The sequence below is a fragment of the Callospermophilus lateralis genome, chromosome 6, assembly GCF_048772815.1.
Source record: "Callospermophilus lateralis isolate mCalLat2 chromosome 6, mCalLat2.hap1, whole genome shotgun sequence".
NCBI lineage: Eukaryota > Metazoa > Chordata > Mammalia > Rodentia > Sciuridae > Callospermophilus > Callospermophilus lateralis.
This window is the reverse complement of record NC_135310.1, coordinates 48,365,318-48,423,866: the sequence shown is the minus strand read 5'-3', so window position 1 is coordinate 48,423,866 and position 58,549 is coordinate 48,365,318. Positions and strand designations below refer to the sequence as shown.

At 35.4% G+C, this 58,549-nt stretch overlaps 2 protein-coding genes across 7 annotated transcripts; one reads left to right on the top strand and one right to left on the bottom strand.

Annotated features, from left to right (window-relative positions):
- The first annotated feature begins 15,335 nt into the window (after positions 1 to 15,335).
- On the top strand, positions 15,336 to 34,149 carry LOC143401184 (radial spoke head protein 4 homolog A-like). 5 transcript variants are annotated; one of them, XM_076858323.2, is made up of 6 exons: positions 15,336 to 16,138; positions 25,243 to 25,477; positions 28,493 to 29,233; positions 30,378 to 30,525; positions 31,221 to 31,338; positions 32,749 to 34,149. In XM_076858323.2, the coding sequence occupies exons 1-6, from the start codon at positions 15,468 to 15,470 to the stop codon at positions 32,972 to 32,974; spliced, it is 2,139 nt and encodes a 712-aa protein (XP_076714438.1). In that variant the 5' UTR covers positions 15,336 to 15,467; the 3' UTR covers positions 32,975 to 34,149. The 5 variants fall into 5 exon arrangements, with proteins under 5 accessions (XP_076714438.1, XP_076714440.1, XP_076714442.1 ...); XM_076858325.2 differs by having other exon boundaries at positions 31,187 to 31,338; positions 32,749 to 32,831; XM_076858327.2 differs by lacking the exon at positions 30,378 to 30,525 and having other exon boundaries at positions 32,749 to 32,849.
- Positions 34,150 to 35,911: 1,762 nt separating this feature from the next.
- On the bottom strand, positions 35,912 to 48,015 carry LOC143402372 (zinc finger-containing ubiquitin peptidase 1). 2 transcript variants are annotated; one of them, XM_076859811.2, is made up of 8 exons: positions 47,910 to 48,015; positions 44,895 to 45,016; positions 43,283 to 43,451; positions 40,857 to 41,045; positions 40,402 to 40,567; positions 38,875 to 39,026; positions 37,521 to 37,741; positions 35,912 to 36,081 (listed from the first exon to the last, which is right to left on the bottom strand). In XM_076859811.2, exons 1-8 carry the CDS (start codon positions 47,989 to 47,991, stop codon positions 36,034 to 36,036), a joined length of 1,149 nt encoding a protein of 382 aa, XP_076715926.1. In that variant the 5' UTR covers positions 47,992 to 48,015; the 3' UTR covers positions 35,912 to 36,033. The 2 variants fall into 2 exon arrangements, with proteins under 2 accessions (XP_076715926.1, XP_076715925.1); XM_076859810.2 differs by lacking the exon at positions 40,857 to 41,045 and having other exon boundaries at positions 47,910 to 48,004.
- Between the last annotated feature and the right edge of the window lie 10,534 nt (positions 48,016 to 58,549).

Here is a 58,549-nt window from a genome sequence, read left to right as displayed (position 1 = left end):
CATACACTGCTGGTGGGACTGCAAATTGATGCACCCAAAATGGAAAGCAGTATGGAGATTCCTGGGAAAACTTGGAATGGAACCACCATTTGACCCAGCTATCCCACTCCTCAGTTTATACCCAAAGGACTTAAAAACAGCATACCACAGTGACACAGCCACATCAATGTTTGTTGCAGCACAATTTACAATAGCCAAATTGTGGAACTGACCTAGATGCCCTTCAATAGATGAATGGGTAAAGAAATGTGATATGTCTACACAATGGAATATTACTCAACCATAAAGAAGAATAAAATTATGTCATGTGTGGGTAAATGGATGGAACTGGAGAATATCATGCTGAGTGAAATAAGCCAGTCCCATAAAAACAAAGTTCAATTGTTCTCTCTGATATGTGGGTGCTAATCCATCACAAGGGAGGGTAATGAGGGGATGTATAGAAATTCTTTGGATTAGACAAACGGGAATAAAAGGAATGGACGGGAGATGGGACTAGGAAAAACAGTAGAATGAATCAGATATAATTTTCCTATACTCCTATATGGATACAGGACCAGTATAAATCCACATCCTATTCAACCACAAGAATGGGATGAAAATTGTAATGGGTTGCAACCCATGTATGTACAATATGTCAAAATACACCCTACTGTCATGTGTATCTAAAACCCACAAATAAAAAATGCAAAAAAAACCCAAATTAATTGCTCTCCTTTCCCCTTAACAAAAACACATCATCATAACTTATAACTCTCCTTGTAAATACATGAAAATACATGGATTTTACTTGGTATACATGGTTGTTTCTCTTATAATCTTAGTACTTTAAATTACAGATATAATTATTAATCCTTAGTAACCATAATTTCCAGTGAAAATTAGGGAGTAATCATGAACTATCTTACTGGTGTTCTGAACATAGGATAAATTACATCATTTATTTTCTTAATATACTCTGAAGAATTTTTTGCTGCATGCAGAATGAAACCACATTCCTAAGGAAAGCATTTATCCTTGTGTAAACTATGGCAAGTAAAGCTGTGCCTGACACTCCCGTGTCTTACCGGACTTGTCTTCAAGTTCACCACACACGAGCTATACTAGTACTTAATTCTCTTCAGGTGTCCCTGCTATTTTTCAACCATGTCTTTGGCAGTAGGTGTTCCCTCTGCTTGAAGTGGCATTCTCCTAGATAGGTGCTTGGTTCTTTCTCTCTAACCTAACTCAGAACTCAATTTAAATATCTCTTAGGTTTCTTATTTCCCTGATAGCACATGTAAAATATAACTCCCAGTAACTCTGTTTGGAAAGGTCTTAAATAGCTTAAAAATATCAGACCATCTAAGTATTCCACTTTTTCTTTCTTTCCTGTTTTTCATTCTTACATTATAATTATACATAATAAAGGGATTTTTCATTATATATTTGTACATGCACATGATATAACAATTCACTTGGTTCAATATCATTTTTGTTTACCCTCTCCCTCCCCTTCTCCCTCCCTCTGGTCCCTTTTCTCTCCTTAGTGGCCTCCCTTCTATTTTCATAAAATCTCCACTAACTTTTCTTTTGCTTCTTCCTCTCTAGTTTATACATCTGAGACAAAACATATGGCCCTTGGCTGTCTGAGTTTGGCATATTTCACTTAACATAATGTTCTCAAGTTCCATCCATTTTCCTAAAAATGACATAATTTCTTTTTTTGGATTGAATAGAACTCAATTTGGGATATATACCACATTTTCCTTATCCATTCATTCATTGATGGATATTTAGGCTGGTTCTACAGATTGATTATTGTGAATTGTGCTACTATAAATGTGGATATGCATTTATAACTATAGTATGAAGACGTTAATGCTTTAGGGTAAATACTAAGTGGTGGTATAGCTGGGTCATATGGTGGTTCCATTCCTAGACATTTGAGGAAACTCCATACCAATTTCCATAGTGATCATACTAATTTACTATACAACCAACAATGTAAAAATGTTCCTTTTCCTATACATTCTCACAGGTATTTATTATCGCTTGTATTCTTTCTGGCTGCCATTCTAACCAGAGATGAAATCTCGGTCTGCCTTTGATTTGCAGTTCCCCGGATTGCTAAAAATGTTAACATTTTTTCATGTATTTGTTGGTCACTTGAACTACTTCTTTCTTTTGAGAAATGTCTGTTTTGTTCATTTTTGCCCATTTATTAATTGGGTTATTTGGTTTTCAGTGGGTGGTTGTGTTCAGATTTTTGAGTTCTTTATATATCCTGGATATTAATCCTCTGTCACAAGAGTAACTAGCAAATATTTTCTCCCATTATGTACATTCTATCGTCACATTTGTGATTGCTTCTGTGGCCATGCAGAAGCTTTTTATTTGATGCCAGCCCATTTATTAATTCTTGGTATTATTTCTTTTTGATATTTATTTTTTTAGTTGTAGGTGGACACAATATCTTTATTTCATTTTTATGTGGTGCTGAGGTTTGAACCCAGAGCCTCACGTGTGCTAGGCAAGCGCTTTACCACTGGGCCACAAACCCAGCCCCTTGGTATTATTTCTTGAGCTTTAGGAGTTCTATTTAAGAAATTGTTGCCTGAACCTATATGTTGGAACAGTGAACCTATGTTTTCTTCTATGAGTTGCATAGTTCCTGGTCAATTCTTAGGTCTTTATTATATTTTGGGTTCACTGTGTGAAGGATGGGAGATGAGGATCTAGTACTATTTTTCTATATATGAATGACCAGTTTTCTCAGTACCATTTGTTTAAAAGGGTATCTTTTATTCAATGTATTTTTTATTCTAATTTGTTATCTATGACAGCAGAATGCATTACAGTTCATATTACACATATAGAACACAATGTTTTATATCTCTGGTTGTATACAAAGTATACTCACACCATTCATGTCTTTATACATGTACTTAGGGTAATGATGTCCATCTCATTCCACCGCCTTTTCTTTTTTTTTTTTTTATTGGTTGTTCAAAACATTGCAAAGCTCATGACATATCATCTTTCATACATTTGATTTAAGTGGGTTATGAACTCCCATTTTTACCCCAAATACAAGTTGCAGAATCACATTGGTTACACATCCACATTTTTACATAATGCCATATTAGTGACTGTTGTATTCTGCTGCCTTTCCTATCCCCTACTATCCCCTCTCTATCCCATCTGCTGTTATTCAATTCTCTCCCTTATTGTTTTTTTTTTCTTTTTCCCCTTTCCACCGCCTTTTCTATCCCCATGCCCTCTCCCTTTACCTCCCATCCCTTTTCCCTATCTAGAATTCATTTAATTCTTCCTTGCTCCCCTTCCCAACCCTACTATGAATCAGCCTCCTTAAAATCAGAGAAAACATTCAGCATTTGTTTTTGGGGGATTGGCTAACTTCACCTAGCGTTACGTTCTCCAATTCTATCTATTTACCTGCAAATGCCATGATTTTATTCTCTTTTATTGCTGAGTAATATTCCATTGTGTATAGATATCACATTTTCTTTGTCCATTGATCTACTGAGGGGAATCTTGGTTGGTTCCACAGTTTAGCTATTGTGAATTGTATTGCAATAAACATTGATGTGGCTGTGTCACTGTAGAATGATGTTTTTAAGTCCTCTGGGTATAGACTGAGGAGTAGGATAGCTGAGTCAAATGTGGTTCCATTCCAAGTTTTCCAAGGAATCTCCATACTGCTTTTTATATTGACTGTATCATTTTGCAATCCCACCAGCAATGTATGAGTGTGCCTTTTCCCCCACATCCTCACCAACACTTATTGTTGTTTCTATTCTTCATAGCTGCCATTCTGATTAGAGTGAGATGAAATCTTAGAGAAGTTTTGATTTGCATTTCTCTAATTGCTAGAGATGTTGAACATATTTTTCCATATATTTGTTGATTGATTGTATGTCCTCTTCTGAGAGCAGTTCCTTGTCCCATTTATTGATTGGGTTATTTGGTTTTTTGTTTTGTTTTGTTTTGTTTTTGGTGTTTAGCTTTTTGAGTTCTTTATATACCCTAGAGATATCTCTATCAGATGTGCAAGTTGTAAAAATTTGCTCCCCAGCTGTAGGCTCTCTATTCACCTCACTGATGGTTTCCTTTGCTGAGAAGAAGTTTTTTAGTTTGAATACATTCCACATATTAATTCTTGATTTTAATTCTTGCACTATAGGAGTCTTATTAAGGAAATAGGAGCCTAATCCAATATGATGGAGGTTTGGACCTACTTTTTCTTCTATTAGATGCAGGGTCTCTGGTTTAATTCCTAGGTCCTTGATCCACTTTGAGTTGAGTTGCATGGTGAAAAATAGGGGTTTAATTTCATTTTGTTGCACCTGGATTTCAGTTTTCCCAGTACAATTTGTTGAAGGGGCTATCTTTTCTCCAAGATATGTTTTTGGTGCCTTCAATGTATGTTTTGTCAAGGATCAGAAGGCTGTAAATGTGTGGGTTTGTCACTGTGTCATCTATCTGTATGATTGGTCTATATGTCTGTTTTTATGCCAGTATTATGTGTTTTTTGTTACTAGAACTTTATAGTATAATTTGAAATTAGGTGTTGTGATACTTCCAGCACTGCTTTTTGAATTATAACTGCTTGGGCTATTTGGGATCATTCATTTCTCAAAATAAATTTAGGACTATTTTTGTAATTCTGTGAAGAATGTCCTTGTTATTTTGATGGGAATTTCATTGAATCTGTATATTGTTTTTGGTAATATGGCAATATTAAGAATAATTCTGTCCATGAAAGTTCCTTCCACCTTCCAGTATCTTCTGTAGTTTTTTTTCATTATTGTTCTATAGTTTTCTTTGTAGAGGTCTTTTACCTCCTTGGTTAGATTTAATCCTAGATTTCTTTTGCCTTTTCCTTTATGTTTTTTGTGTGTATTGTGGGTGGCATTGTTTTCCTGATATCTCTCTCAGCAGATTCATTATTGGTGAATAGGAAATCTGTTGACATTTTGTGACCTATTATTTGCATAATTTGTTTATTAGCTCCAGAAGTCTTCTGGTGGAGCTTTCTTTTTTCTTTTTTCTTTTTTTTTTTCTTTTTTTTTTTTTTTTGTTCTTCTAAGTATAGGATCAACATGATCTGCAAACAGTGGAAATTTAAATTTTGCCTTTCCTGTTATCCATTGTATTTCCCTCTCTTGCCATATTGTTCTGGCTAGAATTTCTAATTCTATATAGAATAGGAGTGGTAGGAGTGGATATCCTTAACTTATATTGGATTTTAAAGAAAATGTTTTTGGCTTTTCCCCATTCACTAAAAGGCTTTGGGTTTGTCATATATAGTGTATAGGATGTTATGGTAAGTTCCTCCTACCCCTCCTTCCTTTAGTGTTTTTATCATGAAAGGGAGTTGAACATTGTTGAAGATTTGTCTACATCTATGGAGATGATTTTGTGATTTATATCTTTAATCCTATTTATGAAGTGAATTACATTTAATTGATTTGCAAATATTAAACCATCCTTGTAACCTTGGGTTGAAATCAACTTGGTCAAGGTATCTAATCTTCTCAATACATTGTTGAATATGATTTGCTAATATTTTATTGCAGATTTTTAAATATAATTTAATCAGTGATTTTGGTCTATGAGTTTTCTTTCTTTGGTATGCCCTTACTGGTTCTGGTATTAGGATGATACTAGCTACATAGAATAAATTTTATTTTTTTATATTTTATGGAATAACTTGAAGATTGTTGGCATTTTTTTTTCTTCAAAGGTCTTGTGACAATCTAAAGCTGACAATCCATAGTATCTTGGGCTTTTTTCCCACTTTTTCTTGAATCAGTTTTGTAACATAATCTTTCCTATTAATTTAACAATTTTAACTAAATTTAAAACATATTAAAAATCAGTTTTCAATAACATCTTTTTTTTTATTTTCTACTATATCTGTAGTTGAAGGTTCCTTTTTATTCATAGTATTATGTAGTTGGGTCTTTTAACCTTTTTATTGTTCAGTTATGTCACATATATTTTTAGGAATTTATTTCAACCTTTCAGAAATGGGACTTCTGATTATTTTAAATATTTGTTATCTATGTTATCAATTGTTGCTCTTTATTATTTCATCTAATTTCTCTGGTTTTATTCTGTTATTCCTCTAATTTTTAAAAAATTAGGTATTTAACTCATTTACTATAAGACTTTTTACTTTTTTAAATGAACATTTTTTTAAAGCTATAAATAAGTTCAGCATTAGCTGCAGCTGCAAGTTTGACATGTAGTTTATTGACATATATTCACTACTACATATGAAAAGAAATTATGATTTCTTTTTGAATATGTGGGTAATTTAAAACTTTTTTTTAAAAATAACTTTACTAAAGTATCTTTGAAAGCAGTATCTCATACTTGGTTTCCTCCACAATTACAGTAAATGTATGGTGCAAGCATCATGTCATCAACATGATGGTGACTAAGGTGGAGTCATAACATAGTGGGGAAATGGACCTAGGTGTGTATAGAAAGGGCCAAGGCAAGGACTGGCCTCACTTTATGACAACCATCCCTCCTGAGGCAGCATCAATCCATTCATGAATGGTGGACTCCCATGACTTTGTAGTTTGGATCTTGAATGACCACTGGGAGGTTCATGTATTCAAGACTAGGTCTCCAGACTGTGGTGCTATTGGGAGGGGGTGAATCTTCTGAGGATGAGGCCTAATGGAAAAAACATGATTTTGGGGCATGTGCTTGAAGGAGTTATTGGAACCCTGGCCTGCCTCTCCCTCTCTCTCTCTCTCTCTCTCTCTCTCTCTCTCTCTCTCTCTCTCTGTCTCTCTGTCTCTCTCTCTGTTTCTTTGTCACCAAGATGTGAACAGGCCTCCTCTAACATGCATTCCTACCATGATGCATTGTTGTGTCACAGACCCAAAGCAACATGGACTAAATCCTCTGAAATTGTGAGCCGAAACAAACTTTCCTCCTTTCAATTTGTTTTTCTTGGGTATGTTGTCATAGCAATAGAAAACTGACTAACACACCTTCTACTAGGCTCTATCTCTTAAACAAAATGGGACTAAGCCTAATACCATCATACTGAGGATCAAGAAGTAAGCATATGAACTTTTGAGGAAAAAATCCATATCCAAACCACAACAGAATTCTCCCCTAGAAGCGGCAGAGAGAACATGGCCCCACATGTCTACGCCTAAATTTCGACTTGTAGCCTCTAAATGTAATAAAGGATAAATTGTCACTGTTTTTTTCCTTGTCTTTTTTGGAACTGGGGATCAAACCCAGGGCTTTAAGAATGTGAGGCAAGTGCTTTGCCACTGAGCTGTATCCCAGCCCAATTTCTACTGTTTTAAGCCACTCGTTTTGTGGTACTAAGTTACAGAAATCCAAGGAAAATAATAGTTTTGATAAAATAGTTTCAATATTTTCCATGGCTTTTAATCACTTCCTGCTATTTTTCTATCCTTACTTCCATTTTGGCCATTCATATTTGCTCAGAAAAATGGTTCATGTCATCAGTATATTATAGCTCAGTAAACAGGTATTGCAAAAGGTAGTCTCATTTAAACATCTCTGTAACTGTGGTCATATAGCATACTATTTCCTGTTTGTGTTTTTTCATTTTAATGAGCTTACCAGGTTTTGTTCTTCACCTTTTCAGAAAAAAAAAAAAAAAACAGAAGAATGTGGAACACTTGTATTTATTGTCATTCCAATTGTTAGACCATTTTCAAAATATTACTTTTAGTTCTTGTCTTTGTCAACATCATCCTCTTTTCCCATTCTCTAGCTTCTTCAGAAAAATGCTTAGTTCATTGCTCCCATTCTTACATGTAAAAACTTAAAAGTTGCACATTTTAATTGAGACCATTCACCAGCAGATCTCTCTCAAGTTAGGACCAGAAAAATCGATATAAGATGTTGTTATTTCTCTATACTCAGAATAACCATGTTTTTTTTCCAGGCAAATATGCATTAATGGGTAGGACCCCAGTGGGAACCCAGGATGCTATAGGATCCAAGAAAGATTCCCACAGTCCTTCCTCAGTTCTCCCAGCCGCTCCACTCTCCTCTACTTCACATTTGATCCCATACCTGTTGGTTACCTGAAGATACCTAGATTCTCAGAAGTCTTAACTCCTTTTTTTGCTCTACTGAGCTTTGGAAATTACCTTTCCTGAGTGCATATTCTACCCGTCCTTGTCTCCTAAAGACCTAACTTTTGTGCCCTTTGAAATCCCTGTTAATTATCAATCAAATACTCTGAAATCTCTGTATGCTTTTGAAACATACCCTTGACCTTTTGTTCTGAGTCAACAGTCCACCTTTTCCCAGCTTCTGAAACTCTATCTCTTATCCCTTTGAAATCCATAGTCAATTATTAACCAAATATTCTATAATATCTATGTCCTCTGGGAACCTGTCCTTCACCTATTTGCTCTAACTTGGCCAAATTTCTATGCTTCCCCTGCTTCTGAAGCCCTATCTCTTATGCCTTTTGAAATCATGGGCAACTATCAACCAAATACTCTTTAACATCAGCAACCTTCTGGGAACCTGTCCTTCAACTTTTTATTATAGGAAACATTTCTCTTCCCTATGAAAATAATGCTCCCCTTGTAGTATATTTTTTCCAATTTTGGCCATTTTCTGTCTCATGAGTGGTGTTTGACAGTCCTTCTTTTTTATTGCTAACTTCATATAATTAGCCCATTATCCTTCATGAAAGACTCAACCAGTGTTGAATGTTACATTATGTCCACATATCACCCATTATCCATTCTTACTATAGAGATCAACCAACTTGATTCAATTCTCTCATTCATTGACGATTCCACCTCCTTGATAACTGAATTGTTATTCCTATTATTTACAACTAGAAACTGATCAAAGCAACTATCAGATGATGTTGAAAGATGGAGGAAAAAAAGATGATTTCCCAGTGATTAAGGACTTCAGTAGCCACCCAGTGTTAAGTTCTATCTGTTCCCCCTTCTACATATCCAAGCCTGGGTACAAGGACAATATATACCCAGAAATTTCAATGAGCACATACTTTAAAAATTTCTGAGCCTGGCACAGTGGCACATGTCTGTAATCCCATCAGCTCAGGAGGCTGAGACAGGAGGATCGTGAATTCAAAGCCAGCCTCAGCAACAGCGAGGCACTAAGCAACTCAGTAAGACCCTGTCTCTTAATAAAATACAAAATGGAGCTGGAGTTGTAGCTCAGTGATTGAGTGCCCTTGAGTTCAATCCCTAGTACAAAAAAAAAATTTTTTTTTTCTGAGACAGGTCTGCTCTCTCAACAAGTGGATGGCAGTAAAGAGATCTTGCAGAACAGAATCCTTTTTCACCCTTTCCCAATCTCTTCTAGGCAAATACTAAGGAAAAGCCACTTACCTCCTCCACACTGGGTTCTGCAGAGTCAGTGGGTTTCAGCCTACTTATCTAGAACTTCCCCATGAGGATAAGCAGAGGTGGAATCTATTCCCAACCCTATTGAGTGCTGCATTTGCAGAAACTGCAAGGTAGAGTTCTGTCAATCATCCCCACCTTACATTAATAGGAGCAGAGGCAATACCTCTTTCCCTCCTTTCCTGTCAACACTGCAAGGAGGAGAGTGGAACTTTGTCAACTACGTTCAACCAGCATTAAGTGAACAGTGACAAAAGAGTGGCATCTGACCCCTTCCAATTGTAGAATAGGGTGGAGTATGGAAAGGAGTCTTAATATGGGGAGGATTCATTAAATTTTTTTATTAGTTTCTAAGCAAAACCCAAGCACCCATGTTTAAGATTAATAAAAACAAAACCAAATTGTGATGAATGAATTAAGTGAATACTGACCACAGTTTACATAGACCTCTTCAGAGAATATAGAAGACAGACCAGAATTTTACTCATAGGTTTTGAAAAATAAGTTGACTTTGAAACCAGAGTTTCCATATCAGATCTATACATATATTATGAATTTAAGAAGGCTTATTGAGGGCAGGGTCGTGGCTCAGAGGTAGAGTGCTCGCCTACCATATGTGAGGCACTGGGTTTGATTCTCAACACCACATAAAAATAAAATAAAGATAATTGAAAAAAAGAAAAAAGAAGGCTTATTGACTTCCAAAGTAGAAGTTTATTATAGGAACCAGAGTCTCAAAATATAAACATATTGTAGGATACAATCCAAAATTATTAATTATTTCAAGAACTAGGAATCCTCAATTTGAATGACAAAAAGACAACTGATTCAAACAACATGATAGCACAGTGTTAGAATTCTTTGACAAGAATTTTAAAGAAGTCATCATGCAAATGCTTTTAAGTAGGAATTGATAACACCCCTGAAAAATAAAGAAAAAATAGAAAGCTTCAGCAAAGAAATAATTATGTCAAATGAACAGAATGGAAATTTTAGAAATGAAAATATAATAAATGAAATAAAAACTCACTGGATAGGCTAATGCACAATGGAAACAACAGAAGAAATAAGCAATTATATTGAGGTATATCAGATGGTGTATAATTGAACAATATAAGGAAAATAGTCCAGAAAAAGAAAATTACTAGAAACTAGGATATGTGGAACAATAATAAGAGATGTAACATTTGTAGTAGGCGCAAAAAGAGAATGAGTGCAGGTTGGGGAAAAAAAGTTTTTAAAGAAATAATAGTTGAAAAGTTCTCAAATGTTTGAAAAGCATAAACATACAGATTTAAGAAGCTGTATGTTTCTTAAATGAATGAATTAAAAAACCAAAAATTTAATAGTAACATAAAAATAGCTCTCAGGTTTTTTTTTTTTTTTTCCTCACAATTTTAGAAGTTTTAGATTGTTTGGTCCTGCTCTTTGGGGGCCTGTTATGAGGCAGCACATCTTGACTGAAGAGTGTGACAGAGAAAATTCCCAAGAAATAATAGAAAGAAAGGAAACTGGGTCCCAAAATCCCCTTCAATAGAATACCCGCTATGACTTAAAGACCTGCCACTAGGCTCTACCTCTTAAAGGTTCTACTACCTCCCAATAGCAATTCCTCAGGACCAATCCTTTAACATGAAAGCATTTAGGGGTTTTCTACCTCTGGGTTACAAAATTCGCATTCCATTAAATGAAGGCAAAATGCATTCATTCAATCATCAGAGTCTCCAAATCCTAACTGTTCCAACATTGCTTGAAAGTCTAAATCCAATATCTCTTTCAAGACTCAAGGCAAATTTTACCTGAAAAAAATAGATATATAACTTAAAAAAGAAAAAAGAAAAAAAACCTATATATTTCTAAGATACATTGGCAGGGCATAATGAGAGTAAACATTTTATTCCAAAAGGGAGGAAAAGGGAAATGAAAAGGAATCATCCCAAAGCAAGACCATAACCCAGAAGAAGAAACACTAACTACTAAATTTCCATGTCCAACATCTGGGGCAACTTGTGGTAGAATACAGGCTCCCATGGGCTTGTAGAGCCCTGCCCCTCCCTATAGCCTTACTGTTTGTAGTGAACATGGACATTCTCTCAGGCTAGTTCTGCCTGCATTTTCACTTCTCAGAGCCCATGATGGCTGTAGTCCTGCCAATTTATGAGATTCTTGAGGCATCCAAGAGCAAAGCATTTGCCTTCTTTTTGGTTGTGCAACATCTATACCCTTCTTGGTCCAAACTTTCTGTGTGCTCTTTCCTTTCTGGCCAAGTTACAAATTTTTCAATTTTTTTTTTTGCTTTGTTCCTTTTTTTCTCCCCATTCTCATGAGCTAAAATCAGCCTACAATACCCATGCTGTAGCCTGAATGCTGTGCTGCCATGAAATTTCCTCTCCCAGATAAACCAGTCCATCATCTTTAAGCTCAACCTCCCACAAAGTCTCTCACAAAGACATGGACAAAATGTTTCCAGATTTTTTTAAACCATCATATAACAAGAGTGCCTTTTAGTCCAAAGTTTCAATGGAATCCTCATTTCCATCTGAAACCTCATCAACATAGCCTTTACTATCCACATTCTTGTCTTCTGAGCCCTCAACAGAATTTATCTATTAAGTTTTGCATATGTATTTTAGACTGTTTCTATCCTGGTTCTCCAAACATTTCCAAACTTCTCCCTTAAGCAAATTCCAAAAGTTCTTTGTATATCAACAGGTGTACAATAATGGCAAAGCTAGTTCCACTTCTTGTTATTATTCTGTCACTATAATAAATAACTGAGGTAATCAATCTGTAAAGGAGACTTTGGTCCATTATCAGTTGGGCCTGTTGCTTTGGGGTTTATGGTGAGTCAGCATATCATGTCAAGAGTGCATAGTAGAGCAAAACCATTCACCTCATGACCATGAAATGCAAGAAAGAGGAAGGGAGTCATGTACCACAATCCCTCTTTAGGGCACTAACCCAGTGGCATAAAGACCTGCCACTAAGTCTTGCCTCTTAAAGATTTCACCATCTACCAACAACACCTCCCTGGGAACCAATACATGGGTCGTTGAGAGAAATTTAAGATCTAATATAGCAGATTCATAAATAATTTATGGATCAAAGAGAAAATATCAAAAGAAATTCAAAAATATATATTGAACTGAACCAATAGGAAATAGGATATATCAAAATCTGTGTAAATCAGCTAATGGAGTGGTTCATGGAAATATAGAGAAAACAATGTTGCTAATAGAAAACAACAACAACAAAAAAAAATGATATCTCAATCAATGATCCAATCTTCCATCTCAAGATAAATCAAAAGAAGAGCCTAATAAACCCAAAGTAATAAGAAGAAAAGAAACAACTAAGAACAGGGATCAATTGTATTGTCATGAGCAGCTAATAAAAAAGAAAAAAAAATAATAGAAAATAATAAAACATAATGCTAGTTTATAAAATATGCAGTAAAGTTGGTAAACTTCCAATAAGTCCAAGAAAAAAGTAGAGAAATTGTCATTATCATGAATGAAAAAGGAAATAGTACTGGAGACTCAACAAAGTTTAAAAAAATAAGAAAAGAGCACTACAAAGAACACAAAATAACGTGCATGGTAGTGCATGTACATAATCTCAGCTGCTCTGGAGGCTGAAACAGAAGGATTAGAAGGTCAAGCCTAGCCTCATCAATTTAGCAAGGACCTGTCAAAAAAAATAAAATAAAATAAAAAGAGCTGGGGATGTCTTTTAAAATTTAAACTACCAATATACATCCAAGATAAAAGTGATATTTGAACAGTCCTATAAATATACTATAAAAGAAATTTAATTTGCAATTTAAAACCATCTGAAATACACTGGGCATGGTGGTCCATACCTGTAATTGCAGTGGGTGGGGAGGCTGAGGCAGGCAGATTACGAGTTCAAAGCCAGCCTCAGCCAAAGTGAGGCACTAAGAAAATAAGTGAGACCTTGTTTCTAAATAAAATACAACATAAAAAAAAAGGGCTGGGGATGTGGTTCAGTGGTTGAGTGCTTCTGAGTTCAATCCCTGGTCCAAAAAAAAAAAAGAAGAATAAGAAGAAGACGAAGAAGAAGGAGGAAGGAAGGAAGGAAGGAAGAAAAGAAAGAAGGAAGGAAGGAAGGAAGAAATCCGTCTGCAATACAAATCTCCAAACGCAGAGTTTCCCTATAAATTTTATTAAACATTTAAAGAAATGGTGCCACTACACAAGCCACTTCAGAGAATGGCAGGGAGTGGTTCTCCATTCATTTTACGAGTCCAGAATCTGTGAGAATTGCTCAAGATGAAGTTGGGAATAAGCAAGCTAAGAACTTTGAACTTTATTCCAAGAATGATGAGAAACAACTTTGGGATTATTTAGAGTCAAAGTCTAGATAGAATTTGGGGCTGAAGCAAGAATAATATTGGACATTTTCTTAGATTGTTCCTTTCATCAGCTCTTTTCTCCTCAAGTGGAATGATAAGCAAGATCTAAGTGTTCCTTCATGTTTCCTTTCTCCTGACTTTACCATCCTGCTCTGTCTTGTTTTTCAAAGAAAAAAAACCTTCATCATATCTTGCCAGCTCTAAGGGAGAAGAAAAAAGATCCATGCAGGAGTAAAAGACTTACTCCAAACCTTGCACCAATTACATAGAAACCGGTTTATAGTTCTAATTTATCTTAACCTTTGGTTTCATTTTTAAAGTTCTAAATGTTCTAAATCTAGAGTATCTAACTTTAAGGAATCCCTGAATCAGCAGGAATTATATGGAACATTTTTTTAAGTGTGCTTTATTGTGTATTTTGAAGGCAGTGCAGATCCACAGGGGAAAAGATCCACAGATATATCAAATTATTGAAGGATTTTTGATTCCCCCTCTAAACTGGGGGTGGAGGAGTAAATATTATGTTCTTACATGAAGGTAGAATTTATCATCATTGTGAAATAGAAGTCATGTCATTGTAAAACATTAAACACCAAGTACTGTTTGGTTTATTAAAAAGAGCAATGTAGAATTAAAACTATTAAATTAATGTATGGTTAATAGTCAAGACAGGATAGTACAAGATATGGTCCAATCTTGTACACCTTTGCATATAGTTGAAGACTATATACAAATAGTCATAATCATGATCTAAAATCATTTGCAAAATTATGAGTTGGTATTTATATTATCAAGTAAAGATTTATTATGTTGACAGATTTTAGGGTTAATTTTAATTTCAATTATTAGGCAATAGGTAATCCATGAACTGTATTATATAGGGTGATTTTCTGCGCTGCCTTCTCCTTGAAGACAACATTCTGTGAACTCACAGGCAGATTCCTAATAAAACAAAAGAGCAAAACTCAAGCCTTCTTTGTTTATTCTCCAAAAGTCTCCAGAGTTGCTCGGTTGGCACAATGAGTCATCTTCCATGCGTTATAAATGTGAGTCTCAGACTAGACATCCATGCAGTCTGCATCTTGGAATTCCTCCGTCTACACCGCAGGGTCTCATTGTCACTTGCACCTACAGGATTCCCAAAGACCCTCCTACCTTTCCTTTCCTTCCTCCCTCCTTCTCTGCCCCCCTAATTTCCTACCTTTCTTCCGTTCTCAGTCTCTCTTGCGCATCCCTACGCACAGACTAAATGCAAGGTCCCTCCGCTAAAGCCTGTTAACTCCTCACAGCTATCAAACTATCAGACCTTAAAACCCTCCTTCCTGCACGGCACCTTCAATCCTTTCATTAAATGATCTAGACACAGAAGCTGGAGTTCTCGGGTTTCGAAACAGAGTCCAGGTCGGATTGGCTGAGCTAGATAGAGGGGCAGGGACTCCATCAAATCACAAACCTAGGATTTTCATGTTTCGTGGGCTCCTCCCTAGAATCCTGGCAACTGACTTGTATTGTTTTTCTTAAGGAACCCTGCCCGGGGTTGCTATGGAGACAGGAGGCTGCAACTTACAGAGCAGCTATGACCCAGAGATCACATAAGAGACCTCAGCAAACACCAGCCTTGCATTGCCTTCTTCCATATCTTCACACCCATTTCATCCAGACCTTTTTTTCTCTTGTCTCCTTCCATGGAAGACTCGACTTCCCTGAAGCAAGAAAAAGAAAACCACGAATTGAAGGAAGTAGAGGGGCCATGGGAAGAAAAGACAGCAGCTTCTCCCCAAGACCCTGACCCTCAGTCATCTGAGCCTTTGGAGGCAGAGCAGGCACCAGAAACTGGACCCCAGCCCAGCAAAAGCCCTCCTTGGAGCCCCGGGTCCAGAGCCAGCATGGTTCTGGGAGACTTCACAGACCCAGGGGCATTACCTCCCCATTCCCCTCCTCAGCAGCCTTCTTCCACTCCTCCCTTGACTCTGGGGGAGCAGGATCTTGGAACCCTACTGCAGTCAGACAGGACCACTAGTATAATTCCTAATGCTGGGACACTTCTTTCTGATCCTTTGGAACAACCATCTGACAAGAGAGAATCCACTTTTCATCCCACAAGACAATTGGAGGAAAACACCTTTCCACAGTCCCCCAAATCTGACCTGTATGTGCCAAAGGACCCAAGCTATGATACCTCTAAACAAAAAGAGCTGAGATTTGACATTTTTCAGGAGGAAGATTCAAACAGTAATTGTGATCTTCTGCAGCTGGAGCCTGGGGCCTCAGAAGAGGCCCCCAGCATGCTTGAGATTGCCATTCAAAATGCTAAGGCTTACCTACTGAGGACCAGTAGCAAGTCGGGCCTCAATCTGTAAGTTTCCAAGAGGAAAAAAAAGTTTGTCAAAGCAAAAGGGGGTGTGAGTATCTCTGTGTGAGAGTGTGTTTCTGTGAGTAAAAGAAAATATACTTGAAAAAATTTTATACTAAAAGGGAGTTAGTGACATAGCTTTGTATCGCAGGACTCAGAACAGGTCACCTGTCAGGATTCTTCAAATTTCTTTGAAGAACCTAGGCACACATAAGCCTATAAATGTGTATGAAATTATAATGGGATGTATAATGTAGGATTGTTGGTCATGGGCTTTGTCAGAAACAAACAAACAAAAAAGCAATATAGTAAAGTCTAAGCATCTTTCCAGGATTATTGTAATAAATAAGTGTCTGCAGAGATACAGAGAGAACATGTCTGCAATCTAAGCATTCTAGTGCTTGCATGGCTTGGCTCTGAGTTCCTTCCCAGCATAGTTTTCTTGGGACTGTCCTGATTTGAACACTGAAAGTTCTTTATCCTAAGAAACTGCTCAATTCTGAGCCAACTAGGAAAATTGGTCACCATAGGAGACCTTTAGGGCACATGCTATTTATCCACTTTTCTCTTAAAATGTGATGGCCAGATAAGTTCCGGGAATCCCACTGTAGTTTGAATTTCAGAATTCATGACAGCAAAGCTCTGTAGAGGATCTCTGTAGAGGATTACAGAATAATAGCTGAATTTTATGGCTTGAAAGGAGTTTAGAAAACATCAAATGAACTTATCTGCTTTTAAGTGGAGGAAATGACTGTGAGAGAACAGAATTTTCTAGTTTCCACTGGCTCACATCTCTCATATCTACCTCTCTATCACTGTGCTCCAGTCACACAGCCTGGTGAGTTTCATGTTGTTCTCTCTGCACAGAAGTTTCCTTCCCTTAGTCTTCTGGCAGACTCTGACCCTTCAGAATTCAGCTTCCATACAACTTTGTTATAATAATCTATTCTTTTCCTTCATTGGACTTAATGCCCATTATAATTTCATACACATTTATAGGCTTATATTTTTTTAAAATATTTTTTAGTTGTAGATGGACACAGTGACTTTATTTTATTTATTTAGGTTTTTTTTTTTTTTTTGTAATGTGATGCTGAGAATTGAACCCAGTGCCAATCACGTGCTAGCGCTCTACCACTGAGCCACAACCCCAGCCTCATGGGCTTACATCTTAATGTCTTCCTCTTCTACTAGAATGGAAACCCTAAGAGTGAAGGGATCATGTGAGTTTTGTACACCACAGTGTACTTAGTGCCTAGCACAATGCTGTCAACTGATGATTGAATGAGGATGTGTGAATGAATGGCAGCTCAGGACTACAGTCCACGCCCTCTGAATCAATTTCAGTTCTCATCATAATCTGTTGAGATGTCTCCTGTTTTGCCTGTAAATTCTGAGTGCTTACTGAACATACAATATGACAAATAATTGCAGCTGTTACTAAGCTTTAGAAAATGTAAAATATGATTTTAAGGTCTAATGAAAAAAAGTATTTGCTGTGAGAAATCGTCCATTAAACTTGAGATTGAACAATTTAAAATATTATTTATAATCTATCATTTTAGATACAACTTACTTATAGAGAATGTAATTTTGCAATTTAGTAGAAGATTATACTTGAATACCTAGGATAAATTTGTCATAATCTGCCAGGTTAAATAACAAGCATGAGTTGATAAATGTTTTACAATCACAAAAGAGCTTCATAAAAATACTTGTGAGTTTACTAACATTTAAAATTGAATACAAAAAGTAAAGAAAATTCTCTTAATGAATTATTTTCTAGCTGATATTACTTAATATTTAAATTTATTTTATTTTCAAATGCTATTTCTGAGTTAATTGAAAACTTTCCAAAGTATTCACCATTATCCTCTTTAGAGCCTGCAGTTAAAAACTGCTTAGTACTGGGCGCAGTGGCACACGCCTGTTATCCCAGCTACTCAGAAGGCTGAGACAGGAGGATCCTGAGTTGAAAGCTAGCCTCAGCAAAAGTGAGGGCTAAGCAACTTAGTGAGCCTTGTCTCTAAATAAAATACAAAATAGGGCACTAGAGATGTGGGTCAGTGGTTAAGTGCCCCTGAGTTCATTCCCTGGTACAAAAAAAAAAAAAAAAAATACTTAGTAAAGATACCTTTAATCCCCATCTTTCATATGCAGATCCAATTTGGCAATCATAAAAACTGTTTTTGTAGCAATGAAAATCTGTTATTAAATACGGAATCTAATAAATTTTTTTGCTATTGAACAAATAGCCTGAAGGAAAAATTATTTCCTCTTTTTCAATCATTCTATCAAAACAAATTATTAATACTGCTTAATTGAAAAAATGCTGACACATGCCTGTAATCTCAGCAACTCAGGAAGCTGAAGCAGGAGGATCACAAATTTGAAGGCAGCTTCAACAATTTAGCAATACCCTAAACAATTTAGTGAGACTCTGTCTCAAAAAAATAAATAAAAATAAAAAGACTGGGAATGTAGCTCAGTGGTAAATACTCCCCTAGTTCAATTCTCAGTTCAAAAAATATATATTTATTATATAGTTAGATTTAGTAAAAGCTGGGCATGGTGGTGCTTACTTGTAATACCAGTGACTTGGGAGGCTGAATCAGGAGGACTACTGTGAGTGTCTAGTGCACTCGGGTCCCTGGGTAAGGGTCTCGAAATAACCAGGACACAGGGGATGCAGAGCAAAGGCAGCAATTGCAACTGCATGCTGCGGTTTATTCCCAAGCTAATTATATATTAGTTGCAATCAAGATAAGTATTTACAAGGCACACATCACCCCTCTTCACCCGGATTCTGCTCCTCTTAAACATGATGTAATGTATAAACTATTCTTTATGAGAACTCTATATAATCTTTATAAGCTGTACTGTTGATACTAACTTTTATTACCAAAATACAATCTCTATTTTAATCAGATGTTTTGAGAACATTCAATACAAAACTAAACACGCCAAGAGTCACTTCCTTATAGTCCAAACATGCAGAACTTGTGGCTTGAGATAAGGGGAAGGGAACTTTTTCCTCCTCCTAGTTCTGGCCTGCCAGAACTGGCCTTCATCCCAGACACTGTCCTTACATGACATTTTGGACTCAAGGGGCCTCTTTAGCCATTTAAACTCCAAGGGAATTGACCCCGGAAGCTGAATTAGAATTGGATTTTGTGGAACAAAGGATTAAAGAAAGTTTTCTGCAGCGAGTAGATATATTTAAACCTGTTGTATTATATATTTTAAATACTTTTCAATACCCAACAGCTATTTTGGGGCAAGATGCTTTGCCTATGGAATGGATTTATACTAAACATAGATTTTCCAAAAATATTATGCCATATGCGGATCAAATAGCTTTATTAATAGAACAAGGTAGAATACGTTCTCTGACACTTACTGGTTATGATTTAATGGAAATTATTGTTCCCTTACAGAAAGAGCAATGGGAATATTTACTACAAATGACTGAAATGCTTCAAATAGCTTTATCTGGATTTACAGGGTCTGTTTCTTATCATTTTCCACATAGTAAATTATGGGATATTTTTAGAAAACAAACTTTTGTTATTAATCATATAATTAGTACAAATCCTTTAGTTGAAGCTATTACTGTGTTCACAGATGGTTCAAAGACAAAGAGTGCATATTGGACTGTTGATCATTTTTGGGTACAGTCATCTCAATTTAACTCAGTACAACAAAATGAACTATTTGCTATTATACAAGTGTTAAAAGATTTCCCAAAACAAGAAATTAATATTATAGCGGACTCTGCCTATGCAGTAGGAGTAGTATCTAACATTTATACGGCTATTGCTTATTCTAACAAATCTATTTTGCAGAGTTTATTTATTTCTTTACAAAAATTACTGCAACTAAGGAATCATCGCATCTATATTACTCATATGCGATCGCATTCTCATCTGCCTGGACCTTTAACTTATGGCAATAACCAAGTCGATAAACTAGTTATGTTTACTACTCCCCAAGAAGAACATCAATTGCTACATTCTAATGCTGGACATTTACATATTAAGTATAAAATACCATATAAAAAGGCAAAACAAATTATTAAAGAATGTCCTATATGCAGACCGTTACATTTAAGAATAGTACCTGCGGGAGTCAATCCCAGAGGAATACAACCTAATGAAATTTGGCAAATGGATGTAACTCATATTGCTCAATTTGGACGATTATCTTATGTACATGTGGTTATTGATACATATTCTAAATTTTTGTGGGCTACTGCTCAAAGTGGGGAAACTACTAATCATGTTATTCAACATTTGATTGAAGTTTTTGCTATAATGGGAGTACCTGCTATGATTAAAACAGATAACGGACCTGCATATACCAGCAAAAAATTTAATCAATTTTGTGAATTATATGACATCAAACACATTACAGGAATAGAATATAATCCACAAGGACAGGCAATAGTAGAAAGGGTACATGGTACTTTAAAATTACAAATTAAAAAATTAAAAAGAAGGAATAACTCAGATCCTCATATGTTTTTATTCAAACATTTACAAAATCAACCTAAAGCCATATTACATCAAGCTTTGTTTATATTGAACTTTCTTAATTTGCCACAAGGAGACATTTTAACTAGAGCAGAACGCCACTTTGAAGAGAAGGTTCTGGATGTCATACATGAACCCGTGTGGGTAAAAATTGCTGCAGATGCTGAATGGCAACCTGGCATGTTGTTGTATAAAGGGAAAGGCTATGGTTATGTTTCCACAGACAATGGACACCGACAATGGCTTCCAGGGAGATGGATCCAGACCCGTCACCATACGAACAGCACCTTATCCGTCTCGTCGGCCCAGAAATCAAACATCGGATTTTGATATACCTGTTGCTGCATTGGCTCAACTTCGCTTGGGCCCACGTAGACGTCGCCGACTTAATATCTCTCCTTTACCAACATGGGGACAAATTAAAAAGCTGAGTGGGGAGGGACAAAAGGTGTTGCAGCGTACAGGAAAGGCTCTTACTGTTGAAAATTTATTCTTGGCTATGTGTGCATTGCTGACTGTTTCATCTTCCTCAGAGGTACCTACTAACAATAATAATACTTATTACTGGGCTTATATTCCTAATCCTCCCTTGATGGAACCTGTTATGTGGGGAGAGATGGATATCACTTTATATACTTCCCCTGCTATTTTATCCCCACCATGGAATAATCTGACTTACTTAAATATACATGATGGAGCTATATATAATTTTACATATCAAAATGATGTGCGTAGACCTATTTGCTTGGGATCTCCTCCATGTTTACAATTGGATTGGCAACATTGGATATTAGCAGGAAGTCGGAGTAATGGTTCTAGGACTAAGTTACAAAGGCTTTCCGTGTGGTCTATTAATATGACCTGGGATAATATTACGGAAGCCAAATATCCTATGTTTCCTAACTGTCCTGATTTTACTTATAACAGGTTGCAATATAATCCATTTATTTGGCAAGAATGTGGAGGCAAATTTGGAAAAATTTATCAGGGAATAATAATGTGGGGACCATATGGAATGTTTTTAAAAAGTTGTTCTGAATGGAATAGTTCTACTTGTAATTTATCTTCTACATACAGAATCCCGCCGAAAGAGAGGTGGAATGAAATTTTGACGAATGACAAGCTGATGGCTTGGGGAGACGGTGGAGTGGCTGATCCACGTATAGCTTCAATACAACATCCTTATCATATCCAGACACATCTTTGGAAAATTGCTGCGGCTATGAAACCAGTCGTGCTTTTGAACGGCTCCTTTTCTGGAACTAGTAGATCACCATCATCTTACAAGTTTACCTTTTTTAAGGAATATAATGTAACAACTTGTGTTCCTATGCCATATCTATTTTTGGTAGGAAACATAATTTTTGATTCAGGGATAACTTGTCACTACTGTAAATTGTATACTTGCATTAATACTTCTGTACCTCTTGCTCCTGGTCATTCTGTTATGATGTTACAACAACGATCTCATATATGGCTTCCCGTAAACTTACAAAGACCTTGGTCTCAGGATCCTGTAAATACTTTAGTAATGGAATTTTTTAGACAATTATTGAAACGAAGTAAACGCTTTGTGGGAGTATTGGTTGCAGTAATATTAAGTCTTATTGCTGTTACTACAGTAGCCACAGTGAGTGGAGTTGCTTTACATACTTCTTTACAAACAAAACATTTTGTAGAAGAGTGGCATAAGGATTCTCATAACTCATGGTTATTACAAAAGGAAATTGATTCTAGACTTCAAACTCAAATAGATATATTAAAACAAACAGTGAATTGGTTAGGAAAGAAGGTTTTAACCTTAGAACAAGAAATTAGATTAAAATGTGATTGGAATTCTACTACTTTTTGTATTACCAATGTTCAATATAATCAAAGTCTTCATGAATGGAGCACTATTCAAGCTTATATGGATGGTAATGAAACTGCAAGTTTAATGATTAATTCATTACAAAAAGATATATTTGAAGTGTTTGGTAAGGGATTTCAACATAATGATGCTGCTCAGATAGCAGAAGTATTCCTGAAACAATTGGAAGGGTTGGATCCTAAAGGAATTATACAGAGTTTATCTCATACTGCTGGAGGTGAGGGTATTGTTCTAATATTAATTTTAATCCTGTTTTTACTCATGTATTATGCCTGTATAAAACCTTCTCAAAGTTCTGTATTAACTCTATGGAAAGCTGTTTTGGAAAAACAAAAGAAAAAAGAAGGAAATGATGGAGTTTAAATGGCTAAAGAGGCCCCTTGAGTCCAAAAGGTCATGTAAGGACAGTGTCTGGGATGAAGGCCAGTTCTGGCAGGCCAGAACTAGGAGGAGGAAAAAGTTCCCTTCCCCTTATCTCAAACCACAAGTTCTGCATGTTTGGACTATAAGGAAGTGACTCTTGGCGTGTTTAGTTTTGTATTGAATGTTCTCAAAACATCTGATTAAAATAGAGATTGTATTTTGGTAATAAAAGTTAGTATCAACAGTACAGCTTATAAAGATTATATAGAGTTCTCATAAAGAATAGTTTATACATTACATCATGTTTAAGAGGAGCAGAATCCGGGTGAAGAGGGGTGATGTGTGCCTTGTAAATACTTATCTTGATTGCAACTAATATATAATTAGCTTGGGAATAAACCGCAGCATGCAGTTGCAATTGCTGCCTTTGCTCTGCATCCCCTGTGTCCTGGTTATTTCGAGACCCTTACCCAGGGACCCGAGTGCACTAGACACGCACAGACTACAAGTTCAAAGCTAGCCTCAGCAACTTAGGAAGACCCTGTTTCAAAATAAAACATGAAAAAGGCTCAGTGATTAGTGCCCTGGGTTCAGGCATATGGCTCAGTGGTTAAGCACCTTTGGGTTCAATCCCTGGTACAAAAAAAAAAAAAAAAAAAGATCTAATAAAAGTACATCAGATATGTACTTAAAAATTTTTTGTAATACCTGACTGGAGAAATATGAATAAAACACTTATGGACATTATATTAAAACTTAAAACATTATATTGAAAAATAAAATGAAAATTTTGACTTGGATTCTGATTTCCCTAGCCCCTACTGGAGCAAATCAAACACTCTAGTTAAAAACCTGCTATTGCCCGGTAACAACCATCTTTTTAGTCTAGAGAGTTCTCCATGAGTTTCAAGACTAAATGGAAATTAGGCAAGCTTGATGAAGTTTTAAAGAAACTCCTAGTCAAAACAATCTTGTTCACTTACAAGAACAGCAACATTTGGGCACAGAATAACATATTCTCCAAACATAATATTTGTGAATGGCCTTTCACATTGGTTGTGCATAGCATCTACATGTTTTCTTGTGACATTCTTAAGGTCTAAGATAAATACATTAACAAAGAAAACTCAAAAAATATATCAATTAATAGGAACTATACACTTCTCGATTTATTGTGTTTCTTTCTAGCAAGGGAGGAAATAAATAAAAAATAAAACTTCAGTCTTGGCCATGGAAAAACCTAATGCAGTTTCTAGATAGGAAACATATAATGTACAGTATTTCATAGCAGCATTTCAGTGTTCTCATAAAGGGCTCAGTATTGTTTGGGGAAATGTCTTAAAGTGGTGTGTCCTTGAGCATGAAAGGGATTTTATATTATTTTTTAAAAGGAATGATGTACTGGGGACAAACAAAGGCTCTCAGCTGGGACTTAACTACGTATGAAAGTGATTTCTGTTAGATTTATCTCACTGGACAAAAGGTCAAGTAATTAGAGACAAATTTGAGAGATACATCCAGCAGAGAGGCAATTTATGCACCTTTCCACATTGAACAGGAAATTTTCTTTCCAATATGAAAGCAGTTTTGATCAGTTTTTGTCTTCTTAAAAATAAATCCACACTGCAAATCTGCTATTGGAAAATCATACCCTAACAGTTATGAATAAAATGCAAAGAATTCCTGAGAGGGTAGGGATAGCTTCATTAATTTGGTTGTGAAATGAAAAGCAGGGTTTTTGATACAACAGGATATTAGATATGTCACTTTTGAATTAAGGGGTAATACTTGATGACAGTTGTCTTTTAGTTGTGTCTGAATGGAGATTGCAATACGAAATGCATTTCTTGTAGGTCTGAAAATACTGAAGTAGATAATTGGCTTTAAAAACAAGGTAGAATTATTAGGATTTAAAATTGGATTTGGTGAGGGCAGAGGAAGGGGGCATGGAAAATAATTTAAGGTAAATCAGTGAAAAATGTTTATCACTTCAAAGTATGTAACCAAGAGATTTCAGTTTCAGAAATGAAATGTAAAAAATGTACCTGATATGGAATATGTATCTTGTTACAATGTTTTTCTTTAATAACTTAAGCATCCAAATTGTATCAGAAGCATTTTCTAAGAAAGTTGTAGGATAGGTTCTTTCATGGTATAAATTATCTTCACTGAAAAATCTTTGAAGACTTCAAGTTGTTGAAATTCCCTAAAATGCTACTGAGACTGCATCAAATGCTTGTTTAAATGCTCTTGATGTGTGTGTGTGTGTGTGTGTGTGTGTGTGTGTGTGTGTGTGTGAATGTGTGAATGTATGTAATTTGGAATCTTCTCTCTTTGGGCAGATACGATCATCTTTCTAATGTGCTGACCAAGATATTAGATGAGCGTCCCGAAAATGCTGTTGACATCATTGAAAATATTAGCCAAGATATGAAAATGGCTCATTTTAGTAAAAAATTAGATACACTCCAAAATGAGAATGAGCTGCTTCCAATGTATGAAATAGCTGAGATGCAGAAGACTCTTTTTCTCCAGGGAAATTTAGAAGGAGCTGATCAGGAATTAGAAGATGAAATAGTGAGTCACTATTATAATTTTTTAAAAACTTGTTCTAATTAGTTATACATGACAGTAGAATGCACTTTGATACATCATTCACATATGGAGTATAATTTCTCATTCTTCTGGTTGTACATGATGTAGAATCCCTCTGGTTATATATATATATATATATATATATATATATATATATATATATATATATAGAGAGAGAGAGAGAGAGAGAGAGAGAGAGAGAGAGAGACAGGATAACAATGTCTGATTCTCTGATTCATTCTACTATCCTTCCTACTATTATAACTCTTGATACTTATTTGGATTGAGTGTGGTATGGTTTCAAGTTTTTTTTTTACTAATTATCTATTTTATAGTATTCACACATTATTTTTTCTTAAATCTCCTCAAGCTTTCTCCAATCAACCCCACTTCTCACCATATTCTTCCTAACTGAGTCATTTTTTACAGTTTCATATCATGTTTTAGTGCTTTTCAATCCTCACATTTTGCTAAATGTTTGTGGGATATGTTTCTGGAAAGCAGAGTATAAAATAGTTTCCTCCTATTTTTCGTTCTCCAAGTTGCTGTTTCTTATTAAATATTTGTTGAATAAGAATCAATTTCAGATAGAGTTATGCACCAGGTAATGACATTTCAGAAAATAACAGGCTACATATATGGCAGTAGTCCTTTAAAATTATGATGAGATGGATAATCTCATTATAGGGGTTGGGGAGAAACACAAATAAGCCTGAGATCCTGAGGTAGGATTAGTTTTAGAACCTGGAAGAGTTAAATCATCAGGTGCAGATGAAAAGCTCCATCTCAGAGTGGAAAGACTCCCAGAGGAAAGTCTCTGAAGCAATGAAATCTGAGCAACTCTGTCCCACATAAATGTTACAGTGCTCATGGTTTTATTCCTGTTTGGGACCATACCATGATTCCTGTTCTTAGTTCTCAACTTTGATTTGTTCATTCACTGATTCACTTACAAACTCTGTGACTGTCTATTGCCTTCCAAGTCCAGAGATATACATGTGAAAAAGACTTCTGATTTTGAGTTGCTTAAAGTTTAGTGAAGGAGACAACAAAAACTGGATGAGTACAGTAGATAGTTTAATATGATGGAAAAACTTGGGCTTTGGAATTCCATCTGTGTAGCAATGCTATATCATTCACTTTGTAGTTGTGTGACTTCGGCAAGTGACTAAACTTCTAAGTGTCAGGGATAATCACTCAGCAGTAGAGGTAGTCAAAAGGTATAAAATAGGTATAAAGTTTGGCATATACTAGAAACGTATTATAGCAGTTATTATTATATTGTTTTGACAGCAAGCTACAGGGTCATACGAAATGGAAAAACTAACTCTGGTGTTGGAAATTAGGCAAGACTTTGTAGCGCAGGTGATATTTCATTTCTAACATGAAGATTACCAAAGTGAAGACCAAAAGAAATAAAATTCTGAGGGAAAAAGGGACAATAGTAAAGTCAGGAAAGAGTATTTGTTATGGTTTGGATATGCAGTGTCTCGCAAAAGCTCATGTATGAGACAATGCAGAAATGTTCAGAGGTTATATGATTAGATTATATAGCTATAGCCTAATCAGTGGATTAATCCGCTTGATGTATTAATAATTTGAAAGAACTACTGTATGGGGTGGTAACTGTATGCAGGTTGAGTGTGACAGGAAGTAGATCACTGGGACCATGTCTTTGGGGTTATGTTTTGTCCCTGGCAAGAGGAGTTCTCTCTCTGTTTCCTGGCTGTTGTGTCCTGAGCAGCTTTCCTGTCACACCTTTCAGCCTCACCTGGAACCCAGAGCTTTGGAGTCAACCAAACATAAACTCCCTATGAAACCATAAGCCCAAATAAACTTTTCCTCCTCTAATCTGTTCTTGTCCAGTATTTTGATCACAGCAACGAGAAGCTGACTAAAACACTATTCACATTTCAAACAGCCACATATCACTTGAGTTAGATGGGCGAACTCCTGCAAGCAAAAGGCAATGAGTGACACAAAATGACTAAAAGAAGATTTTGAGAATAATAAATGTAGGGCTCAATAAAGAAAATGGGAACCATGGAAATAGGCTAAGAAGAAATTATATTTTGACATAGAGTAATAATACAAACGAAAGTAGATCATTTCTAAGAACAGCAAGTGCTCTCTATTTCTCTATCTTATGGGTCAACATTTTGTCTTACAAGTTATATTGATCTCAGAAAATGCTCTTTCTAACTTTCCTAGATTTTCTAAATTTTCCTAATTTTCTAATTTTCCTAAATTTTCATAAATGTTTTACTATCGTATACTTGATATTCTGCTTGTTCATTTTTCTGTATTTCTATAATAGAATTATTTATTTATGTTATCTTCATTATTTAAGTCCAAAAGTATGTGTCATAAGTAGGGGCAAGCATCTGACTATATTATGTCTTTAAGTATAGGCAATGTCTGAGCACTTATGATGTTTTCTTTTTATTTATCCTGATTGTTACCCTAAATAGGTTAATGTATTGATTTTTATTTAACACACACATACATAAAACCATGTATTTAACAAGTATTTTTATGGCAATATAAGCATATATGTATATATATAACTATGTTCTTTCTAAACACATCGGCACATGATATATATATATATATATATATATATATATATATATATATATATATATATATCTTATTTTAGGGTAGTAAGAGTTGCTTAAATATGTTTTATAAAACAAGGGTGTTGAATTTTTATCATTGATAATAGTTATTAATTTTTTCTGCCTAAAAGCACACACAAAACAGGGCCACTGTAATATATTAGTGAGTATAAGACATAATGAGTATAAGAGGTTACACTTACAAGTAAGGAGAAAAGAATTTAAATTCAGAATTATCATAGTTTGAGTTAAGTATGTGAAGAAATGTTGAAGAAGTGGTGGAGACATAAAGTAGCACTAATATCAAGATGTATAAGGAGGAAAGAGAAGTGAACATTCCCTTATGGATAAAATTTTAACCACAGCATTTGTTTCTCAGGCAGAAAGCTCTCTTCCAAATGTAATGGAGTCAGCTTTTTATTTTGAACAAGCCGGAGTTGGTCTGGGCACTGATGAGACTTACCGAATCTTTCTTGCCCTCAAACAACTCACCGAAACCCACCCAATCCAAAGATGCCGTTTCTGGGGCAAGATCCTGGGTATAGAAAGAAATTATATTGTAGCTGAAGTGGAATTTCGTGAGGGGGAAGATGAAGAGGAGGTGGAGGAGGAAGACATAGCTGAAGAAAGGGACAATGGAGCAATTGAAGCTGATGAAGAGGAGGAAGATGAATTACCAAAGGCCTTTTACAAGCCCCCACCAACTATACCCAAAGAAGAAAATAGAGCAGGCGCCAACAAATATGTCTATTTTGTTTGCAACGAACCAGGAAGACCTTGGGTGAAGTTACCATCAGTTACGCCTGCACAAATTGTGATTGCAAGAAAAATCAAGAAATTTTTCACTGGGAGATTAGATGCTCCCATCCTAAGCTATCCGCCTTTCCCAGGAAATGAGAGCAATTACTTGCGAGCACAAATTGCCAGAATTTCAGCAGGAACGCACGTCAGCCCTCTAGGATTCTTCCAGTTTGGTGAAGAGGAAGGAGAGGAGGAGGAAGAAGTGGAGGGTGGGAGAGATAGCTTTGAGGAAAACTCTGATTTTGAAGGCATTCAAGTGATGGATCTAGTGGAATCTCTCTCCAATTGGGTTCATCATGTACAGCATATTCTTCCACAGGTAGGAATATTTGCCAGGTGATGTACAAATTCAATATAGCTATGTGCATTCATTTTAAAAACAGTTCTTTTACTCTATCTCCAAAAAACTTGAATCTTTATCCCAAGAACACTATAGGATTATAACAAAAATTGGGGGGAAGCAAACAGTGATATAGGACACTATTACATAGAACCTATTGTGCCAGGTGCTACTAAGAGAAATATATCTGTCAAGTACGGTGGAACACACCTGTGATCCCAGCATCCCAGCAGCTTGGGAAGCTGAGGCAGGAGGATCATGAGTTCAAAGCCAGCCTAAGCAACAGCAAGGGGCTAAGCAACTTAGTGAGACCCTGTCCCTAAATAAAATACAAAATAGGGCTGGGGTTGTGGCTCAGTGGTTGAGTGACCCTGTATTCAATCCCCAATACCCGCTCCAAAAGCATTTTATATATAATAAAATATAATTAAGGGGCTATATATAATCTCATATACATATATAATTTAATCTTCATAAAAGCTCTATGAAAGATTGAATATTATTATCTTTATTTTATAGATGAGGAAATTGAAGCAGAGGGTTTAGGAAACATGACAAAGTAATATAGCTAATACATTACAGTCAGATAGATGTGAAGCTATGCAGAATAGACCCAGAGTCCCCCTTCTTAATTACTCTGCTATACTTCCTTGTTTGTGGGTAGAAAAATCTTCATTATACTTTTAACTAGATAAGAGATACACTTAGAGAGCTCTAGATAAATTGAGAAATTATAACTGCCTACCTACCTTATTACCTCACTTAAAATTTTGTTGTTTAATAATCATACCATACTAGCTTTACTTCATTTATATAAATCACATATTACAAACCAACAAAAAACATTATTACCTTTTCACTGATAGTTTTAAAGTATCCATAAACCTTCAAATTCTGTAACTTCAAGAAGTGGACAAATTACTGGAATAAATAATACATTTTATTCTTGAAATGACCTATATGGAAATAGCCTTTGATAAATAACTATAGAATGAATGAATGAATAATCGACTGATGTTCCACACAATGAAAACTCATTCTGATAATTGCTTTAATAGGAACAAATATTCTGAAATGTTAAGGTCCTCATGAGACTATTAAATAATGCAAAATTCATTTCCAGGGTCGCTGTAATTGGTTCAATCCTGTGCAAAAAGATGAGGAAGAAGAAGAAGAAGAAGATGAGGAAAAAGAAGAAAAAGGTGAAGATCCTGACTACATAGAACAGGAAGTGGGGCCCCCTCTTTTGACACCAATCTCTGAAGATTTAGGTAATTTAGATGACTGTTAACCCAGAGTCATATAAACTGCATAACGTGTGCATTCTATGGCAAATATGTAAGAATTCAAATCTCTAAAAGTGAACTGGAGCCACGGTTTCCTCCCCTTCCCCTTCATGTGTTCCAGAATGGCAGGAGAGAAGAATGCCGTGGTCCATGCCAATGTGCTCTGACAGAAGCTAAAAGAATGATGTAGGGAGGGAACACAGTGGGCCGTAGCTCTTGCTAGAAATGTTCACAGGGTCTTATGCTTCATTCTTGTCTTGCTTTCTGCAAACTTGAACACTGGTGCTGCTGTCTTTACAATCACTCTTGTCCCATGTTCTTGTTTTTCTCATCTGCTTTGCTTGTGCTTGCAACCCTTAGTCTCTTCCACAGTAACAATTTGACCTTTCATTTGGTTATGAATAGTACTCCCTCTACCACAGAAATCCCTTCTCCGTTAATAAAACCTGTGTTGCAAAAATGAATATGTGTGTGTATATATGTACCTATATTTGAAATTTTATTATTCCAAAACATTCATAAATTCTCTCCTGATTTTGTTAAGCTGCTGTCTTAACTTTTCCTTCTCTATCAAGTGTGCCTGTATCTATGTGTATAAGATTTATAAAAATGACTTTGGTTATATAGTATCTTCTTGTCTGTTTAGGAGTTAAGTTTTCAAATCTCTCCTTGGGTTCCAGAGATTCAGAATATGCCTGCTTGGACAACACGGCTGTCCTCAAATCTCATCCCACAGTATGCTATCGCAGTCCTCCGATCCAACCTCTGGCCTGGAGCATATGCCTTTTCCAATGGCAAGTAAGTATCTGACCACTTTACAAACTCATTGTTGTGACTGTTTAACTCTGGAAATTATGTTCTCACTAGCATATTAATCTACTATTGTTTTAACTCATCTTTGACGTATCAGGTACCTGTGGCCTAAGATTTATTCAAATAGAATCTCTATTAAACAGTAAAAGACATTAGAACAATTCAGGCTTTTGCCCTTTTATCTTAGTTATCTAATTAATTGAATTAAAATATGGTTTTTCATCTATGAATCCTGGGGTAATTTACTTATACATTCACTTAGATTAATGGAAATAATTGTAAGCAGTGTTTAAATTAGTTTAAGACTCAGATCATTTTTATTGAACATCTCAGTAAAAGATAATTTTAAATATGTTGTATGTAGGCTGTCACTCTCAAGGAAATTAAGATATAGAGGATACTAAAAATCCTTTAATCCCTCACCAACACGTACACCTCCATTTGTCTCACACTTCCACTTCTTTCCTAATAACCTAGTGTTTAAAGCTTGACAGAGCAGGAGAGCACTGAGCTGCCAGGTGTCAGAGTAGCCCTTGTGGCAGCAAGTCAACATCAGAGTTGACTAAGCCTTTCATCATTACTGTGCTAGCATGAGTAAGAGTCATTTTTGTCTTCTCCCTGTTCCATTTTCTCCCATGTGATGTCCGCCAGTGGAGAGTCAGATAGGAAGGTGCCATAGATGTGGGTGGGGTTCTGGCATCATCTCATTGACAAGGGAGTCTCTAAAGAAAAGGCTGCAATATGGATGGAAGACGGGGTGGGGGAACTAGGAGGGGATGGAAACGGTTGCCTTCAGGACTCAGCTGGAATCCTAGAAACAAGCTACCTGGGCTAGGAATGTGAACATGTGAAGAGCAAGACCAGCCAGAGGGGTCACAGTCCTTGGCCACAACTCCCTTAGACAAGGCAACACATTGATTGAGCCCCTGTCTGCTATGGGAAGGGCAGTTGTCCAGTGAGGGCAACCAGGTGAAGCTTTTGTAATTGCCTATGGTGAAACCTAAAAACGTGACACAGGAGTTTTTAATGACAAGTCTGACTCCTTGCACAAGCCATGAGCTTGTTGGGTTAGCAATGTTTTGAACTTCTTTAACTTTATGCAGGGTATTAAGTGTTTTTCTGAATAATTAAATAAGGCCTTTACTTGGGGTCTGGGTATAGTGTACATTTTGACAGGGTCTGGCCCCAGGGTTTCCTTAACCAGCTTAAGCAGTTGGATCAAAACAATTCCTTGTAGTAGAATTACTGAAGGATATTTTACTTCTAGCATTTAAAATGTATTGTTTTTTAAAATTATGGGACCATGATACAATAATAGCACTTCATTGCTATAGAATGGTTATTTTCTTACTGAACAAAATATATAGACTTATTTATATATTTTTTTACTTACAGAAAGTTTGAAAATTTCTACATAGGGTGGGGTCATAAGTATAGTGTGGACAATTACACACCCCCAGTTCCACCACCAGTCTATCAAGAATACCCTAGTGGACCGGAAATTACAGAAATGGATGACCCTGGTGTGGAAGAGGAGAAGGCTTTCAGGGCTGCACAAGAAGCAACTGTATTTGCAGCTGAAGAAAATGAAGAAACTGAGGAAGATGAAGATGAAGACTAGTAAGAATAAAATTAGCTGACACCTATGTTTCATGAATGTAGACAAACCCCTTATGTGAGACTGATTATATACATGTATGCACATATATACAAACATGTATATAAATTGGCCATTATCTGTGTGCATGTTATTTTTTAGAAATAGGAAACTTGACATTTCATGTGTAGAACTATTAATGGGTATATAAAAAGATACTCAATAGATCTTCCAGAAGCTAAATAATGTGATCATATTACTCTTCTGACGACCCTGGCTAATAGAATATATGCTTATGTATTCTTGTTTTTAAAAGGTCTGATTTAATTTCTAATACGATAAACATTGAAAGTCTAATCCACCAGGTTCCTTGGAAACTTCTATACTTTTGAATGTCAAGGAGTAAGGAGAACAAAAGCACAAGTAATCAGTAAATTTGAGCATGTATTTCTAACCTTTGTAAAAACTGACTCAGGGCATGTATTCTTAAACATTTGTAATTGCTGGTGGTCAAGCCTATGATATTGAGTGCAAATACCATTTATGTTCATTTTCTTTTTGTAGGGGGAATGTTCATAATTTCATGACCTGCTCAAAGACTATTGGAACATTTTGAGTTCTTTGTATATTCTGGAAATTAATGAGCCAATCCCCCAAATCCAAAGGTCAAATGTTCTCTCTGATATGTGAATGCTAACACACAACAAAAGGGGTGGAGAATAAAAGTTCAGTGGATTAGATAAAGGAGAATGAAGGGAAGGAGTGGTAGGAATAGGAAAGACAGTGAAATAAATTTGACATAACTTTCCTACGTACATATATGAATACACCACAGTCAATCTCAATAATGCGTATATCCACAGACTGGGATCCTAATTAGAATAAGATATGCTTCATGTTCGTATAAATATGTCAAAATACTGTATAATACTGTCATACAATATATAACTGAAAAGAACAAACAAAAAAGACTATTGGAGTGCTCATGCAATTGCCCACCCCATTTTTTGCTACTGGTGATTGAACTCAGACACTTCACCACTGAGCTACATTACCAAACCCCAGCCTTTTTTTTTTTTTTGCTTTTTTATTTTGAAATGGAGTCTAAGTTGTCAAAGCTAACCTCAAACTTGTGATCCTCCTGCATCAGTCTCCCAAGTCTCTAGGAATGTAGGTATGAGCTACCTACCAAGCTCAGCAAGTCCCTTTTGAACTTCTCAATTTCCTTAATTGTAGTCCTTGTTCATCCTATAAAAATTGATTTAAATTTGGAAAAAATGATTTGAAAATATGGTAAACTGACAGATCCAGACATTTCAAACATACATTCTCTACCCCTATATTTCTAAAATATTATGAATCAATTAAAAAGGGGGGATTTTTTAAGTCCAGCTGTATAAGTCACCCTGAATTATGAATAAGAACTGGGTGCTACTCCTGAAATCACGGCTTTCACTGAAGCGGAAATATGAAAAGGTAAATATAAAGTTAGAATAGACTGTAATTTAGCAAGTAGCATAATGTGACCATTACAGGGTCCCATAGAATAGTGTCTCTCAAATTGTGGTAAAGGACCAATTAAAAAATTAATTCCACTATTAATGCTGATGTTTGTAAAATTTTAAAAAATCACAGCAATCCTTAATTTCTAAATTTAACTTGTCATAGACTGGAAGTTTATGGATCACTCATCTACACTGAGTTACACTGCTTCGAGTACCTAGAAAGTGCACTTACTCTAGATTTGAGCAGATTAAGAAGTACCTTTAAGAGCCACCAGGTAGAGCAGTGTGGGCGAACGGTTCTAGGCAGAAAGAGCTGGATTTTGGCAATAGTCTTGAGTCTGAGTGAACTTGCCTTGAAGGGATGAGAGAGGAACCTGGAGAGGTAAGCTGAGGCCAGAGGGTAGAAAGGATGGATTTTTACCCATGAACAATGGGGAGGATTAAACTAGAAAGTCATACAACTTATTTGTATTTTAGAACACTTTAGCTTCAGTTTGGAAAACAAATAATAAAAAATGCATACAGGGAAACTAGGAGGTTATCAGATTACCTTGGTTAGAAAAAATGGTGGCATGAACCAGGACAATTGCAAGAGGATGTAAAATAGAAAACTGGTTACTAGTCTGCAGGACAGAACATTAGAAAGGGTGGCTCCAGAATTCTCTAATTGTCAATACTATTTCATTGTTAGAGCACAAATTTCAGTCTTTGCTGGAATACCTAAAATTCATAAATCTTTATTCAGTAAATTTCTGTTCATTGTATGGTACACATTGTTTTTGCTGCTTAATGTCCATTTCTTCATCCACCTTCATTTCGTTCTGAGGACCTCTGTCCTGTTAGATAGTCTCCTGTCAATCAAATCAGTCCTGTCTAGAATCTGAATTCCGAGCAGACAATGTACTGTGGCTCCTCATCAGATTGTTCCTGCTATAAATTTCACCATGTTAGCCTTCAATTGACTGATTCCAGCCCAGTTCTCTAGTTAACCATGGATTCTGAGAACTTGTGATAATCTCTTGATAATTCCCTTCTGCTGATGTTGACCAATGCAGCATTCTTGCTTGGAATCATACAAGACATTCAACCAGAATTTGGAAGTCCCTTTCCTATAGGACACATTAAACACAGGACTTGGAGACAACCTGTGTTTATATCTTGGATCACGATAATTTTCTTGGGCAAACTGCTAACCTCTCTGAGCTTCAGCTTCCTTGTAGGCATAATAATAGTACTGTCTCAAAGAACTATTCTGAAGACTAACTAATTAACAGATTCAAATACTAAGAGCACCTAATAGAAGTAAAGACCTAATACATATTAGCTTATAACGATAATACAAAGTAGATTTCTGAAACATACATAAGAAAAACAAAACTCATAATGCAAACGAGACATTTTATTGAAATAATTACTAAATAAGAAAGTACTACAGGTATAATTTAATAAAGGCATTTTAGAAATTAAATTATATGTTGAGTACTTAGAGAATTCAGATTCTTAAATTTTATTAAGGAGTTCAATATCTGAATTAGGAAAACGAAGTATAATTCCACAATCATTAAAATACTCAATTCTTCAAGGAATCTTCTCTGCTGTGAAGACTTGAGAAGCTTGTCTCCTGGCCTTGAAAGGGAATTTTAAAATGTATTAATTGTAAGCTAGAAATTAACTAATTATATTATATATTAAGTATTATTCTAAGATAAAAATAAAATCTGAATCTTCTTCAAGTAATGAAAATTCCTAAAGGAAAATTCCAGCCTCAAACTTATAAAATTAATAATAAACAGTTTTTTAAAAAGCCAAGCCATAAAGGAATTCAAGAACATTCAAAATAAAGACAAAACAGAATGAAATAAAAAGAAAATGTAATTATTTAAGGCATAATGAGTTAAAAGTAAAAGTGCTGGCTCACAGCGGAAAAAACAGGATGGGGAGAGGGGAAGAGAACAACAAAAGAGGAGAGCAATAGCGAGTTATAGAACCAAGAAACTTTAAGAAAACCGTTTCCCTCTACCAGGGGTAGATGAAAACTAGTATAGGTCTGTAATTCCAGTTACTTGGGAGACTGAGGAAGAAGGAGTACAAATTCAATGATACCCTAGGCAACTTAGTGAGACCTTGTCTCAATATAAAAAATACAAAGGGTTAGGGTTGTAGCTTGGTAGTTGAGCCCCCTGAGTTCAACTCCCAGTAAAAATAAACATATATATATATATACATATATACATATATATATACACACACACACATATATATATGCGTATACAAATATAGTAAAATAGGAAATACAAGAGGGTTATGTTCTTCTATAGTTCTCTGTCTCCTTTGCCTTTAAAGAGAAGTAAAACAACATAAAGTACTCAAATAGGAGCACCTTTCTTAAGATTTTGGGGCCTGTGCATTTTCTAAATTTGATGTGCTATAATTTAGCTTCAGTTCATAATACATGCAGGTTTTTCCATTTCTAGAAATTTTTTCTGTAACACATCACACATCACTTAAATATGAGGTATAAAAGCAAGTGGCAAGTCTAAATTCTAGAACTGTGTATCAACAACAAGCTCAAGTTCATAAAACAGAGCCTCAGGAATCCTGCAAGTCATATTTTACTAAAGAAGAATTATAAAACCACTATGAGTTCGGTCTATAGATTAAGATATATTTTTACCAAATTTATTGTTATGTTCATAACTCATATATTAAAATTAAGCTAAATATTATGAAATTAAATACTTTTATGAAGCTGTATAAAGCAATTGAAAGTTGCTTTTAAGTTTAAAAGAGGGACTGGGGCTATAGTGCAGTGGTGGAGCACATGCCTTGCACACGTGGGGCACTGGGTTCAATCCTCAGCACCACATAAAAATAAATAAGGATACTGTATGTTTATCTACAACAACAACAAAGTTTAAAAGATATCCATTCCAGAAACTCAGTGATATAGAAACAAATGCTTTGTCTACTTAATGAAACAGAATGAGATGTTAGGAGATACAAAGGGATAATACTAATTTTAACTAGAAATTTTAAAGTTTTTCCCATTCAAGCATCATACTTACAACTTTTTCCTCTGAAGAAAGAGTACCCTCTACTGCCACTATCTGGTATTGCTTATGCTTTAAATTTCCCACAAATTTCCGAAGTTGCTTGAGACTGCTAGCCTCTATGTCTTGCTGTAATAGTTTCTGCATTTCTCGAGAAGGACATCCAGGATCAAATATCAATAAACATAATGTTCTGTTTTTTCTCTCTTCAATTCCAACAATTGTCCGACTATGACCTATTAAAATATAAAGTAACCAATATATGTCACATCCACCTTCTGCTATACACACACAGATATTAATGTATATATATTCCTGTTCTCTGTATATATGAATATTGTATGGACATATATATGTGTGTTTAGAATATAAATACGGTCAGCCATTAACATGTCTATACCTGAGACCTCTCCTAATGCACAAAGTAATCAGTTCAACTTGCTTGTTCTTTAGGGGTTTTTTGTTCAATTTTAGTTTTCTAAAGGCTTCATTACAAAAAAATTCTGCTTCCACTCCACCAATTTTCCTTTCCCTTTCCTAGTCTTTTGATCCCCTTTTCTTTCCCTCTTCTTTAATCAAATTATCTTAAATAAAATGGCTTGAAATTGACTTTCCCAGAACAAAAATATAGTTCCTAAAGGGAAACAGAAGTAAATTTATATATACTAGATATCAATGGGGAGGGCTTAATCTCCTATGGTTTGTATTCCTATTCAATGATTATGTCTCTTTATTCTGTCAATTCAAATCATCCATTTAACAAACTTGATCAAGTATCTCTCTGCCAGGCACTATTTCAGCAGCAAAGAACATAACAGCAAACAAAACTGACAAAAATGCCTTACATAATAATAGACGCTGTAAACAAGGTAAAGAAGTGAAGGAAATACCAGTAGTGGGTAGTTGGGAAAAGGAGTTGCAGTTTTAAATAAGGTGGGGCCAGAAAATGCTTCACTTAAGTGACATAAGAAGAGTGAAGCAAAGAATGCTTCACTTAAGTGACATAAGAAGAGTGAAGCAAAGAAAATGACGAGCTGAGGATATGGCTCAGTGGTAGAGTACTTGCTTAGCATGCACCAGGCCTTGGTTTCTATCAATGATACCAAACAACAACAATAACAACAAAAAGAAAAAAGAAAGGAAAGAAAAGAAACAAAATCCAAGAAATGATGAGTTCCAAAGACCCTTAAAATGCCAGGAATATGATCCTTCATTACCCAAAAATGTACTGTAATGACCCAGTAGCTCTGAAAACGAGAGTATTGTCACAATATTCTCCCTCCTCCCTATTATCGGAAACTTAAATTGTCCAAAAGTGATAGACAATGTGTTGTCTTCCAAAGAACATTGTTTTATGAGTCATACTAACCTTGATGCTGGAGATAGATAGGAGGTTTAGATGTCCATACTACCTTGGAATTCCCTTCTCTCTCTGAAGAATAATAGTTCAGGATCCATTCAAATAAACGAGGGTGTGTACCTGAAGGACCAGTTGACTTGTGAAAATCAATAATACGGCACCTAATAAAAAAATTGACAAAATGGACTTTCACTGATGTAATTATCAAATACAAAAAAATTTTTAGATCTGCTAATTCTTTCTAGGAAGGAAGAAAGAAGATGATAAATTTTTATTATTTAACTGGAAAATTATTATCTTTGTGGGAGAAACAATTATTTAAATAACTGTTCACAACAAGATTTATGTCTGACCTAAAGGTTACAATATTTGCTGACATATAAAATCTCCTTGAATAGTAAATGAATATCATGCTTGATTTTTAAGTAATCAACACATAATCAGGACACAGTTTTTATTCTAAATTCTTTAACCCTGATGATCAGTTTAAAGCTGACTTCTGATTTTATTTCCTCAATAGCCATTTGTATGCACTAAAAATATACAGAATACTTTTAATTTTCTCAAATTCTAATAACAGACAAGAATATACATAAAGATCATAGGAACCTGTGTGTGAACCCACATCTGTCCTTTTATCTATCTCCTACTTGGCACCAGTTAATGATGGTGTGCCTCCGTCAAGAAAGGTCACCCTTGAGTAAATACTGGTTATAATATTCAACAACTATTTTACAAAGATCAAGTATAACCCAAAGCATTAACAGAATATCACTTCAAACCACAGCACAAGACAGCCTATTCTTGTCTCTCTTGGCAATAAATTTCCAAAATATCCAAATTGTACTGGTTGCTAACCTCTGTCACATTAAATTTAATGCTAAGAACTTGCAGCTAATTACTGAGTTTCGGGTGCTCAAATAAACTTATGGATAAACTATTTAGATGTAGGAACAGTGCTTTGGGGTCAGCAGTCTGATTTCATATTTAGATTTAAAATAGTGAATAGTACCCTACAGAGTATAATTTTATACAGAAGAAGACATTTAAACAGAAATTCAGAATGTATTAATAAAAAGGAATATGTAACTCAAATAGTAAAAGGGAAAAGGAAAGGCAATGATTAAGAAAAATTTCAGAAATCTTTTCAGGAAGGGAAGAAAATCAGCAATCAGCAATATTTATGCAATTATAATGTAAACTCTGTCTTTAATAGAAACCAACTAAGTCATGTTAGACTAAGAGTGAGCAGGTAGAACAATTTTTAAAAAAGCAATCGACACTGTCTACAACTGATAAAACAAGAAACAGCTAAAATGCACGTTATTTAAAAACAATGGGAGTAAAAATTGCCTGTGAAAAATTGGACTTGAGAATACAAAGAGCATGAGACCTAAAATAAGGTGCTGGTTTTCCCTACCTATATATATCTCTTGGATAAAAACAAAATTTTGGGAAAAAACAAAACAAAAAACAAACTACCAAACAACTAAAAGATATAGCAATGGCATTAAACTGAAATTTTCAGGTACATACTTTACCCTCAAGGAGGTCAGGAGTGTATATACTTCACATGCTCCAATCCAGGCCTTTGTTCCCTGTAACTTGTTATTAAGTTGAGAGGCCCCATGAGGATCAAAACCTTCCTTCCACGCATCTTCAATCATAGACTGAATTTTTGGAATGCAAGGAACTGACATACCTAAAATTATTTTAGCAAATAAAGTACATGACAGTTAATAAAGTACTGAACAAAATCACTTGGCAGTATGTCATATACTGTGAAGGAGTCCACAATATGGATTTAAGACAGTTATTCCTAATATCCACTACATAATTCTGTCCCTTCAATCAGATTTCAAGTTTCTTACGTAATATCCACTAAAGCACCACTTTGTTAAAGCTATTAATTATGTATGTTACATTTTAATTCACTCCATTTCATATGTGTATTATATCAGAGACAAGCTCAGAGTTCAGTATTTTCATACCTTTCAAGCATTCATCATAGGCATCATTTTGTAATAATGATGAAAGTAGCATTTGGAAATTTCTGTAACCACAACCCCAACCTTTGTCTCCTAAAGATGAATGAAAGTGATCCACTGCCAAAGAAAGCCACACATGCCTCACATCTGTGGCAGCATTCTGAAAATATCTATGAAGGGCTTCAATAATTCCTAAGAAAAGAGAGAAGATGTAGAAGGATTTGTTTCCACCATCATATGGCTCTATACCAACTCCATCCTCAAACTACATAGCTAAATCCTAACCATTCCATCTCTTTCTTTATCTTCTTACGGATACAACTTTAGTTCATGACCTTGCTTATTACTACAATCCAAGTTTCCTGACACTAGAAAATTATTTGTTACACTGAACTAAAGTTGTTTATATTTCATACCTCCACATCCGCAGGACTCAACACATAAAAGTAGAACCGTTGTATGAAAGCTTTCCTTGCGTCATTTTATAATATATACTGTTGGAGACCATTCGGTTCTCAACAATTTGCTCCCAACCAAAAACAATACCTCTCTATAACCTACAAAATAGTATTAGTTGATGGTACATGAAGCCTACTGCAAGTAATTCTTAAATTTACCTTTATTTCAGTATATTCTCCTTGTGTTTAGAATCACACAGATCCTTCAAGGATCAAATGGTACTGTTCTCAAGGATCCTTTTTTGGTCTTGTTTTTCTGAATAATCACTGCATTTATTTTTTGTGCCCTCTAGGTACTAGCCACATTTTGTCACAGAATACTACAGTTCTGTGCATATATTTTACATACTGTAAGGACTCTATAAAGTTTATGGGCAGGGATATCTTACTTACATAGCCCATACTTTCTTGTTTTTTTCCCCATACTTTCTTATAACATGTGGCACCAAAATGACAAGAGCCAAATGCTTTTTATTTGAATGATGGATATCCTAAAAGAAGATGAACTTTTGTCTTTAAGAAGGTAGATCAAAGGTTTAAGTGGTATAGAATTCATATAAGGAATACTATACTGCAGCTAAAATTAATGGAGTACAGCTATAAGAATCAATATACTTGAGTAAAGCAATTTGGAGCATACATTTTATATCCCATTATTATGAAGATTAAATGCATATAAATAGTATGTAATATTTATGGGGATGTACATATTTAGTAAGAGTAGTAAAACATCCATCAGATTAACAAGCACAAAATTAATGATAATGATTCCTTTTGTTGGGAGTAGGAATTAAAATCAGTGAGGGGTACACCAGGATTTAAAATACAATGAAAGAGTTAACAGCTTTAAAAATGTTAAAGAATGTGACAAAACATTCAGATTAAAAAAAAAAACACTGAGGGGAATAGTTCATATAAATATATTTTTATATAAATTTTTTTACTACCCTAACATATATACAAAAAAGCAATTTAAATAATCACTTGTCAGGAGAAATACATGCTTTGGAATAAGGCTGACTTGATTATGAATACTGGCTGGGCCAATAACAACTATATAACCTTGCCTTCAGAAAATTATTTAACCTAAGCGAAATAATCTCATGCAGAATATGTAACAATACACAAGAGGATGTTTGTTTCAAGGTAAGTGACATAATGTATAAAAAACCTTTAGAATCCAAAAAAATGTACTGAACATAGACTAGCTATTAGCTACAGGTGACTACTAAGCATTTGAAATGTGACTCTTCTAATACAGGTGTGCTATAAAATAAAAAACACATACTGGATTCAAAAGAATGTAAAAAGAATGTTAAATATCTCATTAATAGTTCTTAATATTGATTGCATGTTACAATAATATTTTTGGTACACTGGGTTTAAACTCTTAAAATGATAGAATTATGATGGTGCAACACAACTTTTTGACTACCATAGTACACTTTGAATTTTACATAGTGTACTTTAAATTTTGGTCTTTCCCTGAGCTGTGGATGTGGAGTAAGATATTCTCTCCAGATGCTGGGTAACAGCTGTGAGCTACAGTTCATAGTCAGTCATGACATTACAAAGATAAACTACTGACATCCTACAGGGTTCTGTATTGCTAAGCTATGATGTTCGGCAACTTAGGTGTATAAAATGCATTTTCAACATAAGATATTTTCAACTTACAATTCGTTTGTCAGGCCATAACCCCATTGCAGATCTAGGAACCTGGGCTTCTATAATTTTACCTGTGTCTTTTTACTTTTTTTTAACATGGCTCTGAAATATTTAACTCTGAATATGGCTCCTACTAGGTTTCTATTAGCATTAGTCTACTAGATGATTAGCACACTATTTGAACTTACTCTCACTTCATACCATATAACCTTGGATTGCGAAAATCCAACAAAATTAAATGATTTTATTACCTCAGTGGTATATGCAATATTAAAACTATGATTTTGATGTAAAAGTACCCACCAGAAGTTTTTGTTTTTCCATCATCAGTACCAAGAGCTAGCGATTCCATCATTTCAGCTCTTCTTCTGTGAAATTCAGATGGAAGCATCCTACCCTTATTTACTTCAATCTCCATATTTCGTAACTGTTGTTGTTTGTATCCTCCAGAATTATCTAAACCGTATTGTCGCTATTGAACATAAAAACAAAGGGCATAATTTTTATGTTCTTGTACATTAATGAAATGGAAACTTGCCAGTTTTATTTATTTGGAAATGTATATCAAAACATTCTGGTTTACAGGTTTTTACATAAATCAACTTAAAGATTTTTATGAGAACTATAGAGCACATGTGTGCGCCTGTGCACACACATGAAATTTTCAACTTAATTATTGAACGACTACTATGGCCATTCTCCATAAACAAACACTTTGTTTCCTTATAGTAGGGAAAACAGAGGTTCCGTCCTTCTTCTAAAGATACTGTAAAAGGCAGAAGAGTTGTGAACACACTACTGACGTTTTCAAGGAAATTTGTCAGTTCTTTTAATTTGCTGCCAAGCTGATCCGCAAAGACCTACTTAATCAATAACTCATTCTCCCAATCATGTTACATAGTAGTTATATAAGAAACCTCCATAAATCCTGGAAGTTTTTGGTACTGATAATGTTGAAAAGGTATTTTGCATTTTATATTATCCCCAAAAGACTTAGGAAAAGCCATTTTTTTTTCCTCCTCCAAATCCTGGTGGAAAAATGTTTTGTGAATAAATGAATCACTAGTAGAAACAAAATCTGAAATTAGATTTTTCCAAAGCACATTTCATGGAAAAATAGCCATGCGTGAGATATTGCAGAAAAAAAACAAGAGGTCAACAAATCTGGGAAAATTATATTTATAATGCATAGTGGTATATTAAAGGCTTTAAGAGGTGTAGTCAAACTAGTTTAATTGAATATTTTCAAAACTATTTGATTATAAACACTTATTATTTATACATTATTCTATAATACATAGGAAAAAAACTCTGTGAGCATTATTAGCCCAAATAACACTATGGTTCACAAATTAGAAATTTTAAAAAACTATGAAAAATATAAATCCATTAAAAATGTAACAGTCTAGCTCAACAAATATTAAATTCACCTAAGGTAAACACAGTTTCAATATCATTAAACTGCACTTTGTATTACAAATGGTTCTTTCTAAATGCCTAAAATTACAACCTATAAAAAAATCTAGAACTCAAGAGTCATTTTTTCTAAGTTACCATTCATGTCTAAGTATTTATACAAGTATTTAAATTCTAAGTCTCAAGTTTCATAATTTCTCTATTGACCTACACAGGTTTGAATCAAGACTTTACCGCCTAATAACTGTCTAACTCTGGGCAAATTACTCAATCACTATATTTCCATTTTTTTTTTTCAATCTGGAAAGAAAATTGTGGTGCTGAGAAATGAACCCAGTGCCCCCAAATGCTGGGCAAGCGCTCTACCATTGAGCCACAATCCCAGCCCAAAAAATGTTTTTAATAAGGGCAAAAATAATAGAATAAAGTGTTGAAAGCATATTTTAGAAATAAGAACTCTACCAAATCAAAATATTATAACTGTTATTAATCTTTGCACCTGCAGTTTCTGAAATTCTTCCATTTCTTGTCTTGATTCTTCAGATCTCCTCTTACTGTCTTCTTCTCGTTGAAGTTGGTGAGCCAATTCTAGATCACCAGAACACTGGACTCTATCCATGCCTATTAGATATTTAGTAAAATAATGTTAAGAATAAAATAACTGGCAGCTCGGAAGACTATGGCAGGAGGATTATGGCAGAGTTCAAAGCTAGCCTCAGCAAAAGTAAGGAACTAAGCAACTCAGTGAGACAGGGTCTCACTATATTAAAATACAATATAGGGCTGAGGATGTGGCTCAATGGTCAACTGCCCTTGAGTTCAATCTCCAGTACCCTCCCAAAAAATAAAATAAAAAAAATAATAAAACTGCCCAAATCAAAGCTTACTATCAATTATTTTTTAAAAAGTTACTGATATTGTTTGTCATTTATTCATGATTGTGATATTGAACCATGGAGTACAATTCTGGCAGAACTCAGAACTCCTTTTGCTAAGGAAATAACCTCTATTTCATCAATACCTAATAGTCATTGACTGTTTAAGCTGTAACAGGTGTTTTTCATTATCTTTATGACAACCTTATGAAGTAGGTTATTATCTACTGAGGAAACCAAAATTTGAAGAAGTAATACTCTTCATTAATGTTCCTTAACATAAACAAGGCAGATTGATTTTTCAAAGAAATAGTAAGGATAGGGAGAGAGGCAGTAATAAAGAGCATAAAAATTTACATTTTCAAAGTATAAGTGCTAAATAATAACTTACAGTTTGGCCTCAAACAAATTATATAACTTTTCAACATCTTGCCCAGCCTTCCTCTCTCCTAGTTTCCTTCAGATGCCTTGGAGCCAGTACCTTGTCACCTTGACACCATGTTTTTAGTCAGGGTTCTTGAGAGAAATGTAACCGAGAGGGGAGGGAGGGAAAGGGAGACAGACAGAATGAGAATATGTATGTGTATGTATACATGAAGGGATTGATTACAGGATTAATTCACATGATCACAGAAACTGAAAAGTTCCACAATATTTTGTAATCTGGAAAACTAGAAAATCCAGTAGTGTGGCTCAGTCTAAGAAGCCAAGAGGCTACCTGTTATGGTTCAGATCTGAAATGTTCCCCAAAGGCCATGGGCTAAAGATTTGGTAATATTAGTTGTGATATTTGGAGGTAGAGCATGTCCCAGTTGGAAAAGGAAGGAGGTCAATGGAGGTGGGTCTTTGAAGGGTATGTTTTTATCTCTGGCCCTTTCTTTCATGCTTTCTTTCTATCCACTTCCTAGCAGCCAGGAGGTGAGCAGTTCTGCTTTACCTCGTGCTCCCCACTATGATGTTCTGCCTCATCTGAACAATAAAGCCAAGTGATCATAAATTGGAACATCTAACACTATGAGCCAAAATAAATCTTTCCTCCTTTAAGTTGACTTTATTAGGTATTTTGTCACAGTGACGGAAAGCCAAGTAACCCACCATCAAACCTGGGATACTAAGGGTGCAAGGTCAAGTTCAAGGCCAAAGGCTCAAGAACTCTAGAAAGGCCACTGGTGCAAATCTGAAATTTGATGAACAAGGGCAGCAGATGGACAACTGGCTCCAATGAAGAAGAAAAAGGCAGAAAATTCCCCTTCTTCAGCTTTCCTGGTCCATCCAGGCCCATGGTCAATTAGATGGTACTTGCCCACTTAGAAGGCAGGTGTTCCCCACTCAATTCATTGACACATGCCTATCTCCTCTGGAAATATTCTCACAGGCACACCAGAAGAAATGCTTCACCACTTGTCTGTGCATTCCTCAATCCAGATAAGTTACCATCTCCCAAATTGATGGCTTAATTATGTAGCTGGAAAATTCTTTCTTTTCAAACCTCTCAGCCACTGCTATATCTTCCTATTTGGTTCCTCTTTCCATTCTTGGAATATGCACTTGGTGATTAATTTTTAGTCTACCTTAACAAAAGATACAGTGATTTGCTTGAATCATATCTTTATTTTATTACCCACAACAGGCTTACATAATATATGTAATCATAGAAAGCCTATCATAAACACAATAAGAATTACCAGATAGTCAACTTCAAAAGGGTATTTTTTTCCCAGTATTCCCTTACAATCTTGTCTAAGGGAATGCAGATCACCAACTGAAATAAGTGGTACAGAACCATCAGGATAGCAGACTATTCTATCTGTACTCAACTAACTTGCACCTAGGGGCTGGGCTGACTGAACAGATTTTGCTGTGCATGGAAATCATTGATTCTGGTACTAGGCTCATGATACTGGTTACTAAGAAATCTTCCTATTACTGGGAATTATCTATAATCCTTTAAAAACAGAAATAGAATAGAATACAATTGATTTCTTTTAGGGTCTACTTTATGTTTTCCTTCAGCAGGTTTGAGAAACTTATATAAGATACCTTCATGTCTAAGGCACCATAATAATTACTTAATGTCACAATTAAAAGTGACAGAGAACAGAAGAAAACTTTTATAGAGTCATTATTAACCACTAAATAATTTTAGAAGCTGGGGTGAGCAGCTGTAAATGTACTGGAAATGACTTTCAGGTTACGCAGTTCATAAACATGTTGAAAATTATTATGTGCCATGTGGCAGCTTCCTAGTTGACAATTTCTGGTGGCCAAATGCTAAGTTTATTACTTCTAGCTGATAAAAGAATGCCATCAACTTGTAAATGAAACACTTTCTAAATAACAAAGTTTAATATTCATTCTCTCAAATGTCTGAACCTTCTAAATATTGTTGGCCCTGAGCAAAATCCAGGATGCACAACCCTAGTTTGGATGTTGGTCACCATGGTTCATTCATCCTTTACAACATTTTGTGACATATTTCTAAGGAAAAAGTTACAGACAGATAAAAATTATTTAAAGGAACAAATTTATTTTTAAATATTATGATTTCCCTCACCCTATATAACTAATATGAAAATTAGATGTGTCCCAGGAAGCAGAAGTTAAATCAAGACATTTTTATCGTTCACACATAAACATACCTTGTCGAATGCTGCTTTCTTCTAAATGCAGGTCAACATGTTCCTGGAGAATATCGTAATTTGTACAAATGAGCCCACACATAGGGCAGTCATAGAATGGCTGAACACAGTCTGTATAAGAGACATAATCCAGTTTCCTTTTTAAAACTTCAAGACTTTTCATTCCATGTTAAAGACTATATACCACTTACTAACCATATAAATAAAAGCACTTTGTGGTTAGGTTAAACATGTCTAAGTCTATTCCCTACTACTCTCATTATATAAATAAAAACCATTTGTAATTGGATTTAAAAGTTATTTTTCCACTTGCAGGATCAAGATGAAGAACTGAGCATAGTACAAACCTTTTATCACTCCAAAAAAAAAAAAAAAAGAAAAGAAAAAGAAAAATAGTAATTAGCTCTAAGATCTTTAACCAAAAGAAGAAACATGGAAAGGAAAACCAAAGCTTAAAGTAGGGCCAGTCTAGACATAGAATTTGGGGATAAATTCTCAGCACCAATAGGTGAGATGCTGAACTCAAGCATCCAGCAGAAGGCTGGGAAAAGGGATAATACTGTCTACTTTGAAGAGATGAAAGAAAAGGATCCACCTGACAGCACTGGAGATAGATAGGTCTAGCTTGCCCAGAAGAGATGTAGAAGAAGTACCTCTGTAAGACTCAGACCTAGAGGATAATGGGCACAAAAGAGGAAATGTATTTGTGTATATATAGAAAGAAATCACTAGGCAATCCATAAACATAAGGCCTGGTTTGAAAGTGGTGATTGTGAAATACCAAGGTGAAAGAACCATGAAGCTGCTTCATGGGGAGGGGATCATATGAGGGAAAACCCTCATTAAGTTGAATAATTAAATGTGAATTACAAAAGATATTCATAGGTCCAACGTTATTAAGGTTTGGGTATGAGGTGTCCCCCAAAAGCTCCCATGATAATGCAGAAATGTTCAGAGGGGAAATGATTGAATGGTGAGAGCCATAGCCTAAATAGTCCATCCTAGTTTGAATGGACTAGTCAGTAACTATAGGCTGGAAGGATGTGGCTAGAGGAGGTGATCCTTGAAAAGTTCATCTTCTTTGTGGCGCCTTACCCCTGCCCCCTTCCTGCCTGTCATGAGGTGAGCAGACTTTCTCTGACATCCTCTTTGGCCATGATGTTCTGCCTCCTGTTAGGCCCAGCTCAATGGAATCAGCCATCTGAGACCTCTGAAACTGAAAGTCAATATAAACTCCCTCCTCTATGTTATTCCTGTCAGATATTTAAGTAGACAGTAAAAAGCTAACACACACAGATATTGATACCAAGAAGTGGGGCTTTTGCTGTTGATTCCCCAGAAAATGTGATTTAGAAGCCTTTGGAGCTGGTTTGCAGAGGAATTTGGAAAAGTTTAGAGATGCGGGCTGAAGAAAGAAGCCTTAGAATTTGTAAGCAGACCTTAATGACTAATTCTGGTAGGAGCTAATACCACCAGAATGCCCATAGGAATGTAGACTATGTTCATGAGATTTCAAAGAAAAGTGAGGACTCTTTTGGGAACTAGACTAGAAATCATTCATATTATATTCAGGCAAAGAACTTGTCTACATCTTGCCATGTCCTGACACTTTGAGTAAGACTGAATTATTTAAAGGTGACAGCCTAATTAATACTGTAATGTCCACAGAAAATTTCAAGGCAGCACCACATTCAGGCCACGACATGGATATTGCTGACAACTTTTAGCCCGGTTTACTGTGAAAATTGGGAGCAGAAAGCAGAGCTAAATTATTTTTAAAACTTGCAGTTCAGCTAGAAAAGTGCATGTAAAACTGGGGCCAAAGAAGGTGTGATGCTTATAGAAATTACAACCACTGAGATGCTAATTACTTTGCACAAAAACAAAAGAAAAAATGGCTTGAGGGGCACCTCAGAAATTTGCAAGACCACATCCACTGGAAGCTTGAGGATATAAAAGGGACTAATCCTTTGAGAAGAATCACAGGAATGCTCTGCTTGTACAGGGGGGGCTAGGAAGTTGCTGCACTGTGTTCAACCACCTGGGAGCCATGCAAAGTGTAGTAGGGTTGGTATCTCATGGACTGCCCCTGGGGATGATAATGTGAAAGTCTGAAGGTGAAGCCAAAACCATTATAGAGACCCCGAGAATTAGGAGATGCTTTTATTATTTATGGTTATTTATGGTGTTTTTGTAAAAACCACTATGGTCATTATTTAAATTAAACAAAAGGGGGAAATGTTAAGGTCTGTAAACAAGTCTGGAAGGCACCTGGCATTTTGCCAGAGAAATGTTAGAGTCTGAAAACAAGTCTGGATGGTGCCCGGCAAAATGCCAGAGGGAGTGGTTTGTGAAGTAAGGCCAGCGAGCCAGTAAGTGTGGAGATTCCTTATTGGTTGACTGCTGTATCTAGTTTATGTTAATTAAGATAAGCTGTGTGGAATGTATAAATACCGCTCCTCTCCTACAATAAACGGCTCTCACTCCTGCTGTACAAATGTACACAAGTTGTTTGTCACCTCCCGGCTATTTTGCTGCAACCGGACTGCGGCAAATAGATTTTGAAATACAAAAATATTTACATTTTATATAGAAGCAATCTCACTTTTCTAGTACTCTATATAGACTAGGTTTATCACTAGTTCACTTTTAATGTGAATATATTTCATGTACATCCTAGCTACTAATTGAGTTCATAAATATATTGAAATTTGTAGGAAGATAGATTTTCAGACTTGTTTTCCTGAATTTTTATATTTTTTTCAATGTTCATAGGGAAGGTGAATGAACATTATGCCATTTGAGTTAATCATACTTATATCTTTTAGGGAAACAGCTATTTGAAACAGATCATAATCTTGACACATCTGATATCCAGTTCTTGGAGGATGGTGAGATAATATCAGAATTCCATATGTGTATAATCTTGTCTTTAATTTTAAACCAAAAAGATCAGAATGATAATTCAATGTAAATTTTTCCTCCCAAGACTGATAAAAAAATTAATTTTGAAGCAAAAACTCTAACAGTTGATCAGTTAATATATTTGAACTGAATGTTTAATTCTACAACAATGTACTATTTGAACGTTTTATGATAACTTAAACAATCTCTAGATAGGAACAGATAGACATCTATGGTGACAAGAAAACAGGTGACTCAGATGACTTGTTTCCCCAAAATTTCTAGTATCACAAGTCTATGGGAATGATTTTCCATAGTCTCTCATGGAGCTTGGTAAAACCTCAGATATAGAACTCCTAGTATTTCCTCTCTCACTGTCTCTTCATATCCAGTAAGTTACCAAAACATACCTATTGATTTTGCCTCTGAAATGTCTTCTGATCAATTTCCTTCCCTTACTTGAAGGTTTTATCATTTTCACTTGGACTTTTGTAGTAGCCTCTGAAACTCTATCCCCAAATCTGTTCCTCCTTCTAATGTCCTTATCTGTTTTATTGTTGCTGCCTTTGAGATGGCATTTCTAAAACCTATATTTAATCATAAACCTCTCTTTTGAAATTCTTTCTTGGTTTCCATTAGTTTGAAAAAAAGGTTGACTTATGCTGTCCTCAGTCTGACCCTTATCCATGCTTTATCTGTTGGTATTTTTCCTAAAAATCTTGCCTTCCAGTTCGACATATTCAAGGTCTTACTCTTATTCATGCTTTTGTATACATTTCTACCAACAATTACTTTCACCTGACCTTTTCTTCTTGGTGGATTCAAATATATCACAAAGATATCTTAGATTTCATTTGCTCCGTGAAACCCTACAGAGACAGTTATTCTTTGACTAGGGCTTAGCATTTCATATTTTTCTTTCTGATCTACTCATAGGCATGAAACAACACTTGTTTTCTTTATATTCTCATTACAGTGAAGGTCAGTAAGTAAATCTCTGAGAGGGAAGGAAGTTTACAATATGTGGGGATTCAATAGAGCTATGCTATCCTTTATTTATCTACTTCAGACAAAGTGAAGAGTGAGATGTTTAATGGGGAGCCTGGCTATTGCTTACTGTAGGACTCAGACACATGGAATCTTGAGAAGTCTATTGATTACAAGGAGTACTGATGGAGAGAAAAGGTCAAGTTCCATCTGTCAATTAATTAGCAAGTATGAGAGATTTCTGGTACAAGTCTTATTGATAGTTAACTTACTATAACCAGAGCAACATATCTTCAGTATATAACATGCCACATTATAAATATGTATTCTATGATAATCCCTTAAAAACAACAATAACAACATATTTTTGAACTGTGACCTGGAGCAATGAAATTCCTCTTAAAGTGTTAAGAGTCGTTGTTCCGTTCTCTCCCTCCCCCCCCACCCCCTCACCCCCCCCACCCCCGCTTTCCCCAGAGGGAAGATGAGAGGGGAGGGGAGGGAGGATAGTAGGGGATAGGAAAGTCAGCAGAATACAACAGTCACTAATATGGTATTATGTAAACATTGTGAATGTGTAACTGATGTGATCCTGCAATCTGTATTTGGGGTAAAAATGGAAATGCATAACTCATTTGAATCAAATATATGGAAGATGAAAAAATAAATAAATAAATAAATAAATAAATAAATAAATAAAATATGATGCAATAAAAAAAAATTCCAACACTACAAAAGTAAATATTTCTTTTTAAAAAAATCAACCTTTTTGAAAACTGGGCATATGAATTGGTATTTATTTTAAGTCACTAAGTTGATTCCTTACAAGAATATAAGCCCTATTAGCATCATCTGCTGAATTCCTAGAACCTAGGACTGAGCTAGTAGGTACTCAGTAAAAATGTATATATACCTGGACTTTTCAAATGAAATTTAGTATATATATCCTTGCAGATAAAGAACAAAGGTAAAATATATTTCAAAAAAAAAGTGTTAAGAGTCTCTACTGACAAGGAAAGATGTGATTTGCAGTAGTAGTTTGGGATTTGATAAGTGACACCTCCTGTATACACTGAGAAGCTTCTGTCTGGCAGTCCAGTGAGTTCTATGTTTGATTTTTGAGTATAAAGCTGAGAGGGAATTTTGTTTTGCTTTTTGCAGCTGGAAACAATGTGGAGTAGATGAGTCTTTGTTCCAGGAAGTGAATGACTTGGAGCTGGAGGATGATGAAGATGATCCAGACTACAATCCCGCTGACCCAGGGAGTGACTCGGCAGACTAATGGACTGTCCCCATCTGAGAGAAGTTGACTGCCAAAGCATCTGTGGCTATGCTGAGAGGGTTTTGATTTTCCTTTCTTTTTTTCTAAGAAAAAAATAATAATTTTCAGGAGACTATTCTTCTGATCACTTTCATCAATGAACTTAATAAACTGACCTTAAAGTTTCAAATATAGAATGTTCATGTCTTCTAATTGATGAGTAGAAGATTACATATTTAAAGGTATTTAGTGTTGTAGAGAGATCCTTCCTAAAACACCAAGACTTGAGGGTAGGCCTTGGCATGTGAGGGTTCATACATGAAGAATCAGAATAACTCAGAATTTCTCTGCTGGTGATAGTTGTTTCTTTGTTTTCTAAGTGTTATCATTTGTATCAGAAGGCTGAGTCAAATAGAGCATTAATCCTAGATCCTTCTAACACAATAAATTTAAGTCTTAATAAAACCAGAGCCCATATTATAGGTAGAAAAAAGATGGATTTCATTATAATAGTAGTATTGGAGTCAGAATTTGTGGTATTTTTAAGAGATGTTTATTCTTAGGTCACTTCTCAGGTAAGACTTTTGTAAGTCCCAGTCTGCATTTTTGAACAGTGCAATTGCATACCAGTTCTACAGGTGATTCTGATGCACACTCCTGATTGAACTACTGTCTTGCAATTGTGACATCTGTATGTTTTAGTGTTTCCCTGCTGCTTTCTAATTAGCCAGTCTGAAGTTTTCTGAATTATAAGAGTTATACTCTGTGCACAAGAGGAACACACATCAATCTCAATACATGTGTAAGACTGTCTTTTTATTAATTTGAAATGATTGACTTGGGCGTACCATACGTGAGAGCCAGGCTTCATGTGAATTTTCCAGTCTTTGAAGCCATGGAGGATTGATCCAAATCCAGTGGGAAATCACTTGTGCTGTTGTAAAGAGCTGTCTTTAGTCAAAAAAGACCCATGCCACATACCTGCAAACAAAACTATATCAATCCCACATTGACTTCTGGACTTTTGTTATTAAAAGCCAAATTATCATTGGAAATTTAATACTTTTTTAAGGAATATTCTAGTCAGTCTTGATGCCAGAGCAATAGAACAGAATAGCAGGGAGAGATCCAAAAATTGTTACATGAGATTTTGTTTTATCCAAAAGCTCCTGCTGAAAGCTGTTTAAAAGATGCATAAGAATGTGGAAGAAGCAGACTAACTGGGGCTAAAACAGCAGTGAGGAGCCATGTGATACTGTGTTCAGTGAAGACTTGACCTCACAGTATCAAGAATGACTCCCGGGCCTGGGGATGTAGCTCAATGGTAAAGTGCTTACCTAGTACGTGTGAGGTTCTGAATTCAATCCCTAGCACTGCCAAAAATTAAAAAAGATTCCTTTCTCCCCTTCATGTTGTTTTTAAGGATCATTTTTATACATTTCCTCCAGGTATTGAAATGGCTTTCCACTTTTGTCATTTCAGACTATACGCAAAATCTAGTGATGAAATAAATATTACCTGGTTAGTTCTAATATCATTCCCAAGTCTTTTCATGTAGGTATTCAGTTTTCTCTTGGTGTTATTTTGGGAATTAAATCAAGATTCAGCTTCTCAAACCAGAGCACACAGACTCCCAGGATGAGCAATGGCATGCCTAATGGTATATGAAGCAATAATTAACAGTCTTGAATTATTTGTTTTTTTCTTGGATTTCAGCAAATCTTTGTTTAGTTTTTCTACTTGATCCAAGTTAAATTTTACTAGGTTAAAAATAAAAACTATATTCATTACAGTGTACTCTAGTAATGCTGTCATGGAGTAAGCAGCTAGTATTGTTGAATGAATGAATTATGGAAAAGAATGCAAAATGATGTACTTCAAAAGATAAAATATGAGAATTCAAAGAAATTTCATTTTTGCCAGCTACATCTTTGGACAGTAATAGATTCCACATTACTTGATGTACTTTTGCCAGTAGGGCTCTCCTGGGTAAAAGGCTGAACAGGTTGTGATCTAAGCCAGCACATTAAATAGTTATGTGGACATTGCCTGCTTGGGATAGAACCAAGGGGAGTGATCAGTCACATCTCAATGGGAAGAATGAGTTTATTGATGGTATTGTCACAAACTCAAGATACATGTGCCAAGAAGGAAAGAGCTGCATTGTTGGATTCCAGACAAAGAAAATTATTGTGGGTTTTCAGTATTTGTGTGCTTGCACTTTGTTAGGTGTGTTGAAGTACAAATGAAAAGCAGGGGAACTACCTCAATATATGGTGTTTGTCTTTTGAAGAATACACATGTCAGATGGTAAAAGTAGGAGACATTATGTGATTTGGTGTCAAAATGAATCACACACTTTAATAACTGTAGCGAGTGTTTTTTGAGAACGTTGAATGGTAGGTAAACTTTTTCAGAAGAGATGACATGAAAAGTAAGAATTTGTGTAACTGTATATATGTGAACAACAACATTTAGCTGTTTTAAGAACTGTGTCAAAGTGACATTTAAAAATACTGTCAAAAAGGTATATTATTTGGTTTTCAGGATTCATTTTACATGGATTCATGTGAACTTTTGATAAAGTTACTTGTGTCAGAAGGTGGCTGATGGGTCATTCTGTTGGTTAAACTCATTATTGTTGGTTAAACTCATCAAAAGACTTAAAAAATGGTCTATGATGATTTAATCTTACATCTAAACTTATTTGCATTATCCTTTCTAAGTGACTGAACCTCAACCCAGTTTTCATTTTTTGGTCCAACTTTTAAAAATTTCACTTTCACAAGCACTATGGAAAGTAAGAAAGATACACACAAATTTATTTTGTTGTTGCTGATTGGGAATGTTCACTTTGAAAGATCTGTTAACTAAGCTGACTTATTGAGCCAGTAAGATGAGCAACTGATTCAGTTAACACTTGAGTGCCACTGTGTGCCAGCTGTCCTTTGTGGTAATGTGAATGTTCTTTCCTCCTCACTGAGAAAGGAAGTAGAATAATGCATTTTGGCCCCATGTTTTCTGACCATCACTTTATCCACTTGTAGCCACACCAAAATATAGGTTAGGTTCTGTAATAACCATTTTTAAAGACACTCCCCAGTACACCACAAGTAAGCACACCAACACAAATGGTGTTGTTTGCAGTCCTGAACCACCAAGTTAAGTGGCATTTCATTGTTTCTCAATTCTGTGATGCAGCTAAATATTTTAGGTATATTAGGCCAACTGACAAGAGAGCACTTGGTGGAAGAGGAGATAGGAAGAGTAAGAGAGACAGACTGATTCATACTCTTGGAAAAGTGTAATCTCTGAAAGAGTCTAATGAGAAAAAGGGTTGTTTTCAAAGAACTAATAGAATTGTTTCCCATAGTTAACCAAATCTTTTCATTTCCTTATACATTTAATTAATGTTTTTAAATAATTGTTTTGTTTTCCTGCCTGTTGGCTTTTCCTATTAGGCATTTGCTCATCCTAAACATACTTAAGAATTTCCTCCTCTACTTCCACCTCATCTCTACATTTGCAACAATTTTTCTTTGAAAGAACACTCTGCTAGTTTTTCTGACTTTCTTTACTTGTACAGAGGTGAAGAGTATATACTTTTGGAAATTTTTTACTGTTGAACCATTTTTTATCTGAAAGATGCACCATGGGATTCATTGAAAATAAGTTGGAAACAAAGTATCTTTAGTTCTCCCCTTTTTTAATGATGAATTATTTATCCCACCAAAAGCAGGAGGCAGGGTTGGGCCATAAACTATCTCATGATGCACTTATATGACAATACTAAAATAAATTTTTATAGCAATAACAAAATCAGTGTTTAGAAAATGGGAAACAATAGCTTTGATGAAGTTTGCATTTTAAATGAAATCATATTTGCCACTATTCTCTTTCCTTGCTATTATTAATTAATTTTATGGGATTTTGTTTGGGATAGGAAGTCTGCACATTTGTTTATTATGTGGAAAGGTTGGTGTTTTTCTGTCTATCTTCATTGGAAATCAATTGGTAATGAACTTGCATACTTTGAGCCAATGCTGAGGGGCTTTAGCACAAGAGAAAACAAGAAATAAGAGTGAAGATTTAGTATTTAAAAATTAATATGTTAGTTCACCAGTTACTTTGGCACATTTGTTAGTGTGCAAATATATGGTACAGTTGTTTAAAGTGGTGAGGATTGAAATAGTCATGTACAAGTAGTGTAAACTTGAAGAAAATTCACTGAACCAGTCTGATCCTTGTCTCATCTGTAAGGTGGGGATGATAATATTTAATGATTCATTTTTTAGAAATGGAAAATTGTTGAGTTATTGGTCAATTACAGTAAAGCTTTTCACTGGGCTTTGCCTATAAATGTTTCCTGATGCATCTTATTCCACAAGCCCTACACAATTGAATTCCATTGCTGTATACTTCTCCATCTTCCTTTGTTATTATATCTTCAAAATATCTAAACCCAAAAAAAGTCAAAAGTTTATTTAGCAGTGTGCATCTCCTTTAGTTTGCACAAATATTGCTCCGCATTCCCACTTGTGCCAGCCAACCTGCCTCAAGTTAGAATAATTCTGAAGAGTAGAATAGGGGCTCCCTATTCTACTATTTGATCAGCTGTGGCCTCTATTGCAACTGCATTTAAGTTCAGCTTCTCCCTTGCTCAGTCATGCTTGCTCCACTCCCTCACAGATATGGTTCCTTGGAGTTCTTCCCAGCCTATATACACATCCGTCTCTTCCCTAGGAGAACTCAATAAGGCATCTTACACAATGATTTAAATTAAAGAATCATGGTGAGCTAATGGCAGATGGTAGTAGATCAGACCTGGCTGAGAGCAGAATTTGGTCAGGAGGGTCTTGAGCTAGTGCCACTCAGTCCAGGTTGTGCTAAGAAGAGTGGTTCTGGGTGGGTAGTAGAATATGTGGGAGGATTTTTGAGTGTTTGGATACACCATAGTGGGTAGGAGCCAGTGATACTAGACATTTTCTGATATGCATAGTCCCACAAGACAAAAAGCTGTTCCAAATGCTGCGCAAATTTCTGTTGTTTCTCTAGACATTTATGACTGTGGAATAACATGTATAAAATTGAGTGCAGAACTTCATTCCCTTTTACATATAAACTCAAAGTTTGTTTTGTAAACTTTTAATATCCATTGAGTGTTTTAAGAATGTAATTGCCATACAAATCAAGGAAAGATTACATTTTTTGTGTTCAGAAATTTATCAAGAGCTTATCAACATTTAACAAAATAGCATTATTGATTCCGAGGCTTTAAATGATACATGAATTGCTAAGATAATGTATATATTTTATACATTTGTAGTTCTTGAATTATAGTGATTCTACTTATAGGTGTAATAATTTGTACCTTATTATGTTATAGTTAGTAGTACTTGCATATTTCACATATGAATATATATAAATCAATTTTATTACACTCGTGTTTCTACTTTTTAGTTATGGTATTGAGTTTTTTCCAAATTGC

Bases quoted from the DNA above. Each gene is read 5' to 3' on its own strand.
- LOC143402372 (XM_076859811.2), bottom strand. From the start codon at position 47,991: ATGTGTGGGCTCATTTGTACAAATTACGATATTCTCCAGGAACATGTT. The intron at 43,452-44,894 runs GTGCAAAGATTA...TATGTTCAATAG, and splicing joins AAGAATTTCAGAAACTGCAG to CGACAATACGGTTTAGATAA. The intron at 39,027-40,401 runs GTATGTACCTGA...TTTTTTTATTAG, and splicing joins CTGACCTCCTTGAGGGTAAA to GTGCCGTATTATTGATTTTC.
- LOC143401184 (XM_076858323.2), top strand. From the start codon at position 15,468: ATGGAAGACTCGACTTCCCTGAAGCAAGAAAAAGAAAACCACGAATTG. The intron at 16,139-25,242 runs GTAAGTTTCCAA...CTCTTTGGGCAG, and splicing joins AGCAAGTCGGGCCTCAATCT to ATACGATCATCTTTCTAATG. The intron at 30,526-31,220 runs GTAATTTAGATG...CTTGGGTTCCAG, and splicing joins ACCAATCTCTGAAGATTTAG to AGATTCAGAATATGCCTGCT.